This window comes from Rhea pennata, chromosome 5 (assembly GCF_028389875.1).
Source record: "Rhea pennata isolate bPtePen1 chromosome 5, bPtePen1.pri, whole genome shotgun sequence".
Lineage (NCBI taxonomy): Eukaryota > Metazoa > Chordata > Aves > Rheiformes > Rheidae > Rhea > Rhea pennata.
In genome coordinates this window covers 43,331,844-43,402,528 of record NC_084667.1, presented here as the reverse complement: position 1 = coordinate 43,402,528, position 70,685 = coordinate 43,331,844, and the positions used below count along the sequence as shown (strand labels likewise).

Sequence of the window (70,685 nt, the reverse complement as noted above, 5' to 3'; positions counted from 1 at the left end):
GGAGATCCTGAAAAAACCCTGCGACGTACGGCACAGAGATGCTGCAAGATGAGTGAGTGAGCAAGCCTGCTTCTGCCCTTGACAGAGAAAGGACCCTTGACATTGCCCTGTCAGGGTCCTTTCAAATCAGTTGCTTCTGCAGGTGTAAAGCAGACTCACCGTGACTCCTGCTTGGAAGGGGTCAGGGGTGTGCGGATCTCTCACTCCAACCTCTACGAGGCTCTGACTCCTTCCTGGGCTGAGGTGGGTGGTGCCTCTCGTGCTCCAGGATTAGAGAAAAAGAACGGCTATGCAAGCATTGTCTCCTTTTGCTTTATTAGGAAAACATCTGTGCAGTGGAGGGAAAGTGGGAAGGCTGAGGAACTGCGTGAAGGCAAGAAATGGGCTGGTTTTGAGAGCATCTGTGAAATGACATTGATCCGCACCAAAGTGAACTGCCGCATCTCTTCTCTTCTTGCCTTCCTTTTTTTTTCGTTCTTAGACCGAGAAGCTCTCGCCCTGTCCTCTGGCTAACGGCGTTAGTTCTGGTTTGCCGCCTTCCCATGAACCTGCACTCGATAAATGCAGGTGTACTCTGGGTTTCCCCAGTTGCTCTGTATGAGAAGTTTTATAAACTGAAAGGCCCTGGGAAGCTTGTTCTGTAAAGAAAATAAGGGAAAAAGCAGCAGCATCACTGGACCGTAAAGAGCGACAGTACGACCAGTAGGTATCGGCCTGTGCCAGCCCTACTGCTTCTGGGAAGGAGCAAGCTCCCAAAAGGGGGTGAGAGCAGCTGTGGACATCGGAGGCTCGCTGCTATCAGGTCTGCCGGGAAGGCCGGGGACATGGGGAAACTCGTGCTGTGGGGGAAGGCACCTGGTGTCCTCGCTGCCACCGCCTGCCTTGGCTGGGCCCGCGTCCCCCTTCCCTCAGCCCCTTCCTTCCTCTGCTTTCTCCATGCTAACAGGGAGGCCAGGCAGGTGCTCCTGCACGCAGGGCAGCCCGGTGCGCAACCCCACCAAAGGCCCACTGTCTGCTCCAGCTGCCTCGCCAGCAGGAGCGGGAGTGCGGGCAGAGAAAGACATCCTGGGAAGAGAGGGTGTTGTCTGCCCTGTTGCCGGGACCGATGGCGCTGCCACTGGCCCCTCTGCCCAGGGAGAAACCGTCCACAGTCTTTCTGCCACGGATTTGCGGGCAAACCTCCTTTCCTCCCAGGCATCTTGCCCACTTGCACTTCCTGTACCTTCAGCGGGAAGGTCTGGATGGCCTCTTTGTCCACGTCATACATGAAGGTGCCCAGGAGAGTTTCCTCTTCTCCTTCCGCACCCACTCCCTCAGAGACAGAGCACAAGGGGAGCAGGTCAGACTTAACTTGGCAAAGAGGAGCCATGCACGCCGCATGCCGACCTGTTATGCGTCCAGCCCCTGGTGCGGTGCGGGCAGCGGTTGGGTGCGGGCTCTGGTGAAGCAGAGTCTGCTGCCTGAGTTTTGGTCAAGAGCCTTGAAATGCTTGGCCAAAACAAGTCTTAATGGGGATAAAGCCATCCCGCCCCTGGAAATAGCCCCTTAGGCCACTGCAGGGCTCAGCAGAGGCCAGGCACAGCTCTCCAAGGATACACAAAGACAAGCAGGTCCACGTTAGGGCTTTTCCCCTGGCCAGAGCCAAGCCAGAAGTGCCCGGCAAAGACTTACAGACACAGCGAAATCTCTGGGGGCGCTGCTGGTGCTCCCGGATGGAGAGACTGCCTTGAAGATGTGCTGCACGGTGACAGCAGTTGGTCGGATTCGTGCAGGCAACCTAATGACCACCTGGCCCTGAGACCCTTGGAAAGGCCAGCAGTGTCCCGGGGAAACGTCCGGCTGCAAGCAAAAGGCAGCAGCAAAGAGTAGTGAGGGAGTGGCACAGCCAGCACCACTACCCATGTAGACAGCACCACAGGCGCCTGTTTGTCTGTGGGCTGTATTCCAGCCGACAAATGAATAGCGTGTGAGGAAATGGGCAGAAGCACGAGCCTTCTTCCCTGCCTGATAAAGGGCACTCTCGGTATTCCTGAAAAGAGGAAACTTTTGACCGGGAAAGCATGAAATCTGCCACCCCACGTCTGAGTCTGAGTCAGGGTTCTACAGATGCAGCTCCACCCAGCAGCTCTGCGGCTCCCCACGCCTGCTCCCCGACGCCTCCCACCCCATCGAAGAATGGAAAGGGCTATCAGGGACGGGGTGGGCAAATGAGGGCGCTAAGCAGAAACTCCTTCACCCAGCTGTGACCAGGGCTTCTGGCAGGAGGATACCGTTCAGTTCAGTTCTGTTCACTCCAGAACAGTGCCCCTCCTAAGGGGAACCACTGCTCCGTAGCAAGCCCAAGCCCTATATTAGACCTTAGGTTTCAGGTACCGGCTCAATGCTGTGGGCTTGAGCAAGACCAAAGGACAGAGGGGAGATGCCCTGGTATTTGTCCCCGACCTGGCAGGAAGCAATGAAACCAGCAAACTGATGATTTCTGCTACGATACCTGCAAAATTGTATCTGGAGGGTTTGCTGCAGAAAGGAACCAAAACACTCTGCAGGGCCAATTATCTTCCCACTCATAGCTCTTGGAGGTTCTCTGCCTGTCGATAGCGGCACCTGAAATGAGGAGAGAGCAGCTGAGTGCAGCTAGTCCAGTGGCCGACGCCGAAGGCCCTCACCACTCCTGTTGCCGGCACCACAGGCACAAGGGCCTCTCAACTCAAGCTCTGTGGCTCCAGATAACCTTAATGTACACTCAGTGGAGAGGAAAAGAGCTCTTCTGTGAGCACCAAAACGTTTGTAGGGGCAGCGCCAGAGGTACCAGTGAGGGGCCTGATCCCAGGCCTGGGAGTGAATCCAAGGGAGCCGCTCTGCCACAAACTTGCTTTTGAACCCCAAGATGTCGTTTCATCTCCCTCCGCTTTGCTGAGCAGCCTCCTTTTGGGTCTATACACAAGCACAAGGCAAGGAGACTCGACTTCCTGTGTGCTTACCTGAGCTTTTCAGAGCCCAGTCAGACACCTGCATGTGGTCTTCCCAACTTGTCTGAGACATCGCCTGCTTCGCTTGCTGAACATCCTGGGAAAGACATGAACGAACACGAGAAATGACCGCATCAGCGGGCAGTTCAGCGTGACTACTGCATCCTAGTACTGCGAGTGTGTGCTGGAAAATGGACGAGAAGCCTAGTCCAAGGAGCGGCAAGGCTCAGTGCTTCCTGATGTGAAAAGCAAGGACTCGTGAACAGCATCCTTGCCCACAGGTGTAGGGCAGACATGGGGTCGGACTCCCCACACCCTCGTCTCCACCCCCCAGCTCTCCAGGTCAGGCTGAGGCTCTGCCAGCGCCGGCTGCTCCCGTGAGTGTTCCTGTGTCTCGTCACTGCTTCAGGGCTACCAGAGCTACCAGAGGCACAGGCGTGCCTAGAGAAGGCTGTCAGGAGTCCTCCATTGCCTAAAGCGGCCTGGCTAAAGGTGCCCTGGAGAAGGGGGCTTTACATGCTTAACCAGCATGCTCCTGGGAAGCAATGGGTGCCTGGGGTGAGCAAGAAAACCCCATCAACCAGCCCAGGAAGCGCCTTCCGGGGGTCCTGCTCATCCAAGCCTTCTTCCACCAAGTGCAGGATCACCTTCTTCACATTGCCCATCTCCACGCTCAGGTGAGCCACTTGCTCCGTCAGAAGCTGCATCTCCTGGGCTTGCTCCCCCAGCAGAGCAAGCGAGTTCCTGTGGAAAACGGGAAAGCAGATCCTGTCAGAGAGCTGCCCAGCCCCTGCTGGGAGCCTGCAAGCTCAGGGAGGAGAAGAGACACGTGGGTTTGGGCCCCCTTTTCTTTCCCCGCTTTGCAAGTGCCTCCGTGCACTGCCAGGTTTAGCAAAAGGCAAAGACACAAGGGGAAGACGTGAGCCCTGGCCCTTATGCAAGTGAGTGCAAAGAGCGTGAGGTCGGTTGACGCTGCTCCACGGAACCGGTGGAACTGCCTCTTACCGCAGGGACTCCAGTTCTGCTGCGGACAGCCCTAGCAGCTCCTGAAAGACAAAGGCCCTGCATTAGAGTGAATATGCACTCCCGGAACTGCCAGGGCTTCCCAGAGGGGGCTTCTCTGGGGAGACACGGCCCAAGCTGCTGCTTCGGTGGCTCACTCTGCATGGAACCGGCAGGGTCAGAGTCATCCAAGCACTGCCAGCAGTGCTCCTTTGCAGGATTTTCCCGTCCCACAACAACAGTCACTCACCTGTGTCACTTCCTTTGCCCACACAGTCCACGTCGGCAGCAACACCATGCAGTAAACACCAGCTGTAATTCACATCACCAACAGAGAGTTATTTTACTAGCATTTCTAAAGATCCCTGTGGTCACGTTGTCTCCGTTGTCTCCTCTCAGACCGGGGTGGCAACAGCTTAGCTGAGGACAGGGGGGCCTGGTGCAGAGAGAGGACGCTACTCCAGCTGCGAGCCCTTACCCCAGGCCTCACAGCTCTACACAGCTCTCATTTCCAGGCATGCTTGGTCCCCAGAGCTCCTCCCCATTTCCCCTTACTGCTCCCGTGAGCACAAAAAAACGTCTAGGCTCCGAGGCCCCTCTGAGAGCTACTTCTCCGTCACACCACCGGCACTGCTCTTCTGAGAAGCCCCAGATCAGCTGGGTTCTGCTTCCAGAGTGATGCCTAAGCCTGACCCTGGCTGCCTGTCCTTGCCCCTGCTTCCCACAGCACAACACACCTCTGAGCAGGGTTGGGATACTGGAGCAGCAGAGTGAGGAGCAATGCAGAGCTGTGCCCATCCAAGAGATGGGCTCGCCACCTGCAACTCATTTCCAGAAGAGAGAAGGGCTCTCTCTAGCCTCCCCCTCACAATTACAAAGCATTCTCTCCCTCTCCCTCTCCCTCTCCCTCTGTCTCTGTCTCTCTCTCCATCCGCCTGGCGGGGAGACCACCAGTCTTCCTGTGATTTGGACATTCTCGGGAAGCACTTGGGCCATGAGAGTTTCCATAGAGCTCGCCCAAAAGGGCAAGCTGCAAAATAGGCGGGACCTCCCTCTGTCCAAGAGGATCCTGCTTGGTCCACTTCCTAAGGCTGTGTGCATTGATATCAACTCTTAGGCAGGGTGGGCTCCACTGGCAAAGAGCATCTTGGCAGCACCCTGAACTCCTGAAACGGGAAATTGGAAAGCACCCTAGTACCTCTCCCTCACCCTGAGAGTTGGCATCCAGCCCCTCCGTGCTACTGCTGACAGGGGTCTGCTCATGAGAACTCACCAAGAGTGACTGGGATCAAGAAGAGGAGGATTTTCAAGAGCCTCCTCTTGCGCAGGGCCATCTCTTGCCTGAAAAAGAGGGAGCCTCGTTGTTATGAATGCTCCAAGTCGGGGGCAAACCCCTTGCCAGGTGGATTTTCCTGCACAGGCTGCAGAGAAGCAAGTTTGGAAGTCGGCTGCTGCTGGCAGAAAGCTGACAGACCAACTCCCAAAAGGCACACGGTCTCTGCCAGCCCTATTCCACATGGCAGACAGCTCTTCCGGGAAGCAAGTGCCCCAAGAGCACCTTTGGAAAAGGAGTTTGCGTAATCCAGGGAAGTAACCCAGATCTTGCAAGGGTAAACAGCTTTCTGGCAGTCTTTCTTGTGTGCTTACTTTCTCTTTTGCTAAGGGAGGAGGGGTGCTTTCCCTGGAGAGCCCAGGGATCTTTTCTGGGGGTGTTTTCCCACACAACGGGAAGAGCAGGAGCCTTGTATGGCTCCCCTGCCAGAGCCTGCTGCCCAGATACATCCGCGAGGTGTTGTGCTGCCCCTCCGCCCCCTCCAAAACTGCATCTGCGCTGCCAACGCAGCCAGACACCCAGGGAGAGGAAACCGGCCTCATACCGATTCTCCAGGCGCGAGCTGGGCCCCGCGGCGTCCTCCGCCATGTTGCTGGCAGCGCAGCTGCTGGAGGAGACTGTCGATGGCTCTCTCCTCCTTCTGCGGGGAGCTCTCCCCCTTGCCATTTTGGGGGAAGGCCAAGCTCTCAGCTCAGCTCGTGCCCTTCAGGCCTAGGAGTCTGGCCAGCACAAGGCAAGGCACCGACCCAACCCTCGGGAGCAGAGAGCTGCGAGGCCGCCACAGGCTCCTTCCCGCTGCGAGAGGAGGCCAGCCTCGACCTCACAGCAGGCCCCGCCCTGGGGTGTGGTGGTGGCTGTGAGGTCACACTGGGGCTTGGGGGGTCCTGGGGACACGCGGCAGGCTCCCCTCGGGCAGCACATTATTGCCTAGGAGTGCGTTTGTTCCTTCTTTTCTAGTGTCCTGGGGGCCTGGAGGGTCCCTGCACGGGGGCACCAGACACACTGCAGGCACTGGGCAGCACAGCGTGGACTGGTGTCCCAGCGAGGTGTCCTGGGGGGCGCAGGGCCTCCAGAATGTCGGCCACATGTGTCCTGCCTGCCCGGGGCAGGGCCACCTCTGCCAGCCGCAGGGAGCGCGCAGGGCAATGCGAGGGCTGCTGGTGCAGGCTCCAGCCGGGCTGTGTCCACGCGGGGCTGCAGCCATCCAGTCACACTGGAGAGGCAGGAGGGGCAGTGGGGCCCTCACACCCTTGGGGCAGGGTGGTATTTGGGGGCAGTGCTCCAGGTGGCACTAGGCCTCCCTCCCTCAGCCAGCTCTTGCTTGACGCTCCCAAGGGCACCAGGCGTGACTTTGGTGGCCACTGTGTACCTAGTCTTGCCCCGCTCATACCTCAGCTGCCACCCGCGCCTTCCCTTTGCCCTGGCCACTGGAGTCACCCTTTCCCCGCTACGGCCCAGCAGTGTCGGGGGTCCTGGGCCCGTGGCTAGGGAGGAACGTAGGCCCCAGGACACGCCGGCATCTGGGTATGGAGGGGATACAGTCCCAGAGGGCACCCCAGAAGCCTGGTATGTGGGTCTGGGTGGGGGAGAGCATGCGAGGATCCTCTGAGACCCTGGTATCTGGATATGGTGGAAGAGAGCCGCCCAGTGCCCCTCCGGACTCTGGAGGGGGGGGTGTGTGTGCAGTGTGTGTCTGTGGGTATAGGTGGGGAGTCACAACCTGACAGGGCCTCGTAGGAGCCTGGTGTGTGGGGAACACAGAATCACAGAAGGGTGGAGGTTGGAAAGCACCTCTGGAGATGATCTAGTACAGCCCCTGCCCTGCTCTGGCAGGGTCACCTAGAGCAGGCTGTCCAAGACTGTGTCCAGGCGGCTTGTGGCTCTCTCCAAGCATGGGGATGCCGTAACCGCTCTGGGACCCCTGTTCCAGTGCTCAGTCACCCTCACACTTTGAGCTTTAGATGGTGAAGCTTGAAACCGTCTGGGTGCTCAGTTCTGCTGCCCACATGCAGTCGGCTCACCCCTAGGCACGCTTTAGCAATCCACCTGTGTTTGGAGTCACATCTGCCAGCCCTACGTGCGTGTCTCAGGTCTAGTATGATGTCCCAGGTTGCTTAAAGAGGCCTATGCTTAGGCAACCAAATGGAGCCACGGCTGTCCCCATATTCAGAGAAGTCTCTGAACATGAACCAGAGCTCTGAACTGCTGTTATAGCTGTCAAGACAGTTGCGAGGACATTTCACCTTTTACACGTCAGGAGAGAGGGGCTGCAGCTGAGTGTGTAAAAGGAGATAGATAATATGCCGTGGTGAGGTGGTGTTCTGGCAACCCAGTAATAAGGGATCCAACATAGCATTTGTCACTCAAGAGGAACTAGGTGTCAAGATTTTTTGTCTGGGCAAAGAGAGAGACCAATGAGTATTTTGCTTCTGTAGATACGAGTCAGGTAGGGGGCAGGGGTGTTCTTCAAAAGGCCTACCCGTTGTGAAAGAAAGCTTATGTCCAGGAGGCACCTGAAGCAGCACAGAGTGGTGCAGTATTTGCTCAAAGTACCACAAGCCGTTTGCTGGGCTCGCTCCGGTATGTCCACGTTCCTCCTGCACTGGGGAGCCCAGAAGCGGCCTCAGCACTCCAGATGTGGCCTCCCCACTACTGAGTAGAGGGGAAGGATCATCTCCGTCCGTGAGCTGACAACGCTTTTCCTAGTGCAGCCCAGGAGGCTGGTGGCCTTTTTTGGCACAAGGGCACAGTGCTGGTTTATGCTTGACTAGGTGTCCACCAGGACCCCCAGGTCCTTTTCTGCAGAACTGCTCTCCATCTGATAGTCCCTGCCGCTCCCCACAAGATCAGTGTCAGAACACTCAGGAAAACTCAGGGCTACAAATTGCCCATGAGTTTGCTCACTTAACATGCTTGCATCCGTCAGTGATTGAAAAATGTCAAATTCTTTTAAAGCACATGGAAGTAGGTAGGAGATGGAAGAGGCACTGAGGCCTGATTTCCTTTCTACAGGAATATTTACAGATGTTGTGGAGGTCCTCTGTCCACCCCACAGTGCTTTTCCTTTGGCTAGACAAACTCAGAATAGCCCCCATTTTCAGCACTCTCACCAAACCTGTGCAGGTTTTGATGTCAAGAAAGGTTTCCAAACCAATGCCAGAAACAGATATTCCTCACTGAGATGAGTATTCCTCAAGAGTTAGCCATTTCCCTTCTCAGCAGTGTGACAGACTGCAAAAAGCAAGGGGGGATCCCAGGGAAAAAGAGGTTACATGAGGACTGGTGGAGTTTCCACAGCAGGAGGCCATGACCATACTCTCGTAATCATTTGTTGGCATATGTTGGCATCAACTTATTGGCATCCGTGATGAAAGTGTTAATAATAAACTCAGGTAAAAACAGGGACTTTCCTGTTCATCAAATACCTGGGCGAGTGACTCCAGCTGGTAGGAGAATAGCCTGCAGCTGAGGCAGGAGCACTGGTTTGGAGTAGTCGAGTCTGCCCATGTTAGGTGGTCACTTGTATGACCACCTTCCTGACTTCTGACAGCTTCTGTCATGGCACCGTCATCAGCCCGTTTAGCACCTCCATCCTGCCTGCTACTCCCCTGAAATGAATAATAGTCATGCTCTTTGTGCTCTGCCACATCCCCATGGTTCTTCCTGCTCTGCCTCTGTGCTCTAACAGGCCAGTTTTCGTGGCATGCTTGGCCTGCCTCTTCTTTGCAGCATTGGCCTAAGAACAAGGAAACACCTATAGCAGCAGCCTGCACCCCAGTAACGGTCCTACAGGGAGCTGTAAGATCCCCCACACCGGTGGGCAAAGGCAGCTTCCTAAGACCAACTGCCCTCTCCATGTGAAACTCACCTTGAAATAACAGTTTGCAATTCACAGCCCCTTGGCTGGCTCTTCTGGTTCACGCGGTCTTTTGGGGGAATCTCTTCGGGGCTTTTTCTTGTCGTCCCATGCAGATGTTCTTCTGAAGCTGGCATTTTGTTCTGGTTTTCCATTTCTGCAGACAGTGTTGCCTGTGCCTCAAAGCACCGAGGAAAGCCCAAAGTCTGCCGCAGTAATACTGCATGTTTGCTCCGTTGGGATGGGCGTGGATGCAGGGGCCTTTTGGTTCAGCTCGCAGAACTGGTCTCTGTTTTGTGTCCGACAGGGTTTGCACAAGGGGCCCCTTGGTGGTATCCAAAGAGGGGCCCGTAGCAGCCATGCACATTCCAACTGCTCTGTGCTCCGCACCCTTTTGGTGCCAGCCCTACGCCTTCTGCCAGATCCCCCCCACCCCAGCTGCGTTAGGGCTTGTTCTGCAGCCTTGAGAAGTGGGAGGCCCCAAAGCTGCTTTTTACTTTTTTTTCGTTACTTTCTATTCACATTTAGACTTTCATTATTCATTCCATTACCTCTTATTAAAGAGTGTTTTATCCATTTTAAACCTAGGCTTTTGAGGATACATATTCTTAATTTATTTATCCTTATAAATGTGTATATTTGTGCTGTGCATAGGCACATATCTAAATATACATATAGTAGTGTAGGTCTGAATATATAAAATAAGTTTTTACCTCTTTATACACTGATATAAATACGCATATACACGTATTTCTATAAAAGCTTCTATTACGTGTGAGTGCATACATTAAGTAAAGAGGTATCTGAGGTAAAAGTGAGCAGCTAGGGCGTGTCGGAGCAGAAATGGGGAGGAGATCCTGAAAAAACCCTGCGACGTACGGCACAGAGATGCTGCAAGATGAGTGAGTGAGCAAGCCTGCTTCTGCCCTTGACAGAGAAAGGACCCTTGACATTGCCCTGTCAGGGTCCTTTCAAATCAGTTGCTTCTGCAGGTGTAAAGCAGACTCACCGTGACTCCTGCTTGGAAGGGGTCAGGGGTGTGCGGATCTCTCACCCCAACCTCTACGAGGCTCTGACTCCTTCCTGGGCTGAGGTGGGTGGTGCCTCTCGTGCTCCAGGATTAGAGAAAAAGAACGGCTATGCAAGCATTGTCTCCTTTTGCTTTATTAGGAAAACATCTGTGCAGTGGAGGGAAAGTGGGAAGGCTGAGGAACTGCATGAAGGCAAGAAATGGGCTGGTTTTGAGAGCATCTGTGAAATGACATTGATCCACACCAAAGTGAACTGCCGCATCTCTTCTCTTCTTGCCTTCCTTTTTTTTCGTTCTTAGACCGAGAAGCTCTCGCCCTGTCCTCTGGCTAACGGCGTTAGTTCTGGTTTGCCGCCTTCCCATGAACCTGCACTCGATAAATGCAGGTGTACTCTGGGTTTCCCCAGTTGCTCTGTATGAGAAGTTTTATAAACTGAAAGGCCCCGGGAAGCTTGTTCTGTAAAGAAAATAAGAGAAAAAGCAGCAGCATCACTGGACCGTAAAGAGCGACAGTACGACCAGTAGGTATCGGCCTGTGCCAGCCCTACTGCTTCTGGGAAGGAGCAAGCTCCCAAAAGGGGGTGAGAGCAGCTGTGGACATCGGAGGCTCGCTGCTATCAGGTCTGCCGGGAAGGCCGGGGACATGGGGAAACTCGTGCTGTGGGGGAAGGCACCTGGTGTCCTCGCTGCCACCGCCTGCCTTGGCTGGGCCCGCGTCCCCCTTCCCTCAGCCCCTTCCTTCCTCTGCTTTCTCCATGCTAACAGGGAGGCCAGGCAGGTGCTCCTGCACGCAGGGCAGCCCGGTGCGCAACCCCACCAAAGGCCCACTGTCTGCTCCAGCTGCCTCGCCAGCAGGAGCGGGAGTGCGGGCAGAGAAAGACATCCTGGGAAGAGAGGGTGTTGTCTGCCCTGTTGCTGGGACCGATGGCGCTGCCACTGGCCCCTCTGCCCAGGGAGAAACCGTCCACAGTCTTTCTGCCACGGATTTGCGGGCAAACCTCCTTTCCTCCCAGGCATCTTGCCCACTTGCACTTCCTGTACCTTCAGCGGGAAGGTCTGGATGGCCTCTTTGTCCACGTCATACATGAAGGTGCCCAGGAGAGTTTCCTCTTCTCCTTCCGCACCCACTCCCTCAGAGACAGAGCACAAGGGGAGCAGGTCAGACTTAACTTGGCAAAGAGGAGCCATGCACACTGCATGCCGACCTGTTATGCGTCCAGCCCCTGGTGCGGTGCAGGCAGCGGTTGGGTGCGGGCTCTGGTGAAGCAGAGTCTGCTACCTGAGTTTTGGTCAAGAGCCTTGAAATGCTTGGCCAAAACAAGTCTTAATGGGGATAAAGCCACCCCGCCCCTGGAAATAGCCCCTTAGGCCACTGCAGGGCTCAGCAGAGGCCAGGCACAGCTCTCCAAGGATACACAAAGACAAGCAGGTCCACGTTAGGGCTTTTCCCCTGGCCAGAGCCAAGCCAGAAGTGCCCGGCAAAGACTTACAGACACAGCGAAATCTCTGGGGGCGCTGCTGGTGCTCCCGGATGGAGAGACTGCCTTGAAGATGTGCTGCACGGTGACAGCAGTTGGTCGGATTCGTGCAGGCAACCTAATGACCACCTGGCCCTGAGACCCTTGGAAAGGCCAGCAGTGTCCCGGGGAAACGTCCGGCTGCAAGCAAAAGGCAGCAGCAAAGAGTAGTGAGGGAGTGGCACAGCCAGCACCACTACCCATGTAGACAGCACCACAGGCGCCTGTTTGTCTGTGGGCTGTATTCCAGCCGACAAATGAATAGCGTGTGAGGAAATGGGCAGAAGCACGAGCCTTCTTCCCTGCCTGATAAAGGGCACTCTCGGTATTCCTGAAAAGAGGAAACTTTTGACCGGGAAAACATGAAATCTGCCACCCCACGTCTGAGTCTGAGTCAGGGTTCTACAGATGCAGCTCCACCCAGCAGCTCTGCGGCTCCCCACGCCTGCTCCCCGACGCCTCCCACCCCATCGAAGAATGGAAAGGGCTATCAGGGACGGGGTGGGCAAATGAGGGCGCTAAGCAGAAACTCCTTCACCCAGCTGTGACCAGGGCTTCTGGCAGGAGGATACCGTTCAGTTCAGTTCTGTTCACTCTAGAACAGTGCCCCTCCTAAGGGGAACCACTGCTCCGTAGCAAGCCCAAGCCCTATATTAGACCTTAGGTTTCAGGTACCGGCTCAATGCTGTGGGCTTGAGCAAGACCAAAGGACAGAGGGGAGATGCCCTGGTATTTGTCCCCGACCTGGCAGGAAGCAATGAAACTAGCAAACTGATGATTTCTGCTACGATACCTGCAAAATTGTATCTGGAGGGTTTGCTGCAGAAAGGAACCAAAACACTCTGCAGGGCCAATTATCTTCCCACTCATAGCTCTTGGAGGTTCTCTGCCTGTCGATAGCGGCACCTGAAATGAGGAGAGAGCAGCTGAGTGCAGCTAGTCCAGTGGCCGACGCTGAAGGCCCTCACCACTCCTGTTGCCGGCACCACAGGCACAAGGGCCTCTCAACTCAAGCTCTGCGGCTCCAGATAACCTTAATGTACACTCAGTGGAGAGGAAAAGAGCTCTTCTGTGAGCACCAAAACGTTTGTAGGGGCAGCGCCAGAGGTACCAGTGAGGGGCCTGATCCCAGGCCTGGGAGTGAATCCAAGGGAGCCGCTCTGCCACAGACTTGCTTTTGAACCCCAAGATGTCGTTTCATCTCCCTCCGCTTTGCTGAGCAGCCTCCTTTTGGGTCTATACACAAGCACAAGGCAAGGAGACTCGACTTCCTGTGTGCTTACCTGAGCTTTTCAGAGCCCAGTCAGACACCTGCATGTGGTCTTCCCAACTTGTCTGAGCCATCGCCTGCTTCGCTTGCTGAACATCCTGGAAAGACATGAACGAACACGAGAAATGACCGCATCAGCGGGCAGTTCAGCGTGACTACTGCATCCTAGTACTGCGAGTGTGTGCCGGAAAATGGACGAGAAGCCTAGTCCAAGGAGCGGCAAGGCTCAGTGCTTCCTGATGTGAAAAGCAAGGACTCGTGAACAGCATCCTTGCCCACAGGTGTAGGGCAGACATGGGGTCGGACTCCTCGTCTCCACCCCCCAGCTCTCCAGGTCAGGCTGAGGCTCTGCCAGCGCCGGCTGCTCCCGTGAGTGTTCCTGTGTCTCGTCACTGCTTCAGGGCTACCAGAGCTACCAGAGGCACAGGCGTGCCTAGAGAAGGCTGTCAGGAGTCCTCCATTGCCTAAAGCGGCCTGGCTAAAGGTGCCCTGGAGAAGGGGGCTTTACATGCTTAACCAGCATGCTCCTGGGAAGCAATGGGTGCCTGGGGTGAGCAAGAAAACCCCATCAACCAGCCCAGGAAGCGCCTTCCGGGGGTCCTGCTCATCCAAGCCTTCTTCCACCAAGTGCAGGATCACCTTCTTCACATTGCCCATCTCCACGCTCAGGTGAGCCACTTGCTCCGTCAGAAGCTGCATCTCCTGGGCTTGCTCCCCCAGCAGAGCAAGCGAGTTCCTGTGGAAAACGGGAAAGCAGATCCTGTCAGAGAGCTGCCCAGCCCCTGCTGGGAGCCTGCAAACTCAGGGAGGAGAAGAGACACGTGGGTTTGGGCCCCCTTTTCTTTCCCCGCTTTGCAAGTGCCTCCGTGCACTGCCAGGTTTAGCAAAAGGCAAAGACACAAGGGGAAGACGTAAGCCCTGGCCCTTATGCAAGTGAGTGCAAAGAGCGTGAGGTTGGTTGACGCTGCTCCACGGAACCGGTGGAACTGCCTCTTACCGCAGGGACTCCAGTTCTGCTGCGGACAGCCCTAGCAGCTCCTGAAAGACAAAGGCCCTGCATTAGAGTGAATATGCACTCCCGGAACTGCCAGGGCTTCCCAGAGGGGGCTTCTCTGGGGAGACACGGCCCAAGCTGCTGCTTCGGTGGCTCACTCTGCATGGAACCGGCAGGGTCAGAGTCATCCAAGCACTGCCAGCAGTGCTCCTTTGCAGGATTTTCCCGTCCCACAACAACAGTCACTCACCTGTGTCACTTCCTTTGCCCACACAGTCCACGTCGGCAGCAACACCATGCAGTAAACACCAGCTGTAATTCACATCACCAACAGAGAGTTATTTTACTAGCATTTCTAAAGATCCCTGTGGTCACGTTGTCTCCGTTGTCTCCTCTCAGACCGGGGTGGCAACAGCTTAGCTGAGGACAGGGGGGCCTGGTGCAGAGAGAGGACGCTACTCCAGCTGCGAGCCCTTACCCCAGGCCTCACAGCTCTACACAGCTCTCATTTCCAGGCATGCTTGGTCCCCAGAGCTCCTCCCCATTTCCCCTTACTGCTCCCGTGAGCACAAAAAAACGTCTAGGCTCCGAGGCCCCTCTGAGAGCTACTTCTCCGTCACACCACCGGCACTGCTCTTCTGAGAAGCCCCAGATCAGCTGGGTTCTGCTTCCAGAGTGATGCCTAAGCCTGACCCTGGCTGCCTGTCCTTGCCCCTGCTTCCCACAGCACAACACACCTCTGAGCAGGGTTGGGATACTGGAGCAGCAGAGTGAGGAGCAATGCAGAGCTGTGCCCATCCAAGAGATGGGCTCGCCACCTGCAACTCATTTCCAGAAGAGAGAAGGGCTCTCTCTAGCCTCCCCCTCACAATTACAAAGCATTCTCTCTCTCCCTCTCCCTCTCCCTCTCCCTCTCCCTCTGTCTCTGTCTCTCTCCATCCGCCTGGCGGGGAGACCACCAGTCTTCCTGTGATTTGGACATTCTCGGGAAGCACTTGGGCCATGAGAGTTTCCATAGAGCCCGCCCAAAAGGGCAAGCTGCAAAATAGGCGGGACCTCCCTCTGTCCAAGAGGATCCTGCTTGGTCCACTTCCTAAGGCTGTGTGCATTGATATCAACTCTTAGGCAGGGTGGGCTCCACTGGCAAAGAGCATCTTGGCAGCACCCTGAACTCCTGAAACGGGAAATTGGAAAGCACCCTAGTACCTCTCCCTCACCCTGAGAGTTGGCATCCAGCCCCTCCGTGCTACCGCTGACAGGGGTCTGCTCATGAGAACTCACCAAGAGTGACTGGGATCAAGAAGAGGAGGATTTTCAAGAGCCTCCTCTTGCGCAGGGCCATCTCTTGCCTGAAAAAGAGGGAGCCTCGTTGTTATGAATGCTCCAAGTCGGGGGCAAACCCCTTGCCAGGTGGATTTTCCTGCACAGGCTGCAGAGAAGCAAGTTTGGAAGTCGGCTGCTGCTGGCAGAAAGCTGACAGACCAACTCCCAAAAGGCACACGGTCTCTGCCAGCCCTATTCCACATGGCAGACAGCTCTTCCGGGAAGCAAGTGCCCCAAGAGCACCTTTGGAAAAGGAGTTTGCGTAATCCAGGGAAGTAACCCAGATCTTGCAAGGATAAACAGCTTTCTGGCAGTCTTTCTTGTGTGCTTACGTTCTCTTTTGCTAAGGGAGGAGGGGTGCTTTCCCTGGAGAGCCCAGGGATCTTTTCTGGGGGTGTTTTCCCACACAACGGGAAGAGCAGGAGCCTTGTATGGCTCCCCTGCCAGAGCCTGCTGCCCAGATACATCCGCGAGGTGTTGTGCTGCCCCTCCGCCCCCTCCAAAACTGCATCTGCGCTGCCAACGCAGCCAGACACCCAGGGAGAGGAAACCGGCCTCATACCGATTCTCCAGGCGCGAGCTGGGCCCCGCGGCGTCCTCCGCCATGTTGCTGGCAGCGCAGCTGCTGGAGGAGACTGTCGATGGCTCTCTCCTCCTTCTGCGGGGAGCTCTCCCCCTTGCCATTTTGGGGGAAGGCCAAGCTCTCAGCTCAGCTCGTGCCCTTCAGGCCCAGGAGTCTGGCCAGCACAAGGCAAGGCACCGACCCAACCCTCGGGAGCAGAGAGCTGCGAGGCCGCCACAGGCTCCTTCCCGCTGCGAGAGGAGGCCAGCCTCGACCTCACAGCAGGCCCCGCCCTGGGGTGTGGTGGTGGCTGTGAGGTCACACTGGGGCTTGGGGGGTCCTGGGGACACGCGGCAGGCTCCCCTCGGGCAGCACATTATTGCCTAGGAGTGCGTTTGTTCCTTCTTTTCTAGTGTCCTGGGGGCCTGGAGGGTCCCTGCACGGGGGCACCAGACACACTGCAGGCACTGGGCAGCACAGCGTGGACTGGTGTCCCAGCGAGGTGTCCTGGGGGGCGCAGGGCCTCCAGAATGTCGGCCACATGTGTCCTGCCTGCCCGGGGCAGGGCCACCTCTGCCAGCCGCAGGGAGCGCGCAGGGCAATGCGAGGGCTGCTGGTGCAGGCTCCAGCCGGGCTGTGTCCACGCGGGGCTGCAGCCATCCAGTCACACTGGAGAGGCAGGAGGGGCAGTGGGGCCCTCACACCCTTGGGGCAGGGTGGTATTTGGGGGCAATGCTCCAGGTGGCACTAGGCCTCCCTCCCTCAGCCAGCTCTTGCTTGACGCTCCCAAGGGCACCAGGCGTGACTTTGGTGGCCACTGTGTACCTAGTCTTGCCCCGCTCATACCTCAGCTGCCACCCGCGCCTTCCCTTTGCCCTGGCCACTGGAGTCACCCTTTCCCTGCTACGGCCCAGCAGTGTCGGGGGTCCTGGGCCCGTGGCTAGGGAGGAACGTAGGCCCCAGGACACGCCGGCATCTGGGTATGGAGGGGATACAGTCCCAGAGGGCACCCCAGAAGCCTGGTATGTGGGTCTGGGTGGGGGAGAGCATGCGAGGATCCTCTGAGACCCTGGTATCTGGATATGGTGGAAGAGAGCCGCCCAGTGCCCCTCCGGACTCTGGAGGGGGGGGTGTGTGTGCAGTGTGTGTCTGTGGGTATAGGTGGGGAGTCACAACCTGACAGGGCCTCGTAGGAGCCTGGTGTGTGGGGAACACAGAATCACAGAAGGGTGGAGGTTGGAAAGCACCTCTGGAGATGATCTAGTGCAGCCCCTGCCCTGCTCTGGCAGGGTCACCTAGAGCAGGCTGCCCAAGACTGTGTCCAGGCAGCTTGTGGCTCTCTCCAAGCATGGGGATGCCGTAACCGCTCTGGGACCCCTGTTCCAGTGCTCAGTCACCCTCACACTTTGAGCTTTAGATGGTGAATCTTGAAACCGTCTGGGTGCTCAGTTCTGCTGCCCACATGCAGTCGGCTCACCCCTAGGCACGCTTTAGCAATCCACCTGTGTTTGGAGTCACATCTGCCAGCCCTACGTGCGTGTCTCAGGTCTAGTATGATGTCCCAGGTTGCTTAAAGAGGCCTATGCTTAGGCAACCAAATGGAGCCACGGCTGTCCCCATATTCAGAGAAGTCTCTGAACATGAACCAGGGCTCTGAACTGCTGTTACAGCTGTCAAGACAGTTGCGAGGACATTTCACCTTTTACACGTCAGGAGAGAGGGGCTGCAGCTGAGTGTGTAAAAGGAGATAGATAATATGCCGTGGTGAGGTGGTGTTCTGGCAACCCAGTAATAAGGGATCTAACATACCATTTGTCACTCAAGAGGAACTAGGTGTCAAGATTTTTTGACTGGGCAAAGAGAGAGACCAATGAGTATTTTGCTTCTGTAGATATGAGTCAGGTAGGGGGCAGGGGTGTTCTTCAAAAGGCCTACCCGTTGTGAAAGAAAGCTTATGTCCAGGAGGCACCTGAAGCAGCACAGAAGTACCAGAAGCTGCAAGTATTCTTTAAGAGAGCAAACCTTAAGGTACTGCAATATGCTGAGAAGCATTCTTGGGGATGATTAGGACTCATGCTACTCAAAATACCTTACTGATTTTTAGGGCATCAGATTGGGAGAGTCTCACAGGGGTGTGAAAACAATAAATAAGAAAATATAAGGGTGCAGAGTTTGGATGTGTTCCTTAAAGGGGGACATTGTATCCAGAGATGGAATACAAGGAGTTTCTGTGATTTGTATTTCCTGTGGGAGAGGCCTATGGTAATTCAGAATCATTTTTTCATCCTACCAGTGTCCCTTTAAACTTGAATGAATTTGAGGCCCCAATTCCTCCTGGTTTTCCTCTGTGGAAGATAATTTTGTGGGGCTCATGTCTGAGGGCTAAATACTGCAATTCACTTCTATGTTGATATTATGGAAGAATCTATATAAAATGGTAAATATTAAGGAAAAATCAGATTTGTTTATACACCACAGATTTTCTCCTAAAGGATAAATTGTTCACTTAGTAGCTGATATAGTACTTCTGTGTTGACTACAGTCTAAAATCTTTCTCCTGCATTTCACAAGTGCATCCTTCACCTCTCTCTTCCTCAGGGTGTGGATGAGGGGTTTAAGCATGGGGGTCACCAGTGTGTAAAGCACCACCTTGTCTAGACTGATGTGGCTGGACCTGGGCAGTAGGTACATGAAGAAAGTTGTTCCACAGAATAAGGAAACAACCATCAAATGGGAGGCACATGTGTTGAAGGTCCTGGACCTGTTCTATGCAGAGTGCCTCCTCAGGACAGTGGAGATAATATAGCTGTAGGAGAGCAAAATAATCACATTTGTGCCTACTGTGTTTATGACAAAAAATACAAAGATCACCATTTCATTGTGGTAGATGTCAGGGCAAGCAAGCTTTAGCATGGGGCTGGTGTCACAGAAGAAGTGGCCAATCAGATTAGGTCCACAGAAAGATCCCCCAAATGTGCTGCATGTGCATATCATGGCACTGAGAAACCCAATGAGTAAGAAACTGCTACCAGCTGCATGCGAACTTGCTTGGAGATGATCATCACATAAAGCAGTGGATTGCAGATAGCAATGTATATCAGTCCAAGGCCATCGCAGCAAGGAGGTAACATTCAGCAGCAGCAAAGAAAGTAAAGCCATGGAACTATGTCACACATCCAGCAAAATAAATGTTTTTATTCTCTACTAGTATCTTGGAGGTGACCACTGTGGAATAGCAGGCATCAGTGAATGACAAATGGGCGAGGAAGTACATTGGGGTATGGAATCTGAGATCAATTTACACCAAAACCATAGTCCCAAAGTTCCCCACCAAAGTGACAATATAAATTAGTAAAAATGATCTAAAGAGAGGGATCTGCGCAAATGGCCTGTCTATAATTCCCAAGAGGATGAATTTGTTGTATGTATGATTTTGTCCCATGGCCAAATGCTACCTGCTGAGGCAAAAGGAAGGAAAATGCCAAAACGATATAAAGAAGTTTCAGTTTTGGGCAAGATTTCACTCCAATCAATCATCAATTTAATTGCTGCATTTTGATGTATTCTGCTATAATATTTTCTCAATCTGTGTATTTTTTTTTGTCTTTCAGCTGGGATGCTTAGAATGCAGAATAAGTTGAAGCAATACAAATGCCACATTTGTTTCTATATCTGGATACACAGAAGTAGGGATTTTTTTCTAGCATCTGGTTTTTTTTGGATTTAAGGAAAAATATCACATTTTTGTCAGTTTCAGTTTGAAAGAAATTTTGAATTTCCACTGATTGTATTCACAAAAGAACTGGAAGAGAACTATTATGTAATGAAACTAACAACATCTACAGAACATATTATATTATTTATAAGGAAATCTAGTGAAATCCATGTCAGCAAAACTCAAAATAGAAAATATAGTTCAGCTTTACAATTTTGAGAACTTTCCAACATTTTCATTTGGCTTCTAATTCCAGTCTGAAAATTCCAGTCTGAAATTCCAGTTCCAGCCTGAAAATCATATTTAGCAAATAACTGAATACAATTCAGGATAAATGTCATATTGATAAATTCATGGTTTGTATCTTCATGAGCTCCAGTATATTGAAACATTCTGGAAAATACAGGCATTATGTTAAGATGTTTACTTGAAAACTGAGTTAATTTTAAAACATACTCATTCCAAAGGCCATTTTATTAACGACTATTCTTATTGTGATGACAATTCTAAATTTTACATTTCATCTTGCTTTAATAGTTGCCTAAATCAGTCCTTGCATTAGTTGCCTCAATAAAAGAAAAGCAATCTGAACAAGCTGCTATGGCTTTGTCTTATGGTGAAGGAATCCTACTTTGGTATAGCTCGTTTCTGAAGGATTCTGAAGAAAAGGTGTAAGAGGAAACGAGCAAGAAAACCCCTTGCCCAGAGAAAGCTGAGGCTCTGCTTTGTCGAGCCCCCCTATGCATTCACCACTATCAAGTAGTGGGAAATAAGGTTTTATCCCAAAGGAAGCAGAGAACTTCGTGGATAGGCGTATTAATCTGTTCACGTGCAAAGAAGCTGTGGAGATGTAGCTTGCCTGACACGAAGAAAGACACACTCCTTTTCAGACCCCAGCTACTGAGCTTGTGGGGTGATCGAGAGGAAAATATGGTCCAGCGTGCTGTCCTGGGATTAAACCTCCAGGGCTCTGCTCTGGGCTGTTTACTGTAGCAAGAAGAAAGAATGAAACATGACTCTGAAAGCCACGGTGCTAAATCAGGTATTTGAAAGATCTTATGTGTGTAAGCAGCTACTAAGCACAGACACAAACAAAACAAGTGACATGGATGACCCCCTGACCTGCTCATATTGTACTTCTTCAGAGATACCTGTGGACTAGGCAAAGATTTCAGTCTGACCATTCCTACAGAGACATTTCAGATATTTCAAAGGATATTACTACATCCCTCAAAAGTTCCTAAAACACAACAAATGAATCCCTTTCTGGAGCTGCTGATTTCTTTCCACTGACCCTGGGCAACCTAGCTTTCCAGCAAAGGATGGGAATATCTACTTTTAGGTACCTAAAGCATGGATGCCTATGTCTGAGCCGATGACTTTGGCTTCCACTATATTAAGCAGAGTGAAACAAGCATTTTCTGAGAATTAAGGTTTTCATGGAGTCACAGAAGCCTTCCAGTTGAAAGGGAGCTCAGGAGGTATCTAGATGAACCTCCTGCTCATGCAGTAAGGTCAACACTGAGTTCAGACCATGCCTTTGCCTTTAAAATCTTGAAGAATGGTGATTGCATGAACTCTCTGGGCCCCTGTTAATTATCTACACAGTTAATTTTATTTTCCTTATGTCCAGCCAGACTGTCACCTCTTTTAATTCATGCCCATTGTCACTCATCCTCTTACTATTTGCCATAATAAAGAGTCTGGCTCCATCTTGGTGTTCTCTCCTTGTACGTATTAGGAGGCTGCTATTAGGTCTCCCTGAAGCCATATCTTCTACAGGTTGAACAAGGCCAGCTCTTTCGGCCTCTTCTCATAATGTGCTGCAGCCCCAACTGTCTTGGGGGTCCTCCACTGAACTTGCTTCAGTTTTTTCGTGCTTTTCTGTATTAGGGGCCCCCCAACTGGATGCAGTATGTAGAAGCAGTCAAACAAGTGCTGAGCAGAGGAGGATAACCACTTTGCTTTGTACACTCCCTCATGTCCCACCAGGGCCTCTGGGGCCATTTTGGCTGAGTTACTCCCCAGGAAGCTAGTATCCAACCTATATGACTGTCAAGAGCTCTTCCGTATCAGGGGCATGACCTTAAATTTCACAAGGTTATTGTTGACTAATTTCACTAGCCTGTTCAAATCCCTCTGAATGGGAGCCCTGCCCTTGAGTGTTTCAACTGATTGCCCTGCCAACCCAAGTTTCATGCTATCCATAAGCTCTACAGAGTGTTCATTCTCCCTTCTTCCCCAGTGCTCACTGGTTCCACAGTTCCCCACTGGTCAAGAGATCAAACAGGACAGGTGGCAGGAGAGATGCCTGTGGTAGTCTACTTGTTACCAGCCTCCAGCCAGAGTATGACCCATTAACCATGACTGTCTAAGCCTAAGAATCCAGCCAGTTTTTCAGACTTCCTTCAGACTATAATGCCTCAGCTTGGATACATGGATAGTGTAAGAGACAATGGTCAAAAGTCTTGCTAAAGTCATGGTAGACAACACTCCCTTCATTCACAATTCTAGTCATTTTATCCTAGAGGCAATCAGATTGGTCAGGCATGACTTATCCTTGGAAAATGCATGCTCTGTATTCCCAGTCACCTTCTTCTCCTTCATGTGCCCAGAAATAGCTTCCAGGAGCCAAATCTCCAAATGCCTATGTGGTCCCTTTTGGAGCTTTCAAGATTTTGCTAAACATTTGTTGTCATCTGAGAGTTGGAGATTTTACAGATTGCAATACATAATCATGAAAATTCTTAAAAATTATCTCACAATAAGATATTTTTCAGCCCTCTAGTAACTATACATTTTCTGGTTTTGCTGTAGGTCTGGAGATTGGAACTCATAGCAACAGCCAGTATTCTCAATGAGAGCAATCATATCCTAATTCTAGCATTATGTTGAAGGACTCTTCTCTGACAATTTGAATATTTGTAGCTCCTCCATTTCCCAATTCACTATGAAAATTGTTGTCTTCATTAGGTTGGTAACCTTTTATGTTTTGGAATTTGGTAAAGTATTCCCTATGATTAGAAGAGTTCTTTCTTTTTTTCTGACTGTTTAATGTGCTTTTTCCAAGGCTGCAATGTGGCAATCATTTTCCATGTTAAAAATGACCCCTAAATAAATACGCTTTAAATACCCCTTTTCCATGCCAGGTGAAGTTCAAAAATACATATTGTTAATAGGCAGCGTTCTGTGATAATACAAGTGTGTGATATAATTTGGAGAGTAAAAGTGTTACTTTTCTGAATTACCAATGCTGTTGGTAATCTCCTGTGTAGATGCATCTACACTGTCGCTGTCTACATTTCATAGATATCTGTAACTGACTTTCATCATATTTTATACAATAAGATGTAGCTTGGGAGCCCCAGCTTTTACTAGTGCTCTAGTAGGTGCCAGTTTCTGACTGCTCCTGGTGGCTGCTGCAGAGAGCTTTGCTGAATCTTTCCAACTTGACTGTTTCCATAATCACAAAATGCTGGAACATTTTTTAAGAGCCCCTGTTTCTTGACAACTTCCCAACAAGTCTTGATTTTTGCATAGTCTGACTCCCAGAAGGCAGCCTATCTCAAGGGTTAAGGAAGTCATAACTCCAGATCTCTAATTCCCTTAAAATCACTAAGGCAAGTTTCCAATTATATCTGTGGAGAAGGAAAAACAAAACAAAACAAGATTAGCCTGGAGTTTTCTGACCAACAAGGCCATTGGCAGCTTATGCCAACTATCTAAGCTAAAACAATAAATAGTGTAGATGTTCCTTAGAGGAACATCTGTGCATGGACATCCAACACTGTGTAGAATTTTAAAAAGAAAGAAAGAAAAAAGAAAAAGAATAGAGAGAGAGAAAAGAAAAGTGACAGTGATATCAAATTGTGTACTAATTGTGATACCAAAACATGTCATTCTTTGACATTTGAGGATGGGCATTAAAGCCACGGAGCATTAGTTGCAATAAGATTAAAAGTTCTAGTGAACTCTTTTTTTGTTTTATTCATTAATTCTCTCAAAGCATGTAATTATCTCTATCCAAACGAGAATATTAGTCGTAGGATTTAGCTGACCAAATTTAGAGTTTAAAAGCTAAACATCCATATCTGATCTCTTTGTCTCCCTCTATAACAGGAGGAAAAGTGCATAAAGATTCTCATCTTAAAACAGACAGATGAAATCACTCAGATGAATTCTAAGGTTTAGCTTTCTTGCATAAAGGCTCAGTTCTCTCACTACAGAACATGATTATCTCAGCCTGACGTATTTAACTTGAAGACATCTGAATTCAGGCTTGCTGAAATCTACCTAGCCTACATGTCATGTCATTTAGATATTTGTCAAAGATAAGGGTATTCCCTTTTAGTTGATGCGCAAACTGTTTTCAAGATCAAGATAACTCATGGCAAATCCTTCTATCCATTTGTGCCTCCATTTTAAGGCAGAAGTTAACAGACTGATAATACACTTACATACAGCAATACAGCTGTGAAACTGATACAAAGTAGATAAAAAAATTAGTGATAAGCATTTCAAAAATTTATACATAATCACTCAGTAATTATACACACATCATTCTCTGCATACTAAATAAATGGTTCTTCCTTAGCTGTCAATCCTTATTTTGTAAGAAACAAAAGCATCTTTTATGCAAAACTAGGATGTGTATTTTATGTTTTCAAGAAGTAGGGAGCATTTTGAGTTATTTTGTCTAGGGAAGGAGAATAAAAATGTAGAATTTACAGAGGTGTAGGCAATACAAGGGGAACAAGGATTCAAAATAATGGTGGAACTATTATCATCTACAAAATTCCAAAATGGGTCTTCAAGCATGACCAGTAGAAACCACTCTATTACAACTTTGCTATTTGCAGCACCACTTATTGCTCAACGAAAACACCAATATCTACGTCAGCATGGTTATTCACATCATATACATACATATATATGTGTGTGTGTAATGTCAGTATTTAAGGTAACTGATTTACACAAGTTTTTAGTAATGTGGCTGTGGGAAGAGCGACAGAAGAGTACTGGTCTTTTTGAAAGAAAAGAAGGGAGTATGGGGAAGGGTTGTTTGCTTGATCTGCCACAAAGCCTGTGCTTGAGCTCGGAGGCTTTGGGCAATGATCAGTTGTTCATCAGATAGCCTTTTCAACTCCCATTACAGTCAAGGGAGATCTGGTAAGGCAGCAAGCAGAGGTTAGGTGATCCATCTAACCAAGCACATGCATATTCTCTGGGTGAGTTGATTAGCTCTCTAGCCATCACTGACTGAGTTGATTCTAGTTTCTAGTGCCATTGCAGATACCCAAGAGTAGCCCACCTGGTCTCCAGTTATTCCTCCAGGAGGTCATAGGTTTTCCATAAGTCCTGTGTCATTTCCATCAGACCCATACCTACGTTCAGGTAATGGAATGACAGCCTTGAACTGCATGAACTAGAAGAGAAGCCAGGACACCTATGCCTCACGTGTAGGTCCCTACCTCATAGACACTTGAAGCAAGGTGACCTGATAACCATCTCATACATCGATCTCTCAGCCAGTTTTCTAGACTCTCAATAATATTGATGAAGAGCTAGTCCATTTGTGTGACAAAATGTGGGTGTCTCCTTTGGATGAGGTGAATCATTCTCTGAGCTCCACTGAATATACTGACACACTTTATTCGATTTGAGATGTCATAGGACATCTATATAATGCTGGCAGACATGACACAAAATGTAGGAAGACTTGTGTCATTCAAGAACCTTTCAGGCCAACTTCTGAAGAGCAGGAGAGATGTACAAAGGATCTCAAATAGTTCCAGACATTTGTTTCTGAACAACTGAACCAGTAGCTACATTTCTGCTGACTGTAAAGAGTGTCTATGCAGTTGTCTCATGTGTACACACTTAATACTGTTGACAACTGATACATGAGAAAATTCCCACCTGTGGATGTCAAGAATCCAAATATAAATCTCTGTTTGTTTGGTGACTCTGCCTCTCTTTTCAGTTTACTCTGAAAGCATTGGGTACTATTACTTGAAGAGGAAATTGTTAATTTCTGAAGATGTTTCAGACACTGAAAGAAATTTATATTTGTTGAGGGTGCTGAACGGAGGCAAATAGACTGAAATTATCATGAATATGTTATCAACATTCCCAAGCAGAAAATTAGTCTTTTTGCAGGAAGACTTGAATTTATACCATCTCTTTTCAAAATATGTCATGATGTGATAAGATGGTTCTTGATCTTTCAATAGAGATGGAGCAGGAGAATGATCCTGCTGTTCATAAAAGCAGTGGGAGGGAGAGGGAGGAGGTGGAGGAAGAGAGCTCAGATATTCCTGGAAATCTCTGGAGCACAGAAAAAAAGGTTTAATGGACTATTGTTTTCAATCATATTCCAACAGGTGGATCCCCTAAAGACCTCATTGTTCTACTGATAGTTATCAGTAGTATGAAAGCACTTTAGGCTTAATCATTATCTAGCTCATTGGATCAGTATTCATCTCCTGTAATTCCAGCGATCTGTATTAGGTGTCTAGCTGATTACTACAGCCTAAGCTGCTTACAATGTGTGTTGAAGGTATGTGGAGTCAATTGCCCTCTGGATGCACCTTTCCATCTCTCCATTGATTTCCAGGGGGAACTTGAGGAGATTAACTGATATTATTTTGGATCTCTAACTTTTCTTGCTCTTGAGGTTTGCAATGATGTAAACAAATTATCAATATTTATGATAATAATTTTGTGATAGGCCAGGAATTAACAAAGAATTTGGCATCATTTTACATACATCATTAAGCCTTTACTGGTAATTCAAATTGTTATTAGCTCATACAGATTGTCATTCAAGAACCAGCAGTATACAATCAAGATTCACTTCTCTTCATACAAAACTGAAATATAGCCAAAGACAGGACAAAAACTCATGTATTATGACATTATTCTCCCAAGCAGTAGGCCTGTTGACCACCAACAGCTGTAGCCATACCCCTATAAGGGCAACACCTTGCTATTAGTGAAGAGCCTCAACAGATGAAAACATGCATTAGGCTCTAGAGAGCATAGCAGAGATATTATTGGTTATTGGGAACCTGGGAGGATGGCTTCAAGGGCTAGTCTCTCAGAGTTACTGAGCCTGTAGTTTTATCCAAAATGGGAGGGAGAGACTTCACAGCCAATAAGACAAGGTGACCTTCATCCACAGGTAGGCTTAACTATTCCCTGAAACTCATAAGAGTGAGCTCTGCTGGGACTCTCCTCATCTAGTATAAATCATTGCAGCAGTATTATTTTCAGTGAGGCTGCTCTGATTTAGACTAGGTACAGATTTGATCCCCTGAATTGGTTAAAGATGAAATCCTTCTGCCAGATTTCAGATGCACTCCAGTACTGTGAATTTGAAAGTCCTCATGGATCAAGAATCATGGGGCTTATGGCAGGTTTAATGAGAGTGGTGAGAAAAGGAGAGGAGAAAATCCAGAGGAAAAAAAAATAACTGTACTACCACCATTGCTAGCTTAAAACAAAGTGCATACATCTATTTGATAGAGAATAGTTTTGCAGTGATTCTTCTGATTATAGGACTCATCTGATGAGGTAAGACTTTGATTCTAATCTTAAATTCGTTAAACATTGAATTGTTTTCTTCTACACCTTCTTATCAGGAGGTGGAACCCATGCTTCACACTTTTGTCAGTGTGACCAGCTTAACTAGGTGCCTAACTCCTTGGCAATTAGAATTAGGCTCAGCACAGTGCTGGTCTCACCTGCGGTGTTGACTCTTAGTTAAAGTGAGAGAAAGGAACTGCTGTAGGGAGGTGAGTTCTGTCCATTGAAGAACGGGATGGGAGAAGTTCTTAGGAACATCTTGACCATCAGAATACTGTGCTGTGCCACAATAAAGTTTTCTCTGGCCCATGAAAGCTTCTACAGGGCTGATTTAGAAGATCACCTTTTAGAACAGCAACTCCTCAGGGACAGGTTGGTTGTTTTGCCTTGACTATTTCACTCCCTTCTGCCTCCAACTGATGTGCCATCTCCTCACAATGCTTTTGCTTCCTCTCACTGCATCCCCAGGTCTGTATGGGGCTGAAGCTGTACCTTGTTTCCATCTGTAGAGTGGGTCCAATTCACACTTGGAAACTGCTGTCCCAGCACCCTGGGGAAAACATGAGGTGTCACTTTAAGTTCCACCGGGACCCAATCGCCAGTGATAACACTGTGGATTCCACTTTTGCTTCAGTTAGTACAATACAGACAGTTCATATTCATATATACTCACAACTACTTCTAGTGAGTGAGCATTTAATTAAATCACTTCTGTAAAACATATTTCATATTTCAGTCCATTTCTGAAAATATAAGGCATGATTAATTGATCTTATCCACATACTGTGAAGATCAGTGCTACCTGCCTATTGAAAGCAGAGAAAAAGAAAGTGATAAACAAGTACAAGGTAGGCTCTGCTGACATACTGAATTCTATAACAGCTTGGAGCATTGATTGAAAGGCCTATTTATTATTTATTAAACCCATGTGAACTCTCTGTACCTGATATCTTCATACAAAGAGTAATATGTTTGCTTTGAATGTCAAAGGGAAACCAAGATGGATTTTGTGCTGTTTAAGTCAATTGTATAGCCTCTCCAATCACACTTGGCCACTGGAAACCAGATAGGTCAGCTGCAACTTAAACAGTGCTTTAGAAAGATTAAATGCAGGCTAGAAAGGATGGCTGGAAGGAGAGATTCAGGGACAGGGGATGGCAGAAGAATGGTAAAGTGCACAAGGGTGAGTCAAGTCGTCTGGAGAGGTTCAACACAGCTGGGCAGTCATGAGTCGAAGGGCATAGAGGGGAACAAAGTAAAGAGAAAGGCAGGGAAGCCTATAGGAATTAAACAGTGTGAGGGGCAACAGCATAGACAGAGGTGAAGAGAAAAGCTAGCAACATGACAGCTGAAGCCTGAAGCTCACAGTGAGTTTTGAAAAGAGGGAAGGCCAGAAGAACTGGAATATGGCTAAGCTTTCTGTGTGTTGTCATGATCAGTTTCTTTTCTTTCACCTTCAGACCAAAATTGCCTTCATGATCTCCCTTCTAGACTTTGTCTTCCTCTTCTCAAAGTTTCTGAGACTCTAATGTTAAACTCCTCCTCATTTTCTGAATGGATCTTAGGATAGCATAATGCTCCCTTGCTCTCATCCTCCTTCCCCAAAAATTCATGATTCTCTTTACCTCAGGGTTGTTTCCAAAACTAATGAAGGAAAGCTTCTTACTCTGAAGTATAACTACCAACCAGGAGCCCCTACTGAAATAAAAGCTGTATTCTTCTGTGTATTGTATTATGCTCTGTTTGAAAAGGGCAGAAAGGGAAACAGATGCAGAGAAAATCTTTATTACAAGAGGTCAAGGGCAGAGCTGATAATTTAGTCTGTGTCCAATCCCATTAAACTACAGGTACCAAAATGAGATCCTGAGATGGAAATGAATCTACCCGAAGATCTGTCGTATCAGGGAAGTTAGACACCTTCAGAAGTGATTTCCTGCATGCAGAGATAAATGTTTAGGAAAGCTGGGATGTTTCCTATTCAGAAGATGCCTATCTCCTTCCTTGAACTATAAAGGAAGACTAGCTTAGATTATATGGCGAACTTCTCAATGGCCAAAGTGCAGTCATCCCCTTTCTAATGCCCTAGAAATGAATGACCAATGTGCCCTATCGGCACAAGATGTAGATAAACAAGTTGTCTCACTCCAGTTTAAAGAGAGGAGGGGAAAAAAAGTGTGGTTCCATTGTCTTAAGTTTTAATGCTCTCTTCCTCCTCAACAGACATGAGACACTGAATGGCAGAGAATTACACTTTGGTGGCAGAGTTCATTCTTGAGGGCCTGAGTGACTATCCAGAGATGAAGGCAGTCCTCTTTGTGGTGTTTCTGTTCATCTACGTGATTACCATTTTGGGCAACATGGGGATAATTGTGATCATCCGAGGTGATCCCCGACTCCACACATCTATGTACTTTTTCCTTGGTAGCCTCTCTGTTGTTGATATCTGCTTCTCTTCTGTCATTGCACCCAGGACTTTGGTGAACTTCCTGTCAGAGACAAAAACGATTTCCTTTGCTGGCTGTACAGGGCAAACCTTCTTTTACATTGTCTTTGTGACAACTGAATGCTTTCTCTTGGCTGTAATGGCCTATGACCGATACGTGGCCATCTGTAGCCCACTTCTCTATTCAGCTGTTATGACTAAGAGGCGGTGCATACAGCTAGTGGTAGGGTCATACCTAGGGGGTGTCATAAACTCTGTCATACAGATGACCTTCATCATCAGGCTGCCTTTCTGCAACTCCAATGTTATCAACCACTTCTTCTGTGATGTTCCTCCCCTCCTTGCTCTGTCCTGTACCAACACCTACATCAATGAGATGATCCTCTTCTCCTTAGCTGGTGTTATTGAGCTCAGCACCATCTCCACCATCCTGGTCTCTTATGTTTTCATCTCCTTTACCATCCTGAGAATCCATTCGGCTGAAGGCAGACAAAAAGCCTTCTCTACCTGTGCTTCCCACCTCACAGCTGTGAGCATGTTATATGGGACAACGATCTTCATGTATTTGCGTCCCAGCTCTAGTTACTCTCTGAACAGTGACAAAGTGGTCTCTGTCTTCTACACGATGGTGATCCCCATGTTGAATCCTCTCATCTACAGCCTGAGGAACAAGCAAGTGAAGGATGCTCTGAGGAGAACAGCAGGAAGAGTTGTAGTTATGCATTGGACAGAACAAATGCAGTAATTTAGGCACTGAAAAATTGCAAATGCACTGACCATAGCTTCACAAAGTGAGACTCCACTCATCTGACTTTAGACTATCTATCTCAGATGCCCGCATCTCCATTTAACATAGCTAACTTAAGCTCTTTATGTAATCTCACTGAGATTAGCACCACATAGTGAGTTGGGATAAGCATTTCTTTTTCTTTCATATTTTACTTGGACTCAAACTGCAGCCAGTGAGACAAATACAGAAATATGCACCTAGACACAGAAATATGCCCACCAGTGTTTGTCTCCTGACAGTTGTTCTTTACAACTCCATCTATAAATGATCATTTGTGCTGGCAAAAATGGAGAAGTAGAAATACTTATCACTTTACTCCTCTGCACATCATCAGCTACACAATTTGTTATAGTTTATCCACATGATTCAATGGATGATGGCTCTTGTCCTTGGGACTAACGCATAGGTTGACATTTTTGTGGTACGCAGCTCTGTTATCCACAGTGTTTCAAATAGTCTGGACAAGCCTCTTGGCTGACTCAAACACTGTATTTTGCACTTATAGTCTCAATGATTTATGGTTCTGGCACCTCAGATCCAGCATCTGTGAAACTTTTCCTAGGAAAGATGGAAGTACAAGCTCTAAATGGATTAACTGTGACACTGTCATTTGATGACAAGGGGATAAGGTGAATAAGCCTACTAAAGATGAAATATAAATTTTTAAATAGGTCTAGCCTTGAAACTAGGCCATTGATTTGCCAGACCATTGCAGAGTTAAACTGATCTTTCCTTGTTAGCTCTTTCAAGGCCCCTCCACCGTACATCTCTCTTCGTTTTTTCTTTCACAATTTCTGCCATTAAAAGTTTTGAAACAGAACCTAATTGGCTTTCTAATTTATGCCCACAGTGGTTTGTTAAAAACAAAGAAAAGAAAACACATTATCAGTACAAGCTGTATCTAGAGAATTTGCACTTAGGCATGAGGCAGTGGGGAAAAGGAACTTTAAGAAACAAAAGAAAAAGAGAATGGAAACTAAAAAATTATTGAGAAAATAAAACTCATCCATATTTCTTCCTCTGCAAGAGCCAGCTCCTTACACATCTGACCTCTCACTGTATTTTAGCTAGAAAATTGCAGGTGTTGTAAAGATTCACTACTACCAGGGGGAACAATAGTCAGTCTTTTTTGTTTGTTTGTTTGTTTCTTTTTTTGTTCCCCCTCCACTCCAAACAACTTCTATTTCTCCAGCATTTCATCAGTCAGAGGTAATAGGTGTCCTAAAGGACATTGTCTTAACAAGTTCCTTGAGGTTGGGGGTGGGGGAGAGTGTTAGACATGATTGCCTGAGACTGAGAAAGCTTGGATGAATCCCGGATAAGGTTTTGTAACTCAAGTTACTTATTCCACACTGTGAATGGATGTGAGTTTAATTGTCAACATTGGAATGTTTCTCTCTCAATCACATTGAACCTCAAGGGGAGCATAGGCTCAAGGGTCCCAATTCAGTGATTCAGGCCCCTAATCTAGCATTTAAGACCAGATATAAAGGAAAGTTTTCCAAGGGCAAAGGTATTCTGGATTCAGTGGCTTTAAGGGTGATGATGGGCTTGAATTCTGAGTCATGAAAGGCAGTGGATTTCATGCTTTTTCTACTCTACATTACTGCTGAACAGGGTTTTCTTACTCCCATGAACAAAATGGACTATTTCCAGTCCTTGATAGCTTGTCGTTCCCCATCTTCCCAGTACGCTTCCACACTACTTTTGCAAGCAGGCTGTGGACACAGGAAAAGCTGCAAGCCACTTGAGTCTTTGATAATTTAGATGTTTGAACAAATCTTAGGATTCTACCAAATATTGATGTGTTAATAAATGTCTTGAATAATGGTCAATGGGATTTTGAGGCAGAGACAAGTAAGCATGGGATAGGTCTCCCATCTTCCTACTTTCTAAGTGGACTAACCTTTCTGCAGGGCACACGCTGGGGGAACATCATCTCACCATGGATGCTATGCCAGTTGAAGCCCTGCTAAAATTGATACCCTTTATTTTGGTGTATGACAGTCACTAATCCAGAATGATCTCCTCCCTTACTGGCTCCCCCTCCCATAAACCCACACTAAGTCTACAGACAGAAGGAGGGAAGGAAGGGAAAAGATTCTGCACCATAACTGTGAGGAGGCAGGTTGGGGAATCAAAGTGGAGAAGTAAAGGCACACTTAGGAGCAGACAGTAGGGAGGATAATGTGGTGCTGGACGCAAAGTTAGCATCAACCGTAGTATCAGCACCTTGTCATATTTATACAATTGATTATCCTCACATTTCAAAACTATCAACATATTTCACATTTCAGTCTTGTCTTGTTACCAGCATTTAGGAAGTTATTGACCATCAGTTGAACCAAGATAGCAAAACTTACACACTGTATACGAAAAATTAGATACATACACTTAAAGCATGGTCAAGGAGATGCAGATCTGGGTCTAACCTATTGAGTTGTTGTAAGAAGGTGGTGTTGATCCAGCTGGAATGACTTCCCCAGCTCATCAAAATGACTACGTCCCTAGAATTTAGTGTTAATCACTAAGATGTTTGAGGACCAGATGGACCCACCGCAACCAACTCTTGTAGCTCCCAGTTAACACAGGCTGTAGGCTGGAAACCACTGTGCTCTGCTTCAAACCTCAGCCAAACTCCAGGTCTCCTAAAATGTATGAGGCAAGAGGACAGTAGGGAAATGATAACAGATACTAGTTTAAAAGTTATAACTTCCTAATCTGGGAGCCTAGTCAGCCCAGACTCCTCTGTAGCTAGTTGAGGAGAATGAATGGGATATGTTGTCCCTTGGAGACACCTCAATCCTGAATCACTCTCTGGAAGCACCTGTAGCTGCACTGAAGCAATGACATACATTAACAGGGAACTGTCTGTAAACATAAAACAGATACACAGAGAGAAAGAATATGAATGACTAGTTTGATAGAAGATCAAGGGTGTAGAAATGGATACACAGACAAGCATCTCAATGATAGTTCTATTCTTTTAATCTTTGCATTTTTTCTTTGCATTTTATTGTTATTGCCATATGTTGCTGCTACCAGAAGAAAATAAGTCATTGTCATGCATGAAAGACATCAAGACTTCCAGAGATTCTGAAATCTCATGAAGTAAAACAAAACCCAGCAGGGGATCACCACTTGTTCAAGACAGTGACATATATGACCTCCATTATGATATGATAAAAACAGTCTCACTGGCTGCAAAAAATGGTTGAATTGCATGGCCTACACTTGATTTCTTTGCAACAGCTTTTATTCAGCTATGTAACAAAGATGCTTTACAAATCTATATACAATACATTTTTGGAATACACATGAAACTTAGATCATCATTTGGAATTGTGACAAGTCAAAATTTTTATTTGAAAAACAAAATACTCTTTATTTCTCTTTTTTTTACATTAATGTCTTTAAAGTCAACTCAAGCGGCTAGAAAGAATACAGTCTGGAATTAGCTCACCTTGCCTTCTCCACTCTGTATATCTTGAGAGTTCTACCAAAGGCTGGGGTGAATCACCCACTGCAGAAGCCTGTCTCTCTCTGCTAAGCAGAGAGAGGTAAACTGAGAAATTTAGACTGGCAGTCTAATTTTGACATGGTTTTGATTAGGTAACCCAAATTTCATTCTAAATGGAAGACTTAACATTAAAACTGTATGATGTACCTGGAAACCCCAATATGCAAGGGCAGTTATCTCAGCTGATTTCTGTATTAAAGAAGGTGGCAAGGCAACTCTACAGAATAGTCAAGTAGCCACTGTCTTATACATATGTTTAATGTAAAGAAAGTTCACTGTGTTCAGGACCCTTCCTTTGTCTTTTATTTGCCATTGTTCTCTGTGAGAGATATATTGGATGCCTTTGCAACTGAAAGTTCTTCACATTTGTTTGTGACATTGTGAATCCTAAGTGCATTTCCAGAGATCTGGATACTTTTCTTCCTCTCAAATTTGTGTTATGAGTGCTCTAAAACCTAGCAACCTGTACAGTCAATGGGAAATTTTTTTTTCTCCTCATGATTCTTCCCAAAGAATCCCTCACCTCTGTGTTCCTGAGGCTGTATATGAGGGGGTTCAGCATGGGGATCACCACTGTGTAAAAGACAGAGGTGATTTTGTCTGTGTCCATAGAATAGGGATGATTGGGTTGGCAATACATAAAAAGGACAGTCCCATGAAATAGAGTGATGACCATTAAATGGGAGGCACATGTAGACAAGGCTTTATACTTTCCCTCTTTAGAGCGGATCCTCAACACAGCCAGGATAACGACAGTATAAGAGGTGAGGATGATTATGATCGTGCTGGCTTCCACAAATGTAGCAAAGGTGACAAGCAGCACTTCATTGATATATGTGTCAGAGCAGGCAAGAGCTAACACTGGAGAAACATCACAGAAAAAATGGTTAATAGTGTCAGGTCCACAGAAGGACAGTTGAAAGGCAGAATAAGTGTGTATCAGAGAACATACAATGCCACATAAATAGGATGCAGCTACTAAACAAATACAGAGTTTTCTGGACATAATAAGCATATAAAGAAGTGGATTACAGATGGCCACATAACGATCATAAGCCATCACAGCCAGTAGGAAAGACTCTGTGACAACAAAATTGAGGAAAAGAGACATTTGTACTGCGCAGCTGGAGAGGGAAATTACTTTTGTTTCAGACAAAAAGTTGGCTAGCATTTTAGGCACAATGGATGATGAATAGCAAATGTCAACAAGGGACAAATGGCTGAGGAAGAAGTACATGGGGGTGTGCAGATGGGCATCAGATATGACCAACAAGATCATTCCTATATTTCCCATCAAAGTTGCAATATAGACCACGAGGAATATGATGAAGAGAGGAACCTGCAGTGTTGGATGATCTGTCAATCCCAAGAGAATAAACTCAGTCACTATGGTGTGATTTTGTCTATCCATTCCACTGGTGCTTGTAGATTATCTGCTTCTGCATTGCTCAGGAAGACAAATACCAAAGAATCTGCTGCCTTTTCTATTGACAGCAGTTAACAGTAGTGCACAGAAAGACTCAAAGGCATTTTAAAAGCTGTTCATGAAATTTCTCTCTGGAAAAGAAAAAATGGTTTGAAAAGAAACATTTCATCACAGAAATGCCTATGTTTCCCTATTAACTAAATAAAATGAGAAAGTCCAGTCAGAAAGATGCTGTAGACTGAGTAAAAATACTCGGCTTCTCAGCAATGGCTTCTTGTAGTAAGGACAACCTCTTACCTGAATGGTAGTGCTGTCTTGCCTGAAAAAGATGTGAGTGACTTCAAGATATAAATGGCCTCAACAACAGGTCCAGCCAGCCTATGAGGAGGTCATCTTAGTAACATGCTACTTACTACGGAACAATGTGAAATCAGATTCATTATTGTTCAGAAATTCACTACAAATATCCTTTTCCCAGTCTATGTTTTGATACATGTCACCTCTCTTTCTGTGCTCCTCAATTGCTGTCATATTTTCCATGCCTCCTTCTCTGACTACAAGCTGTGCAGCATTCTGATACTGTCTCCAAGCAACCCAATTTGCAAGTTTTCATTAACTATTTGTTATCTTTACAAACTAGAGAGGTTTGTTTTAAGCTGCTTTGCCAGAAAGGGAAAATCTGACACATTCCTCTCTGTCAGTGAGGAAGAAATTCATCTTAAATCTCCTTTGCTAATTTAGGGAAAAATTGTTAATGATTAATATCGAGACTTGATTTACTGACTAGTATCACATTTGCTTGTACTTTTCTGTTTCTGTGAATCACCCCTTGTTTCAAAGTTCTGTGTGTCTCTTTTGTTCTATAGTACCAAGAAAATGGATTCTGCTATACAGTCAGGAGTTATTGTTAGGAGTTGTTTTGACAATAAAGTGAAGATCCTTTGATGTGTGATTTTTTAAGAAGCTGTAATCTAGAAAATTAGATGTCTCACTGATTCAAAGGCTTCCAAAATCCCAACTACAACATCCTCCCCACATGCACATCCAAAAAAGGTGTTATGGCTGTTGCTTGCTTGGGCAATTGAAACATGACTGAAAAGGAACCTGAAAAGAACCAGGTAGAAGCTCTGATATGTAATAATTACAAGGACAGGCACCAGAACACTCATTTTTAAGAGGTGTTTTGTTGTATCTGCTGAAGACTTAGAAAGGAATCAAGTCGCTTTCACCTGATATCTAGTTTCTAAAAACCTGTGGCTCAGAAAATACCTGGTACTATCTGAAACTGTTATGACTCCTAAGACTTGGACTAATGTGAAATGTGAGAGACAAGGCAGCTATCCATTTCCAAGCTAATTTTTGTCTAGATGCCCACTGTTATGAGTTGAGACACTGGAATGGGCTGCCTCCATATTTATTAAATTTTCTACTCCAGGATAAGAGGAGTTTCTTCACAGAAAGGCCTATTAACTACAAGGAATGTCTAGATAAGTAGTTCAGATGCAGATGTCTGCCTTACAGATAAGCAAAAATTGATGTTATGAATACCTTGGCCAGGGTTTAGTACTTCGAACATCTGGAGCTGATTACAAAAACAATTAAGAATATCAGGATTCACCTCATAATGAGAATAAACACTTGAACAGAAAACTCTCTTGAACTTCCTAAAGAGATTGTTCCATCACAAGGAAAAGTTTGCTCTAAGTGCACTCCACTGAGAAACAGAACATTTCTTGGCTGAAATAGCATGAGCTATATGGAGTGCAAGGTGAAAAGTAATCAAACCCATAGTCTTCTAACTCACCCATGGAAGAAAGGGCAAGCCTCTTTCTCACTTGCCTCCAACAGCTTGCACAACAGAGATGCCAGGACTTATACAAGTGGTTTCAAGACACCCAAGACTTTAATTCCCAGAGAATTGAAAACAGCCAGGAGGAGGAGGAAGTCAAGAACACAGGAACAAATTAGGTACATAACATGAGAGAGGTATTTTGATACTTAAAGCAGCAGGAAGGCAGACTGCGCAATAACTTAAGTTCTGTTGTGCTTCCTTTACCTTTATCGACTATCAGTATTTGTAGCTCAATCTTCCCAGCATGTCAGTGAGGGGCTGGGCTGCTCACAGGACCACAGAGCCACAGCAGGCTCACAGGTTTTCTTCAGATGGAAACATGAAAACTTTTAATTTTTCATTCCATTCAAAATACAAAGCATTTGACTTCTCTGCTTTGACTTGTAGCAAGTATAGCAGTAAAAGAGCTGAATTAAGAGCTAATTTACCTAGCTTGCCATCTAAAAGCTGGATATTTAGTTTCTACCAGGCATCTGTGTTTCTTCTATAGCCAAATATTAGAGACTGGAATTTTTTTACAGAAGTTAAGGCAGAGGATGATTTATACTTCCCATCTTCATCTCAGCGACATTCAGTGAAATGAATCCATTCTGTAACAGCTCTTTTTGCAAGCTGAGATACAAGTTCGTGTTTTGCTTTTGACTTTAACTAAGCTACCTGGGAAGAAGCATCTCATCATCTGAGCTCATGAGCCAAAGGCAATCAGCTGAGATTGCAAGATGCTCTTGGTGCAATCAACCATATGATCTGACAGATTTTAGCCACGCTGCCCCAGTGTACTGCTTGCCTTGAGACACGTTCATTAGCAGCTACAGGTCAGACTGACACAAAGACCATCAAGAAATACTAAACTTCACTACCTCTTTTAAAGAAACTTTGAGTGTTACAGTGTGTCTGTGTCACCTAAAATATTTCAATCTAGAGACTTGTCAATTTAATTGAACTCTAATCTATGTTAGCTGTACAACTCTATTAAAGTCTTTAGGTTTCTAACTTACCGCCAAGTGATCTGAGTATTTTCCACATGAAATCAATAGTGGTGGCCCCATACCTCTCCCATGACTACAACAGCGCAAAACTGTTCCTAAAACATGTGACCAGGTAACATTTATAGAGGCAGGAATGAGGAAAGGAGCACTGATTGGCTGGACAAAACCATTAATTGGACAGAGGAAAGAGTGAGAGAAGTGGCTTCCTCTGTTGGTGAGAAGGTTCTGGATCTACTCAGTAACACCAGTGTGTTAGGTAGAGCCTAGGTTGAGAAATCTGTGCTTTAACACATCTGGAAAGAATGTCTAGAAAAGTAATGCTACTAATTAATTTGCTGTTTGTGTGTTTTGTTTTGCTTTCAGAGTTCTTGAAGTATGCTGTGCATAGTTGTGTTCTTGGTATACCTGGCTAAAGTTAGGTACATTTAAGCAAAAATGATACTTAAACTGTGATTGTGATGTGAGCATGATTTAATTCGAGAGTCTGTGACAGATCTGAAGCTGTAAAAGCAAACCTCAAGTCTAGATATTTTTATTGTCCATGGAGAGAAACTAGCATTTCTAAAATGTGATTATTCCATCCTGTAAAAGTAGGCCAAGTGAACTATGCTCTTGAAAACTGTTTCTCTCCATTGATTATGGCCTCATAGTGTATTTTCGCTTGGAGGCACAGCTACAATGGAGATGTTAAAAATCAAGTAAGTGAAATAAATTGAATTCCTTCATAACTCAGGGGAAATTTTAATGTTGACCTGAACAGACAAAATCCTTCAGTCATTTTGGGAAGGCATGGAGATCCATCTTACTCAATTTTACACTTTGAAATCTTAGGCACCTAAAGGCTAAACATTTATCTGTTACTTTCATTTTCCCCTTATTTTCTTTGTTTAAATGTAAATGCACAGGTTTCCCAACAATTAAAGCCATTTTCTGCCTGCTTTCTAGTTTCTAACAGGCCAGCAGGACTTCCTGCATCACAAGTGCAAAGACTGCAAAGACTTAGCAAGCTCCATTGTTTGATGGAGAGAGGCAAGCAATTCCAGAAGGTGACTTGTTCCCAGTATCACTCTCTACTGAGAAAATCTAGGTAACTGGCTAAAAAGCTGCCTCTCATTGTAATTCTATAGCAAAATTTAACTGCTGACTATATTTTTATGTTCTCTTTCAGAGAAGAAATCACCAGTTACTCTCCCAAAATTTGTCTGCTATTTCTTTGGGCCTGCAGTAAGTCTGTGTGAGGGTTCTCCAACAAAGATTGCTGCAAAAGCACAAGACACAGGATTTTAGCATATTCATAAGCTTAAATGACAGGGCTATGAAACTCCATTTCTAATTCACCCTAAATCCAAAGATCATTGCTTTTTTTTAGTCTAATATATATATATATATTTTAATTTTCTCTCTCTTTTGCAACTTCTTTATGACATGGGCAACTGTATAAAATTACTTTGTAGAGATTTCCCTGCAGCGTAGTTTCAAATTATTTTCAACTTTTAGGTTCAAGCAAAGGCAAGTTCACAGAAGCATTATGCCAAAATTTTAAGGTCCCAAAGAAATCATGGCTATCACTTGGTCAGATCTTTTGCATAACACAGGCCAGAAACTTTCCCTTTGCCCGTATTCTGTCTTCTTCTGGAAATGTTATGTGCTTTTGCTTGAATCAATATAAACCTGCTCAGCTGACAGAAGAATGTTCGCCCTAAATTCAGAGACTCCAGAAGGTACTTTGCACTTATTTGTTTTCCTTGAAACATAGGATTCATCCCCATGTAGAATACTTTCTGTAAGTTCAAATACGAAAGGTTAAAGGGGATCTTTCTTGACTAGGTCACAAGACAAGTGGCAGTTTAGTCTTCCCAACTGTTATTGTGGATCTCCTGGATTTACATGTCTAAATGGCTTGAGAAAAACTAAGAAAAAGCTTTGGAAAGCTTGTATTTGTGCCAAACATTTTCAGCATCTCTCAGCATAATCAAGTGATGTGGATGAGAAATGTCAAAACTGAAATAAGAAAATCATGTTTTGGTACAGTTCAACTCCCCTCTTGAAAACTAGAGGAGAGTGAAAAAAAAGGGAAGCACAATCAGCTGCTTTAAGATACCCTTCAACATAGAACATATTGCTGATGGTTGCATGTGCTTAAGGCTGAATATGGAGCTTGGCCTTGGGAACTTGGGGTTTGCCTCTCTCTAATTTACTTTAGATTTACTTAAAAAAGAGATGTAACTGATAGACAATATTGCACATTGTATTAACGAATGCCTTTTGATAATATTCCTGGTAAAAGGGGAGTATTCACTGAATCTTCCAGTAGTTAGATTTCAGTCATGAATAACACCGCATGAGATACACTGTGGTAGTATGCCAGTCATTAAAGCACTCATGTTCAATGGGACAAGCTATATTCAAGTCCATCTTCTGCTGCAAATTTAAGTAGGCATGTAAAGAGAAAGAGTGCTAATAGGGGAGCGAATTGTAGGCCTTCCTTCCTCTTGAATAGCCAAGGGCCTTGTGGTCAGGGGTTTCCTTACAGCGGCAATGATGTATGTGCAATATTGAGCTGTCTGTATCGGGGCTTTAAACCTACATTATTTGTATTGCAGAATCACACCACATCCAAGCCAGGTATCCTTGGGGGCTGTTTTACCTTGTGTGTATTTTTTGAAATAAGCTTTGAAATCTCTTTTTTGTCCTAAAGACAAAAGAGGGTTGTTTTTCTCCCCAGAATATTGCTTTTCCCATTTCACCAGCCTTGGTTTTAGCCCAGTACTGAATAAGGAAAAAAAGAAATTAAAAAGTAAGTGAAATCATTAACTACCCAGCTCCAATACACCCTCAGGGCTAATAGTCTGATACTTCTCAACAGAAAAACAAATTTACATAAAAGTCATTTAAACTCATCTATATACTTCTATATCTTGTTTCCCTACAGCTATATAGCTTGGTATTCACTTCTGTCTGAAGAGAATCTCTTCCACCTTCCCTAGCTTCACACTCCCATGTATTTTTTCCTCAGCAATTTTTCTTTTATAGATGTTTGCTATTCATTGACCATTACCCCAGAGCCTTGGGACACTTCCTTTTGCAGATAAGAACGATATCCTACATGCAATGTTTTTTGCAGATCTATTTTTTATTGCCTTGGACAAAACATCCTATTTGCATTAATGGTCTATGACTGTTATATGGCCATTTGTAACCCATTGCATTATACGAAAGTCATCTCTTAGAGATGTTGTCTGAATCATGGTGGTTGAGGCATATGGAGCAGGCTTCTTGAACTCCATGATATATACCACTTTTGCAAGCAAATTATCTGTTTGTTGTTCTAATGCCATTGATCACTTTTTTTGTGAAAATCTCCCACTCCTGAAGCTTTCTTATTCTGATGTCCACTGGAATGAGTTCACCATTTTTGTCTGTGCTGGGCTGGCCATGGTGGGAACAATTCTGGACGTCTTATTCTCTTACACCTACATCATCTCCACCATCTGGCAGATCCTCTCTGCAAATGGCAGGTACAAAGCCTTCTCCACTTGTGCTTCCCACCTGATGGCTGTAATCATATTTTTAAATGGTTCAAATCACTAGGCAGCTGTAAATACCTACTCCCCATTGAACTTGGTGGGAGCTTTGAGAGCTTTAGTGAGATGCATTTCACCTAGATTTAGGAATCTACATTTCAGTTAATCAGCTAGGAGCCTGAAGCATTCTTAGAAAGTATTTAATCATCAGATCAATTTTAGGAGTCAGAGTTAGTATGACATAAATGGAGCTGAGCATGTCATTGACTAAATCTTCACAGATTTTGAAAAAAATTTAATGACCAGCTGAGCTGTAATCTAAACATTTACCTTCAGTCTTGTTAACTCTACCCCTAAGGAACTATGAAGAGATTTCAGATCATAAGTCAGGAGTAATAGAAAGAAAGACATATTCAGGAGAGAAACTTGGACTCTGTTGACTTACAAACAGAATGACTGAGTCTGCCTGGTCTGTCAGTTTACAAGTGTAACAGTTTTTGCTTGTTTATTAAACAAGTGAAAGCTATAGCAAACATCCTCTCCCTGACTTATAACTCTTTTATATGTATCATTGACTTAGTAGGGGAATCATACATTTTTTTTGTCATTTTCCTTATCTTTAAATTATTTTTAAATTAATATTTATAACTTATCACTCACCATGAAGTAAGATGCAACTTATTAGAACAAGGTGCAGCTCTGTTCAAGGTTTGACATGCAAGCATGCATAGCCCAGTAACACACATTTTCACTTGTACCACATTTAGCATTGCAGTGGTATAATCTTTGGTCACAAATGAGGTAAAACAGTAGGTATGTAAAAATCCAAAGTGATTATTTGTTCCCGCTATTGGATGAAGAACAAGCTGAAATTGCACACAGGCAGATCAAAGGATTGTTTTCACAAATTACTCCTTTTCACTACTGCTTCTACTTTAGAAAGCCAACTATCCTAAGGCAATAAGTTTCAGAATTCAACCATATGTAGTGTGAAAAATATTTATTTTGCTTTAAGCCTAATTCGAAGTTAATATCTTGAAAAAAGGCTGCCTCCTTAGTATAAGAGCCCATTAACCCATCTCCTGAGCAATGCACAGCCCTTTTTCCTCACATTTTGCCATATAGCTCTTGCTATATAAACCATCACACATTGAATCCCTATCTCATTTTTCCACTTCCTTTCTCTGTGCCCAGTGGAGTACTCACTCCAGGATAAATGGGGCTGCTGGAGTCCTCTGGCCATGGTCACACTCTCTTCAGGAGTCAAAGAAAGTCTCTCAAAGACAGCAAGCATCACGTACTGTCCTGAAGCCCCATTTGGGCCCAGAAGACTGTAAAGAAGTATCCTGAAGAAGTTACCAGAAAAAGACCTGGAAGATGTGGCCATTAGGGGCAAAACTCATACACTAAACAAAACAAGACCAGAGCATGAGCCAGCTTGTGGCAGTTTATGCTACTTAATTGCTAACTCAGTTCCTGGTATGGTTTTAGCCTATAACAATTTGCTGTCTTCTCAAATGTAGTTTAGGGAATAGAATGGGCCAGGGCCCATTATGCACAGTAGGCATAATGGACAAGTCCACCTTGTTTGAGGCAGTAATGGAAGTTAGTCATACGGATGCCACATCTCTTTCTGCCAGAACCAAACAGTGGGCCATCCATTGTTCTCATCTCAGTTTTATGTACTGTGCGTTAATGTGGATGTACTAGAGAGATCTGAGACCACAGGCATATGATGACCCTAGGGAAACGTATCAAGGACAGGAGATATCAACAGAAGAGCATACCTAGGATGTGGTCCACGGGGCACAATATCTGCAAGACCAAGGCTTGGCGCAGTTATTCTGGGCAGACTGGCAGATACCAAGAGGAGAGCTGATACTGATGGTGTTGGTGCAACCAACAGTTGTGGGGGGAGGGGAGAATGGAAAAGGGCTTTTGCTGAGCGTATCAGAATAAGTTATGAACTGGAGGAGGAGAGCAGGGGGTCTTAGTGGTCTGATGTACGACTGGGGAGAAGGCCAGTTTCTATGCTCCACAGCCAGTGCTCAATAGGCTGCCCCACTCCTGAGACAGCACCTGGGAGGTCCTCCCTGCTCTTGAGGGAGAGTGTGTTGCACAAATAAATGAGGTAATAGTTTGTCTAGGATAAAAATCTATATGCAAGCCAGTCTGGGCAATTGTACTTCCTAGGCAGCTCCCCTCCTACCATAACTTTGACTCACCATATGGTCTTCTGAAGAAACTGTAGGCGCTGCATCTACCAATACCTTTCTTTTTAAATAATCAGGTAAGAAAAGCTTTGACAATTCAAGTTGTATCTGCTCAGGGTCACCCTTGTCAGGCTGTCTCTAACATACTTACAAGTATTTTCCAAATCTCTGCTTTCTCTGTTATTCCTTAACACACAACACATTTCACAACATTTTGATTTCACTATGACTAAAGCCGATTTATTTAGTTGTCTGTAGGTTTTGTATCACAAAAAATACTATAGTATTGAAATTAATGAACCTTAGCAATTGAAAAATGTCCTTTATTGTGGGAACTAAGCTTAGTCTAATTAGTTAAAATGAACAGATCTTTTTTATTTTATGTTACACTAGAATTTACTGCATTTGTATTATTTACAAATTTTCTGCATTCATATGAACAATGGGCCAACCTAATCCAAAAAAGCCTAATAAATACTTCTGCTTCTGTTCGTATGGCTGAGCACATTTCTGTTGAGTTGAGAAGAAAACTCATAATAAAAGCTTCTCTTCTGTGAAGTTCTGCAATATGGGCTTATGTTCAGAAATAGCCCCACCTGTATTTGACAAAGTATTTAATACTTAATATATCCTTTGAAGCTGTTTCAGATATGATTCTTCTCTCCAGGATTAGAATTTCACATATGAGCTAGTCACCATAGATTGCCTCTGCAGGACAGAAATGTGCACCTCTAGTACACAATCAATTTCATTCTAAAATGTTTGGATGGTGTACCCTGGAACCATGTCCTTTCCTCTGTTGATGACAAATGGAGGCTAGAACTTTGTATACTTTATCAAGCAGTATTAGTCAAGAAGATTTTGACTTTGGTAAAGATCTGGACTTCGGGGTTTGTAGAGTAAAAAAAAAATAGATAGTGAGGGCCTAATGCAGCTCACTTCATGGTTCTTTTTTTTTTTTTAAATTCACACTCTCTGTAGTCAGGGTGACCAAATGCTCCTTTGTGGCTAGAATATACTGGTTTAACTTCATCTGAAAGGAAATCAGTGCATGCTTTCAAAGAGCATGCTACAGCGTGAAGTAAAGAACCATGAAAGGTGTTAAGAGGTTGCTCAAAAAGCACCCTCCTGATCCAATCCAAAAGCTAATCTAGAAACATTTTAGATGTCTAGCCAAGATATGGACAGCTGTAAGTATATCTTTCCACCAGATATGTTATTTGCAGAGTGGATGAACATGAGAGAGAGGAAAACCTAGGTGAAAACTAGCTGCAGCTTTAAAAGTTTAAAAAGGAAAACAGCAAAATAGAGAAAAAAATTAATGTTTCCAGAAGATCATAGTGAAAAATCGTATCTTCCCTGTTTTCCTCTGCTGGCATGTTTTGTTTGTTTGAGGTCTTTGTTTGAAATAGGTTTATTTGACTTCAATTTTTACAATTTTAATAAATATGTTAATATTTCTCACCATATTGTTAGTAAAAAGTATATAAACTGTGGCAGTATTATACTCTTTTAATATCTGACTGTTATGAGATCTGTCATGCGTTTGACTTTGAAGCTTCAGGTGAAGACGCAAATGCAAGGGACTTGTATTTCTCTAGAAAATGCGCTGTTTTCTATGCACTTACTTTATGGATGGAACTGATGTTTTCACAGCCTTTCTCTGTTATGAGATTAATTTCAATGATTCATGTAATTTCTATTCATATTCATCATAATTTATAGAAAGTATGGATGGAGAAAACCTCACAGTTATGCCAGACTTCATCCTCTTGGGCTTCACTAACTTCCCAGAACTGGAAAGTACCATGTTCACAGTCTTCTTAATCCTATATATTTTAACAGTAATGGGGAACTTGGCAATGATTCTATTAATCAACATTGACTCTCAGCTTCACACACCCATGTATTTCTTTCTGAGCCACTTGTCTTTTATGGATTTTTGCCTTTCCTCAGATGTCATTCCGAAAGCACTGGAGATTTTCCTGTTCAGAAGAAATGACATTTCTTTCATGGGCTGCTTTGTCCAAATGTATTTTTTTCTTGCCCTGATTGCCTGTGAGTGCTTTCTCTTGGGGATAATGGCTTATGATCGATACATGGCTCTTTGTAAACCATTGCTTTACACAGTTATTATGTCCAAAGCACGTTGTTACAGGATGACAGCTTCGATATATGCTGTAGGCTTCCTCATCTCTCTGATAAATACTATGTTGGCCGGGAGATTGTCTTTTTGCCAGGTCAGAGGCATCAATCACTTCTTCTGTGAGCTGCCCTCACTTCTTCAACTCTCCTGTTCCAACACCCACACAAATGAACTCCTACAGTTTACTAGCACTGCACTTAATGTTGTGGGCTCTGTCCTGATGATACTGGTTTCTTACACGTATATCCTCTACACTATCATGTGGATTCCCTCTGCTGAGGGAAGGCTTAAAGCTTTCTCTACCTGCGCTTCCCACCTGGCTGCTGTCATGCTGTTCTATGGGCCTGGATTGTTCTCCTATTTCCAGCCTCAAACCACATATTCACAGGATAGGGCAAAAGTGATTTCCATCTTCTATACTCTCCTGACACCCACTCTGAACCCCCTGATCTACAGCCTGAGGAACAAAGAGGTGAAGGGTGCCCTGAGAAGACTACTGGCTTGAAAACTTATTTCACATATATCCAGACTTCAAAAATGAATTTGGAACCCTTCCAAATGCAGGAGGTAACAAAGAAATATGTATGATCATTCTGAGTTCTGTTTACAGACAAGGAAATTATAGAACAAGTAAAGGCTATATAGTCCTAGCATAATCTATCATTCTCTTTAAACAATTTTGATTCATTTTGATCATAGCATGAGCCTTCAATAATTAATCCAAATAATCATCAGTGCTTTCCTACCAAAACTGAAGCAGACCCATGATGTTTTGTGTATAAGTTATGCTAAATTCAAGCAATATTGCCAGATTAAAGAATGCTCAGATTGGAAGTAAACAATTCCTAGTATTATCATTGCCAGTCTGATAATTATTTTTCCCAAACATGCAGAAGAGCACATGAGTTTGAACAACTGAGTATCTATTTAAGTTAGTTATAGAAGTAGACCTGCAATTTGATCCAGCCTCTCTTAATTTTTCTAGGATTTTTCTGCTTGGGTACTGTCATATTAACAAATTACTTTTGGAATGAGGTCCAGAATTCAGATCTTTTTCTTCCACATGGCCGCCCTAATGACCCTGCCGTCAAAATGTTTTCCTGTCCATGTCTTACAGATAGATTAAAGGAAAACTGTAATTCTTGTTTCTCAAGATCCCATTCTGAAGGGATTACATTGAGTGAGAGCTTTGCTGGAATGCTCATCACTAAATCTACTCTTACAGAGGCTTTGCTATGATATGAATCACCTGCTTTGCAAAAGTAGTGATTGGGAAATAAAGATTATACAAGTATGTACTAACAACATTTGCAGAATGCTGCGAGATGCAATCTGACAAAGGGGAGAGTGAGAGATATGTTTATCTAATATAAGTGATCTGGTGACCTTTGTCAGGGTTGGGATGTGAACATCCAGATGAAGAAACAAATATAGTCTAATACACTTTTTTGACCTGTCTATAAAAGAAATATCATAAATCATGCAGTCATTGGCTTGAGGGAACTGGATCTATACTAATGCTTTGTCACAGGCATGCATACATTGACACATTGTCAGGATAAGTGTGTAGGGGACATGGTTTGTAAATAAACCAAGTTGAGCCTTCACAATTGAAACAAGCCTATATGTTGTGACATTAGATCACTGGAAGGAGTTCCTGGAGAGCAAATATGTTAGAGTTCTCTGGGATTTATGCGCTGCCAAAACACACTAAAACAATCAATAGTAACGGCTGGTGAACAACTTTGGACTGAACAGTTAATGTTGTGGTGTAAATATGTTACCTCCCAACACTGCCTTGAAGAAGCAGAAGCCAGGAACTGGTGAAGGAGTACTTGAAATACTTCATTGCCCTTTCCTCCCTCTACCTACAGGAAATGTACATCAGTGAAGAATCAAGTTTGATGGATGTTTTCAGAACATGACAGCAAGCCACCATACGATAACAGGGACATTCAGACGAGACATAAGGCAGCGACTGCTGTGAAGAGCAATTTGTCTGTATCAAAGAAAGACGATTAGTCCTTGGTTCTAAAGAGTTTGACTTTGGAGCTGGATTAGGCACTTTGGTGCTATCACATGAGTCTTGAAGCAGCACTTTTAGCATGAAAAGTGAATTCATTGTCTGCCATGGTGCAAAGACTGTGTTATAAGAAAGGGAAGGTAGGAGAATAAAGCACCGTCCTGTGCTCCTCTGCTTGCCTAGTTTCACCCTGAGAGATTATGTGCCTCAGATATCAGAGGGCAAAACACAATTTAAATCCTGTTAGCACTAAAATCTGCTTCCTTAGTCTGGCAGCTTGCTTACATCAAAAATACTATAAATTGGAGGAAACATGTTTTCCTTGCAGTCCTGAAGCAGGACCCTGAAGAAGCAGCGCAGGGATGGTGTGAACCAGTGATTCATAGACTTTGTATTGTTCTAAAAAAAACCTGTCACTCAGCAGTCTTGGTTGGATTTGGCTGGTTATGGTCTGCATCATGGCTGAAGCCCTCCTTTTCTCACTTCAGGCATCTAAAATGTACATGTACTCACTTGAGCAAGTTACCCTAGTTTCCTTCTGTTAGTAAGTGGAGAAAAATAGACAGTTTTCAGTGCAATACATCACTTAAAGAAAAAATCTGCTTTAAGAAGAGGTGAACTGCAATTTGGGAGTACCCATATACCCTTGTGCACATCTTTTTACCACTGTAGTCCTGGACAGCACTTTATTTGGCAAGTATTCCTCTTGGCTTCACTGGCTATCTTGAATCCTGTTTCTTTTGAAATGTCTGGAATGAATGACTGTCTTCCTCTCATCCACTAAGCAACAGCCAGGCATTAGCAGCAACAGTTGTAGGTTCTTCTTGCCATGTAGCCTTGTTCGGGAACAGCAGTTATTGACAAATAATGAAATTACATTAGATATAGACCCAGATTAGATAGACCCATCCTGTTCAACTTTTCCATCAATGACCTGGACGAGGGGACAGAGTGCATCCTCAGCAAGGTTGCTGATGATACCAAGCTGAGAGGAGTGGCTGGTACACCTGAGGGCTGTTCTGCCATTCAGAGAGACCTGGACAGGCTGGAGAGTTGGGCACAGAGGAACCTCATGAGGTTCAACAAGAGCAAGTGCAGAGTTCTGCACCTAGGGAAAAATAACCCTAGGCACCAGTACAGGCTGGGGGCTGACCTTCTGTAGAGCAGCTCTGCAGAGGAGGACCTGGGAGTGCTGGTGGATGACAAGTTGGCCATGAGCCAGCAAGATGCCCCTGTGGCCAGGAAGGCCAGTTGTCCCCTGGGGTGCATTAGGAAGAGTGCTGCCAGCAGGTCGAGGGAGGTGATCCTGCCCCTCTGCTCAGCCCTGGGGAGGCCTCATCTCGAGTCCTGTGTCCAGTTCTGGGCTCCCCACTACAAGAGAGGCATGGAGCTACTGGAGAGAGTCCAGCATAGGGCTACAAAGATGATGAGAGGGCTGGAGCATCTGCCCTATGAGGAAAGGCTGCAAGAGCTGGGCCTCTTCAGCCTGGAGAAGAGAAGACTGAGGGGGGGATCTTATCAATGTGTATAAGTACCTGAAGGGAGGGTGTCAAGGGGATAGGGATAAACTCTTTTCAGTTGTCCCATGTGACAGGACAAGAGGCAATGAGCAGAAACTGAAACACATGAAGTTCCGCCTGAACGTGAGGGGGAATTTCTTTCCTGAGAGAGTGACAGAGCACTGGCACAGGTTGCCCAGAGAGGTTGTGGAGTCTCCTTCTCTGGAGATAGATATTCAAAGCCCAGCTGGATGCAACCCTGTCTAACATGCTCTAGGTGACCCTGCTGAGCAGGGGGATTGGACTAGATGATCTCCAGAGGTCCCTTCCAACCTTACTGATTCTATGATTCTATGGTGCTTGAGGGCATACCTATGCTGTCAGGTAGAGGCACAGACAAGATAGAGCTGGATGTGCAGGCCCCAGGGACAAAAGTGCCTGGAGGTTCAGCAGGAAGCCATCTCAGCTGCTTGGGTGGAGGCTCACTCTAGATCTGGAAGCAATGAAGCAGTGACTTTTTGGCCCAGACACAGCTCTGTTGCCTCCAGGCTCTGCTGGTTTGGTCTTTCAGCTATGTGATGAGCTCAGCTGTTCAGCATTTTCATGTTTCTGAATACCAAGATATGGACTTACTGATCCCATTTTCTGTCTGTTCAGTGCTGTCTTCTCCTCCTGTCTTTAGTTTCCATGAGTGCAGCCTCCTCAAATCAGATGAGATTTTCCTCTTGTTTATCCAAAGTAAGTTTTCTGTATATGCCTCCCTCAAAGTCTCTGTTTCTCTTTGATCTTTCTCCTGGAAGAATCACTGCTTGAATTATTGCAACTTCTTAAGAAACCAAACCCAAGAGAAAAATTCCTTATGAATTTATTTTTACCATCTCCTATGATGTTACAAGAAATTTCACAAAATAAATCAAGAGACAGCAAGGAAATGTTTATCACAAAGGTCCCCTAATGACAGGATGTTAGGTAACATTCTTTCTTGGTAGATTTTGGTTCTAATTTGCTGCATTTCTATAAATATATGTGATTCCTTACAACTCCAGTTGACTGGCATAAAACTCACACTACTCTTAAATAGACTTATCAGCCGTTTAGAGTCAGTCCAGTCAGCAGGCTAACTCACAAATATGTAATTTGCTGTTGCTTTGCTAAGTGCCTCCTTCACCTCCTTGTTCCTCAAGCTGTAGATCAGAGGATTGAGCATGGGGACTATAATGGTATAAAATACAGCAGTGACTTTCTCCATTTCCAGTGAGTACTTGGAGCCCGGCTGCATGTGGCTCAGTCCCGCAGGCACATAGAACAAGGTAACAGACATAAGGTGGGAGGCACAGGTGGAGAAGGCCTTGTGCCTTCCTTCAGCAGACCTAATCCTCAGGATGCAGAAGAGGATGTATATATATGAGAGGATGATGATGAGCAGCATAGACATAGAAATGACCCCATTGAAAGTTACCAGTAAAACCTCATTGATGTGGCCATCAGAGCAGGTGAGTTTCAGCAGAGGATTAGTGTCACAAAAGTAATGGTTGATAACATTAGGCCCACAGAATGAAAGCTGCAGCAAGCAACATGTTTGCATTAGTGAGTTCAAAATCCCCCCCAGGTATGACCCAGCCACTAGCTGAATACAGACTTTCTTGGGCATAGACATAGTATAGAGAAGTGGGATACAAACAGCCATGTAGCGGTCGTATGCCATCACAGCCAGCAAGAATACTTCTGTAGTTGCAAACATAAGGAAGGAGAAATGCTGAGCAAAGCATACTGAGTAAGGAATGGCTTTGTTTTCCACTAAGAAGCCAATTAGCATCCTTGGAGAAAAGACAGAGGAATAGCAAAGATCAACTACAGACAAATTGGAGAGGAAGAAGTACATGGGAGTGTGCAGCTGGGGGGTTATCCTGATCAGGGTCACCATTCCAAGATTGCCTATCAGGGTGATGAGATAAATCATTAATACCATGATGAAGAGAGGAAGTTGCAGCTCTTGCCTGTCTGTCAGTCCTAGGAGGATGAACTGTTTCACCATGGTGTTATTGCCTCCAGCTGTATTTATCATATTTCACAATAGTATATCTGTTGGAATGAGGAAAACAATCAGTGTGAAACAAGAGATAGCAATTGCACAGGTTATGTATGATGCCACAGAGTTCTTTATTTAGACTACCCACTGAAAAGTACAAAGCTCTGATGCTTTAGATAGTATCTAACTATGGTTAGGTTTTCAGCAAATCCCCACTGGCAGAGTAACTCCTCTAAAGCCTTTCATGAACTAGAATCTGGCTGCAAGCCAAGCAGGGGATAAAGAGTGGTGATATGGTACTCAAGACAAATAATGTGAAAAAAGAGAGAGGAAGAGTGGACCTAAATGTAGAGCTACCTGAAGCAAATCTGTGTGCCACCTTATGAGTCAATTTTTTTCCAGCTGACTCATCCCTGCAATTCCCCTTTTTTCCCAGGAGGAGAGTATATACTATTTTTGCAGTATATCAAGGTCTCTCTCAGTCACTCAGCTGTCTTCTGCTTTTCAAAGAAATTTCTTATAGCTTTTGTTAAGGCATGGTTAGGAGTTCTTGAAATATAGTATGCTGTTGTTGTGTCTCTCTACAGCACTGTCCTAAAGTGTAGGTGGAGGCAGTGGGGAGGGCTCAGTAGTTTTGCTCAGGTACAAGGCGCATCAGTGAATTTGTAACTTAGTTGTCATCCTTAGATTTTCAGCAGTGCTGATCAGTGTGGCTATTCCAGGTACATCATTGCACTCCATTTCTGTATGAAACTAGATTTTACTTCAAGTTGCACAACAAACACTCTCTTCACTTTACAAATCTCTTCATGAGGCTCCACATTATCACAAATGACTGGTAGGATGTTTCTCGGTTTTATGTTGCAGCGGTTCTTCACTTCCACCACTCAATGAACACATTTTTTCTGAGGGAACTTGAGCATCCTCATCATACAGAAAGATTCATGACATATTCTCCTCCTTCTCGTTATTACTATTCTAGGTGTACCCAACTCTAGTGCTGGGAACAAGCTCTTTCCTTCTGCAAAAAAAATAAATAATATTGCAGCACAGGCAGAAGTGAAAAGTTGTTCTCGTTGCTGAAGCACATTTTTATTCTGTCCAGAAAAAAAAAATCCAGTGCCATACTGACAAAAATCATGGAGACTTCCTTGCATACCTATGTAATGCTCCTGGCAAGGCTGCAAATTTCCAGTGTGACCTTGGATCCTTACAGTAGTCCTGCTCTTGTGTCTTCTCTCTATCTTCTCTGCTTAGTCCACATACTCAGTTCAGGACAGGAGACCAGCTATTCAAATGTTTTCACAGAGGCATAACCATAATAAGCTGGTGACACCTGTTTAAAGTCTGGAAGTGATACCTAGTTATTAGAATAAGAATTTCAGTCATATGGAAAATGTAAAGTACAGATATATTCCAATAATGAGCTTTTGGTCTGAAACAAACAAACAAAAAAATCCAGTTTGAAGACTGTACAATCAAATCTTATTCTACAATTGAAGTGCATGCCTAGAATCCTTCTCTCTCTGTATAATACTATAGTCTTACCCTGCATCCGGATGAGTCTTTCAGAATTTGCTCTGAATTGCATACAATATGTATGAAGCCTCCTAAGATAGAAAGAAGAAATCTGATCCATTTTGCCTCCATTTTTTAAATGATTCTAATGTAATGTGAGGAGAGGAATGGAAGTTTGCAAGCTGATATATGAGAAGAAAGAAAATCATTATTTCAGCTCCAGCAACAAGAAGAAGTGGTGAATTGCACCAACCTTTTGGCCAGGATGGTTGACTTTGCTCCAGAGGGCTTGTGTAGAAAGACAGCTTCTGGGTGCGTTTACTTATTTGGCCCTCAAGGACAGATTCCCTGAAGTAAAGCATAACTAAGCAAAGAGTTTAAAGCAGGTCACAGAGGGGATCATTAGAAACTCTCCAAGTCTGAAGGAAGTATAAACGTAGGCCTCATCCTCAACATCCAATTATACAAATTTAACAAATTGTCTCTTCTGTTTCTAGCTCCTTCCAGGCAGGGACTTCTGTTGACTGTTGTTTTCCTTCTTCCCACTGCTGGGGGACTTCTGGAGTATATACTTCTGAGGGGCTTCTTGAGCAAGCAACAGGGCCCATGGGAAGGATCCCATGGAGAGCAGCCCCTGCCCCACAGGGGAAGCCTCCAGCCTCCACAATCTCCCTGCAGGGCAGAGCTAGGCAGGGCCCTCGCAGGTGGGAACCAAGACAGGTGTGCCACCACCACAGTCTTCCTGTATCAGCAGCACATTAACTTTTCTTTGCTTAGTTGTGGTGTGAAATAAAAATAAAATTTTCATGTTGTGAAGCCACAGGTGAGAAAGAAGCAATATGACCATTCCATATAAAGCTGAATTGGATGCTGAGGTTTAGAATGTATTTTTCTCTTCTGGACTGCCTAAGTTTAGAGTTTCACTTGAACTTATATAGCATCTTAGGCATATTAAGGTAAGTGGAAGCATGCATGGAGTAACTAGACAACTTCCAGTGTGCATATGCCCCTTCAGATCAGTCCGTCTCTTAATGTGTAACAGCTGCTACAGCTCTGACTTAAAAGAAACTGATTTCTCAAATTGATCATTTATGTCTGGAAATCACCACACTCATTGTATCCTGTTTACCATATGACCAAGAACTTAATGGAGTCTGAAAAGAGATCCTTTCAGAGGGCAAATGTTACTGAATCCAATCCAAACTAACTGTACCAAGCATAAGTTAAGGTGGATTTCAGTACAACAAGAGAAATCAAGTGTACAAAGTAGTGAATTAAATATCTCTAGTAAATCATGCTTGTTCTACCTAAGGATCATTACAGAAACTTCATTCATTTAAAGGTTGCTTTCTTCATGGGCATCTACGAAATCCTTGCCTAAAGCTTAAGTATGTGCTTAACAGCTGTCCTCATTTGGAATAAGCTTAATTAAGGCTCGCTATATTTAGTATGTGAGAGCTGGGCCTGTTTAGCTTGGAGAAGAGAAAGCAATTTCTTTCTCCTTGTGGTTTTTACCCTTCAAGGCAGCAAACAGAGGTGCCCAGGGGCAGTCTTTCCTCATAGGGGAGATGCTTCAGTCCTCTTGTCATCTTCATAGCCCTATGCTGGACTCTCTCCAGTAGTTCCATGTCTCTCTAGTACTGGGGAGCCTAGAACTGAACACAGTACTCCAGATGTGGCATCACCAGGCTTGAGTAATCACTGTTCCTCATTAGAAACTACTAATCACTGTTCCTCATTAGGCTTGAAGCAAAAATATTGAGGAAAAAATTTGTTTATTTTCTTTTTTTCTTGAAGGAGTAGCCAAAGAATCTGTTGTTCTCCTCACTAGGCAATGACTAACACTTCTACTTCACTATCCTCTCTCCACTTGGCCACAAACAACCAATAGAGTATAACAACAAATCAAATATGGAATGCTATTTCCTTTTAATTTGCTGAAGGACCTGGGAGTGCTGGTGGATGACAAGTTGGCCATGAGCCAGCAAGGTGCCCCTGTGACCAAGAAGGCCAATGGTATCCTTGGATGCATTAGGAAGAGTGCTGCCAGCAGGTCGAGGAGCTGGGCCTCCTCAGCCTGGAGAAGAGAAGACTGAGGGGGGGATCTTATCAATGTGTGTAAGTACTTGAAGGTAGGGTGTCAAGGGGATAGGGACAAACTCTTTTCAGTTGTCCCATGTGACAGGACAAGAGGCAAAGGGCAAAAACTGAACCACAGTTCAGTTTAGCCTTCCTCATCACATCCCTGCATACTCTGACAACATTCTTATAATCCTCCCAAGTAGCCTGTCCCCTCTTCCACATTCTGTGCACTTTTCTCTTTTGCTGGAGTTTTGTCAGGAGCTCCTTGTTCATCCATGCAGGTCTCCTGCCCCCTTTGCTAGACTTCTTTCTCCTTGGGATGCACCACTTGAGCTTGGAAGAAGTGATGCTTGAATACTAGCCAGCTCTCCTAGACTCCTCTTCCTTCTAGGGCCTTAACCCATGGGATTTCTCCAAGTAGGTCTCTGAAGAGCCCAAAATCTGCTCTCCTGAAGTCTAGGGTTGCAATCCTGCTTATTGCCTTGCTTCCTCCATGTAGGATCCTGGACTCCACCATCTTGTGGTCACTGCAGCCAAAGCTGCCCCCAACCTTCACATCTTTCACCAATTATTTTTTGGTGATTAGGACAAGGTCTAGCAGGACACCCCTCCCTGTTGGCTCCTTGACCACCTGAATCAAAAAATTACCATCAATGCATTGCAAGAGCCTCCTGGACTCTTTGTGCCTAGCTGTGCTGTGCTTCCAGCAGATATCAGAGTGGTTGAATTCTCCCATGAGAACCAAGGCCTGTGATTATGTGGCTACTTCCAGCTGTAGCTTTCACAAAAAGACACTCAAATTAATATGGTAATCTCAAATCCCATCCTAGGGATTCATATTAATTATCTGCATTGCAGACATCTACAGTTACTTGGGATGCCTTACTGCATCATGGCTAGCAGTGTACCCCGGGGCTCAATACTAGGCTCCATCCTGTTCAGCTTACTCATCGGTGACCTGGATGAAGGGAGAGAGTGCACTCTTAATAAGTTTGCTGATGATACAAAGCTAGGAGAAGTGGCTGATACATCAGAGAATCATGCTGCCATTCAGAGGGAGCTTGACAGGCTGGAGAAATGGGAAGAGGGGAATCTCATGAAATTCAATAAAGGGAAGTGCAGAGGCCTGAATCTAGGGAGGTATATCACCATGCACAAGTACAGGCTGAGGGCTGACCTACTGGAAAGCAGCTCTGTGAAGAACGACCTATGAGTCCTGATGGACAATAAGATGACCACGAGCCAGCCAAGTATCTGAAGGGAGAGTGCAAAGAGGATGGGACCAGACTCTTGTCAATGGTGCTCAGTGACAGGACAAGAGGCAATGGGCACAGACTGAAACACAGGAAGCTCCACCTGACCAGAAGGAAAAACATTTTTCCTGTGGAAAGGCTTTGCTTTTCCTGCAAAGCCCTCGAACAGGTTGCCCAGGGAGACTCCATAGCCTCCCTCCTTGGAGATATTCCAAAACTGTCTGGACATAGGCTTGGACAAGGTGCTCAAAGTGACCCTCTTTGAGGAAGGGGGTTGGACTAGATGATTACCAGAGATGGGGGCCCAAGGGCAAACAGAGGTGCCCAAGGCAGGGCAGCCAGCCCTGAGGGGACATGCCCTGCCCCTCCCAAGGGTGGCGGGTCACAACAGGGCCTTTTGTGACCCCTGCCAGCACAGTGTTGGCAATGCAGTGCCTGGGAGGATGGCAATGGGACAGGAGGCAGCATGTAGGGCTGGCCAAGGAGCCACCCAAGTGCACCCACATCTTTCCCTACTGCCCGGGCAGCCTTGCAGATCCAAGGCATTTTTCCTGAAATCTCCCCAGCTCGGACCTGTGTAAGAGGGACAGTGCTGGGGCTCAGCAACTCCACAGGGCCTCAGGGGACCCCTTGGCCATGACCAGCAGAGGAATGAGTGGAGGAGGGGGCGATGATGGGGCTGAGGCTGAGGTGCAGGAGGGCTGGTGCCAGAGCCCAGCGTATCATTGGTGGGCAGGGAGCCCAGCAGGGAGCCCAGCGTGCCATGGGTGGCCAGAGCCCCTCAGGGGAAACCTCTGCCAATGGAGTTATCAAAAGGTTTCCTTTCCAAGAACATTTTGGCAAAGCCTGCTAGCCTTTCCCAAATGACACCTTTCGTATGGAAAAGCCACAGCCACAGGCTCTGACTTCTCCAGCATCACCACTAGACATTGTGAATGTTTCCAGGTGCCAGGCCTGGCAATGGGCGCTTCCAGTCCCAACCTCCCACTTTTCCTCTTCCCTGCAGGATGGAGGAGAGACCCCCTGGGCACCTCAGAGTGGCCTGGGATGAGGAAGAGGAGGATGGCTCCTTCAGCTGCCCTAGGGTGGCCTGGGAGGAGAAGGAGGATGGACACCTCAGACACCCAAGGGTTTCCTGGAAGGAGAAAAAAGGGTGTGGACCCCCCAGCTGCCCAAAGGTGGGCTGGGAGGAGAAAAAAGAGTGTGGGTCTCCTTGGCACCCAAGGGTGGCCTGGGAGGAGAAGAAAGAGGATGGACCCCCAAAGCACCCAAGGGTGGCCTGGGAGGAGAAGAAAGAGGATGGACCCTCCAGCCACCTGAAGGATGCCTGGGAGGAAGAGGAGAAGGAGGGATCCTTCAGCCTCCCCAGGGTTGTGTGGGAGGAGGAGAAGGAGGAGAAGAATGGATCTCCCAGCCACCCAGAGGAGGCCTGGGAGGAAGAGAAGGAAGGATCCTTCAGCCACCCCAGGATGGCCTGGGAAGAAGAGAAGGAGGAGAAGGATGGACCCTTCAGTCACCCCACAGCAGTCTGGGAAGAGGAGGAGCAGGAAGATGGCTCCCCTAGCTACACCAGAGTTGCCTGGGAGGAAAAGGAGGAGGATAGAGAACCTCCAGAGAGCAGCTCCCAGCTGGAGCAGTGTGCACCCCAGCCCTTGCCAACAGGTGACTGAGCACCACTGGGCTGGGCAAGGCTGGGGGCCGTGAGCACACTCTTCTCTGCCCCACACTCTGGCTCCCCAGCAGGCTGGCATCAGGGGTCTGCAGGGGCCTGGTGGCACAGTGGTGCCTGAATGCCTGGACATGCTCTAAGCTTGGGAGACAGTTCCAGCACAGCATCCCCCCAGAGGGAGAGGTGCAAAGGGGAGCCAGCTCCTGCTCTATGGCAGAGGCAGGGGGAGGCAGCTTGGCTGGTTCGAGGCAGCAGTGCTGTGGGGCAGGGATCTTTCCAGCCTGTCTGCAAGCAAGTTCCTAACTGGGACATGCTCGGGGCTTTCCCCAACGGGCAGTGCTCCAGCCTTGCAGCCTGTCTGCTAGGCATCTCCCAGCCCTGACAAGCACAGAGAGGTGGCATGTCTGTGCCCTATGATGGACCCCTTACCAGGCTTGCTGTGCCAATGAGAGCAGGTGCACAGCTGGGCAGAGGGCTCCACGCTTCCTCCCATCTCTCCTGTCAGTCCCTACAGCTCTGCCCACTCTCTTTCTTGATCACATCCAGGGTTTACTCCGCCAGGAGAGAAGGAAGCCTTGGAATGCATGCATGCCTTTTTCAGATACAGAGGAAAGGTAACAGTAGGCCCTTCTTTCTGGGCTATGCCTCCATCTCCTGGTGGGTCACTCCTCTATCTGCCATGCTCAGATGCCCCTGGAAGGGTTGCTGGCTGTGCAGAGCTGCTCCCTTCCAGGCATCCCACACATCACTTCATGTCCTGAAATGCTCTGGTGCGTCTGGCCATGCCTCTGCTCCTCTTAGGTGCTCTGTATCTTTCCTCCTGCTCTCAGGAAGAGGCCCAGAAGCTGAGGTTTCTGGCCTCCATCTGCACCCTCTGCAGAGTGGCCAGCACTGATGCCTTGGTGTGGGATAAGCTTTTCCTCTGCAAAATGGATCTGGGAAAGACGATTGAGGTGAGGGCATACCCCAGGGCCTGAGGGACCAAGTGAGCCTTGCCACCAGGCATCACTGAACCAGTGAGGACAGGACTGGGCACCTAGGCTGTGCCAGCCCTGCAGACTCCTCACTGGATGCTGACAGCTCCCATGCCCCATCCTCACTGTGCTCCCTAGGTGCTGTTGCAAGAAGAGCCAATGAACCATCTGTCCTCCACAGTGCGGCAGCAAGCCATGCTTGCCATCGCTGCAATGAGGTACCCAGCCCCTGGCTTGTTCAAGGCTGCCACACCCTATGGCCCTGATAGCACGAGCCCCAGATAGGCGGCATCCCTCATGCTAGAGGAGTGTGATAAAGCCATCTGCTGGGCCTCTGCTCTCCCCTGCACTGAGCCTGATAGTGGTGGAGATGGAAGGGCAGACAGGGCCCCAGGGCTTCACAATGTCTCTGGACTTCTCTCATGAAGGGTGAGTCAGGAGAGGCAGAGGGTATCCAGCACATCCTGCAGGACTACCCTCTGTGCCTGGACCAACATCACAGGGGGAGAAGGTGCCTCCCCATGCAGCTTCCCATCTCACACGGGTAGCACCACCAGGCCTCCTGCCTACAAGCTCTAACAGGGCCACTGTCAGTCCCAGGCTCTGATAGGTGCCTCTCTCTCCTTGCAGCAAAGTGAATCTTGTGCTGGAGGGCAACCAGAAGAACAACCTCCTCCATTCATGCTTCTGCAGTGTCTTCTACCTTCCTCTGATAGAGGACATACAGAGCCTGCAGGCTTCCCTCTACTCAAAGGTATGCCCTGGGTGAGGTATGGAGAGGCCTTCAGTCCCTCTGGGCTGGTCCTCAGCTACCCTGTTCTGATAGATTCAGCTTCTTTCCTGCAGGAAAGGAGAACCAGGGAAGAAGTGCCATAATCCTCTGTCCTTCTTGCAGACTCTGGCTGCCATGGACAGCATGCTGGAGATGCTAGTGCTCACATGTCCCACCTCCGCTCTTCTGGAGCTGCAGAGCATCCTGCAGGTCTGGCATTTGTGAAGAGTGGCCTTCACAAGGCCTGTTTCTCACCCTAAAAGGAAGTGACCCTCTCAAGTGGACCTCCCTCTACTCTGCCCCACAGCACTAGGGGCCGAGAGCATGCTGCAGGGAGAGGGCCATCTCCCCTGGCAGAGACAGAGTTCCCAATGTGCTCTTCTGTGAGCCCAGTGTCTCCTGGATGCAGTTAAGAGTCCTTTCTTCCCCCACCACACTCCTGCAGTGGGTGCAGTACTGCCCAGTGCTCCTCCAGGAGCACAAAACCTTGACTTGCACCCAAGCAAAGCTGGAAGTTTTACCCTGCTTCCTTGTCCCTATACAGCTGGCAGCTGACACTGACAACTCCCAGCCCCCAACTCTTGTGCTTTCCTCCCCAGATCAGAGCATGACAATGACCCCCCACACACCCCTCCCCAGCACCTGCCCATCCCATGCCTGAACATTTACTCCCCTGGCTTCTTCCTTCCACTGTAAGTAATCCAGAGTGCCCTTCACAAGGGAGGCACTTTCCCAAAGCCTTCTGGTCCTTGGGAAGGCAAAGAAGGCCATTTCTGGAAAGCAGCAGAGGCTGCAGCAGCAATGGGATCCTGCTGTCTGTGTAGCAACAGCAAATCAGGCTAGGGGATTTATCCCTGCAGTTTAGGGGGACTCCGGAGGCAAGAACCCAGTGCAGGAGTTGAAGTGTAAACCCAGCCAGGCATTAGTAGAGCTCTTTCTCTTGAAGAAGCTGGCAGGTCACAGTGCAAACCAGCAGTTTTCTCCTCCCAGGTCCTGCTGCCCTTCACAAAGTCCTACCAAGCAGCTGTGCGTGAGAGAGCTGTGGGGCAGATTGCCAAGCTGAGTCAACTCCAGGTCATGCTGTGGGCCCAACAGGTCTGGCAGCCCTCCCTGCCATGGGCTAATGCCCAGCTGCTTTGGCAGCCTAAGCCTGCCAGGCTCTCTGTTGTTCTGGCTCACACGAGCCAGAACTCAAGCCAGAAGTGAACCATGGCTTCAGGGCTTTGGTCCTATCTGGCACCCCTCAACCCTGGTGCCACTGCTGCCTCCTTTCTGCAGGTCTGCCGCTTTTTTGAAAGAAGCAGTGCCAACTCTGACTTCTACAGAAAGAAGCATTTCTCAATCCTGGGCCATCTGGTGGGGTGTCTTATCCTCTGCTGTGCCTACAAGGACCAAGGAACCAGGCACGGAGCTGCAGATGCTCTTTATCACCTGTATGCATTCATCTTGAAGCAAGAAAGTAAGAGAAGCTGCCTCAGTCTGAGTCCTTCCAGACACAGACATTCAGGCAAGGCCAGACGAGAGACCATGTAGCCTCAACCACTCTCCTCAGTAGGAGGAAAGAGCAGAAAACCCCTGCAACATAGGCGCAGGGCAAGCACTACGTCAAGCCTGGGGCCCATACAGCCCAGTCTTAGTGTAGTGGGCACCTAATCAGGAGGAACTGGGGCGGGTGTGATATGCATCCATCTCTCTGGAGAGACAGGGGACATGCATATGCTACTAAAACTGCAGGCACCTCATAGACTTCATGAAGGTCTGTCACCTCCCTTGCTGTAATGCCTCTCCTGCTTACCTAGGGGCTGGAAAACCTTCAGCAGCCCCTGCTCCTCCTAGGGCTTCTGTCTTGCTTCCTGCCAGAAAGTCTGATCAAACTCATCTGTCTTTTGCTCTTCTTAAAAGCAACATCCGCTCCCTCCTTCCTTGCAATAGGCCCAGATCTTCCCTGGAAATCCTGCTTCTCATCCATTTCTGACATGCCTGCTTTCTCCATCAGCAACAGTTCTCCCAGATGCCTTCAGTGTGCCATCTCTGACTCTCCAGCCTCCCTATTAACTGCCTGGTGTTTGCCCTCCTGTCCAGGCATGGAGCTGTCACCGGAGAGCTCAAAGCATCTGCAGATCCAAAAGAACTGGCAAGATGCAAGCACCTGCCTTTCACCCTTCAACAATGTCAGTGAAATCACTACGGTAAGCAGTGGCTCTGCTGCTGGGACTGCCATAGGTCAGCCTAGGGCCCAGATGAGCAGAGGAATCCCCTCTCTGTAGGATTAATGGGTTCATGCAGTCCTCAAAGAGAGGGCTCACATTGTTCTTGAGTGGGAACTGGCCAAAAGTTTCTATCCTGGCCCTCAACAAGCTCTGCTTCCCCACAGGACCAATGCACCCTGACTCCAACCATCCACCTCCTCCCTGGTGCCATCACTTAGCCCAGAACAGTCCCTGCTCTTGGCTATCCTGGAGTCAGCACTGCCCCTTCACTCTCTCCAAAACCACCCTTGCTGCTCAGCTGAGCACCCCCATCTGGGCAGTCTCTGTGATGCATCTCTTTTCCCTGCCCTCCTCTCTCCTGTAGACTTTTGCAAAACATCTCCAGCCTTCCGAGAGGACAGATATCATACTTGTGGCTATCAAGGGCATGAGATCCTTCAGTGCTTATGACACTCAGGCAGCTGTTCACATGTTGGATGTGCTGGTGGCAGATGATGCCTCCCAGCTGGAACACGTAAGTAGCTTGTGGCTGGCACGGCTGGGGCTCAAGCCCTCTGGGGGATTGTTTTCCTCTGAACGCAGGTCTCCTAGTCACCCAACACCCTTTGAAGCCAGCTTCAAGTAGTTAAAAGGGAAATAATTCTCCATGGGAGCTGGAGAAATACCTCCTTCCATGCTGTGTCGCCTCCAGGTGCCCAAGGTTGTAAGGTGCATCTGTCGAAGTCTGAAGTCCATCCAAGAGGCATCTGCCCGACACAGCCTGAACAGACTTCTTATTGCACTCACTTGCACATACCCTGATGAGGTGGTCATGAGTCTGTTGCACTGTTCCCCATCATGCAACAGGTATGACGCTCACCTACTTGTAGGGCTCAGGGACCAGCAGCCTTTAGAGCTCCTCATGTGTGCTGCCAGATAGATGGAGATATCTAGAACCTCACTGAGGGGTTGGGCCCTCCATTGTCCCTGTTTCCCAGTCCTCTTCCATGAACCAGGACTGCAGCAGTCAGAGTTGATCAAGTCTGCCTGCCTTCAGCCCGCAAGACTAGCTACCTTGCTCCCTCCCAGCCACATAAGAGTTTCAGCTTGGCCATCTGCTACTGGCGGGCAGGGCCCACTGGGTGCTCATGGCAAAGAACAATGGACAGAGGCAGGACTTGCAGTTAGCTGGGGCCCTCCAGGGTAGCCAGGCCATGATGTGGCCAAGGCACCCTGCTGACAGAGTGCTCTGGGCCTGCAGTGCTGCCAAGGCCATGTGGAGGGTAATGGTCTCAGAATCTGGTGCTGCAGAGAAGGTGCTGCGGGAGCTGTTCAGTGTGCTGGACAACTGGTCGATGTACAAGACGTCCATCTCTGACAGGAACCACAGAGCTATCCTTTCCTTGGCTGTGAGTTTCCAGACAAGGCCTCCATCACCCACAGGGCTGAACTTGCCTCCCCAGTCAAGAGGCAGGGCTTCTTCTCCCCTTCCCCATTTGCCTCCAAGCCATGACCTCCCACAAGGAACATAGACTTCAATGTTATGGCCAGCAGGTTCTGCCTAGTGGCAGGCCTCTGCTGTGCCAGCACACTGGGCTGCTGAGCACTGCCTGGGGCCTGTGTGCACAAATATGGAGCCTGCCTGTCTTCCTGTGTCTCTGCACCTTCTTGCCTTCCTCAGCAGGCTGGAAACTTGTGTTAGGGGCAGATTTAGGGCCAAGGGTATGCTTAGGAGACAGATGGGGCCAACGCACAGCCCAAGCAGGCTGCAAGGGCTGAGACAGGGAACACAGCAGGGCTGCAGGATACATGTGACCCCCCTAGGTTGACTTTCATGCTGTCAGAGCAAGGCTTGATGGGTCCATGTCACAAACACAAGCTGAGCCTAATGAGCTTCCATGATTTAGCCCTGGCCAGAAAGACAGGCAGGTACTTCACTGCATATCCTGGGGCCCAGAGCAGCACCTGAGTCTCATCTGCCAAGCTCAGACAATACAACAGGGACATCTCAGCAGTGAGAGCTGTCTGTGGATGTTTTTTTGCAGGCAAGCAGCGTGCTGCATGAGATTCTCCATCCACCCATCTGCCCCCAAGAGATGAAGCTGTTTTTCCCCCAGCTCCTCCTGGCACTGCTCTTCCAGATTTCCTTCATCTTAAGGAAGATGCCAGAGGAGGTTAATATCTTCTGGGTGCAATGCCAACAGGATAAGTTTGCTCCCTCCAGCCCCATCAGGTACTGCCTCCCAGTTCCCCCACCTCTGCCATGGACCTGGAGCCAAGACCAAGGCTCCCAGGGTCACCTGGCCTTTTCTCTGCATGCAGGTCCACAGTCGAGGCCATGAAAGCACTGCTTTGCTGTGCTAACTATGACAGTCAAGTGCTTGCCATGGAGAGGAAGGGTGCCTGGAATGTACTCCTCACTGCTGAGACCCACTACAGGGGAGTGGCTATGTTAGCCAGGTGAGAGTCGCCTTCTCCCCACTGTCCCCTGCCACTTCTGCGGTGAGGAACACTAGAAGAGCCCAGGAGACCATGAATCCAAAGTGGGCAGGACACAACTGAGTTGTGTCAGAAGGCCAGGCTTCAGGGTAGGAAGGGCTTTTCTCCAGTCTCTTCCACCAAAATGAACCTACTCATGCTGAGCACTGCCTTTTGAATGGCAAGGTGTGGTGGCAAGAGACCACACTTGCAGGAGTAAATGCTGCCAGCTGCTGGAGTGGAGCTGAGCATAAATGTGGCTTTGCCCTGCCTGGTCTGGCCTGCAGGAGAATGCCTAGATTGAGTAGTGCAGTCCCAGAAGAGGGTTTGACTGCCCTGCTCAGGACCAACGCTACCTTCTTCCCCCTGATAGAGAGATGAGGAATGCCCCGAAGCCCCAGCGTGCCTGGATCTTCCAGCAGCTGGTAGTGCTGCTCAGCTGCAAGGAGCCCTGCTACAAGATCCCTGCCATTGCTTTCCTCGTTGAGGTGAGCCCAATGCCAAGGGGTGCCTCTCTGGGGTTCCTCAAACCACTGTGCTCTCTTGTGCCCACAGCTGTGGGGTGCTTGGCAGTGAACGGAGCAGGGTGGAGCACTCTAGCCAGAACCCTTGACCTCAGCACATTTCTGCTGGAGTAACTCTTGTTACCATCTGTATTTCATGTCTCCTTTGTGTCTGCTCTCTCTATTCAACTGCTTCTCAGAGGCATGAGAATAAGAGGCTGCAGCTGTCTGCAAGGCCCAGAAGAGCAAGCAAGTGTTCTGTGCAGTGTGCCTTGAGGCAAAGGGCAGTGCTGCAGGGGCTCTCACAACCACTGCTGCCTTCAGGCTGGCCCTTTTCTGGGCCTGGTGCCCTTGCCCTGAGCTGTTTGTTGGATCTAGCACTGCCTGGTATGGTGAGTCCTGCCAGCTTTCTCAGCCTGTCACTGCTGTTTGTGTTTCAGCTGCTGGTCTGTGCTGACCTTAGCAGAGAGGATGAGTGTGTCCTGAACCTCTTCCAGAGATACTTGCAAAGCCAAAGCACAGTGATGCGTGGGCTGGTGTTGAGAGGCCTCCTCATGCTGTGTGAAAGACCCGAGACGGTGAGCAGGGACAGCCATCTGAAGCCGTGCAGTAGCCTGGTGCTGAGTAGGGGGTGCTGGGTAACACAGTAGCTTGCACTTGAATTGCACTGTGAATTTGGAGCTGTAGTAGCTGCCCTCGTCCTCTGGCCCTATGTCCTTTTGGACAGAGCCTTGATTGTGCTGCACAAGGAGAATGGCCCTGGTGCCAGGGAGAGTCCTTGGCCCTGCACCAAGGAAGCTGGCTCCAAACCTCTTCAGTCATGGGAATGCTGTGCTGAATAAAATTGCATTTCACACAGGGAAGGAAAATGCAGGCTCTGTTGCCAGGCATCATGGAGTGCCTGCAGGATGCAGACAGGAACATCCGTGTAAAGGCCCTAGTTGTGCTCAGCAACATCTTCCATCTTCTGGCTGATGGGCAGAGGGTCAGCCACATTGCACTGCAGCTCACTGAGGAGCTCCTGCCAATCTTGGATGATGTAAGGCTGGGGGGAGAGCTGCGGGCCCTGCTGGCATACCTGTGAGCCTATGTATGGGACCAGGGTTCTGGGTTGCTGCCTCCACATGCGCCCTCTAACATGGGATTTTGTGCTTCCTTCTGTGAGCCCTGGGCACTATCAGGACCCTATTTGCCCTGCAGTTTTTGGACCACTGCCCTGTCCACCTCCTGTAGCACAGCCCCAAATAGCCCAGCTTCTTCCACCTGCGGCAGAGCCAATCTGTGTCATGTCCCATGCTCATGCCCAGCCCGGAAGATACACAGTCCATAATAACAACTTCCTCTCAGTCCCTTGCAGCCCACCACAGCTTCTCTCCTCTGTTTCCATCCCCAGGGCATCCCAGTCCCCATGATGGGCACTGCATGCCCAGCCCCAACCCTGGACAGTCCAGCTGCAGGCTGAGGCTTTCTCTCAGAGCCCAGGCAGCTCTGCTAGGGATGACCACATGCTCTCAGCGCTCACTGGGGCAGACAGGTGAGGCTTTGAGCAAGAGGATGTGCCCATGAGCCAAAGCTTAGGGCCAGCCCAGTCTGCTTCAGTCACATGGACCCCCTTGCTCATCGTGTGTTTAGAGCAGCTAGTGCTGAGGTCCTCTCCTCTTCCTTCCCACCAGGAGTCCAGCTGCATGCGAAAGCTCTCTATTGAACTCCTCAAAGATGTGATGGAGGTGGTAGTGGGCACTGTAGGACAGCAGATGAAGCAGCAAGTGCAGAGGAGCCTGCTCCTGCTTTTTTTTCACTTGCATGACCAGGTCAAGACTGTGGCCCAGGTGTGCATTTCTAACCTGACTGATCATTTGGGGAGGGCAATGCTGACCCTCTTTGGGTGGGTCTGAGCATCAGAAGCAAAGGCTGCTGGCATCAGACCCTTTGAATGTGTCTCACCTTGAGACCCAATATCCTGAGTCTCAGAGGAGGTTGCTGAGCCCTCCCCCTGTCTGCACCAACTCACTGCTGCCTTCATCCTCCTGCCGTGCCTCCTACTGCACAGGTGGATGAAGAGATAGGGTCCCCTTTTACCTCCTGCTCCCTCTGTACAGCCCGCCACCAGCACAGGCCATAGGAAGAGCCCCTGCAGGCCCAGAGCTAGCAGGGGCTGGGAAGATGGGCATGGACATTTCCCAGACCTGCACCTCCAGTTCTGAGCTCTGGAGCCTGGACAAAAGAGAGTAGCAACCAAGCAGGATGGGGAACTCAGCACCATGCTGGGAATTCCTAAGGGAGGCACTTCTGGCTGAGGCCTGCACCAGCCTCTGTGACTGCAGCACTTCAGCCTCCTCCTGGCCTTGGCTACAGCTCAGCAGCTATTGGGGATCTCTGTCCTGCTGCCCTGGCAGCATAAGGGGCCTGAGATGGTCGTTGCCTCACATCTCTGCCTGGGGCATTGAACCCAGGGGCAGATTTGGTCTCCAACTCTGGTGTCTTCCCATCAGGGGCCAAGAAAGGCTCCAAACCTTGCCACAAGGGGGGCTGGGGGAGCACCAGGTCTCCTCCCCGTGGCAGCATCTCCCAGTCTCTGCTGTTGTGCAGGCCTCTCAGGAAGCCCTTCTTGAGGCTGCGAAGTTATTGAAATGGGAGCAGCTCAGGCACCTGACTGAGACATCACAGACATGGAGGATTGGCGAGTGCCTGGTAAGGACAGCCTCAAAGCACCCAGCACCCTGCCTTCATAAGGCCTGCCCCCCCTCCAGGCCCAATATTCAGGGCAGGCAGCTGTGTCCCTACCCACAGCTGCAACTACAGCCTCCAGCCTGGAGCTTGACAGATGCTCCCTTTCCTCAAGGACACTGGCCGAGTAGGCTTTTCTCCAGGCTCCTCTCCCTTTGCTCACCTCAATGTGCTAAAGTAGTCCCTGGCCTAGCTGACACCTCAGCTACCCTGGGGAGCACATTCTCCTCTGCTCCCTCCAAATCCTGGCACTATATGGCTCCTGGCTGGATAAATGTCCTGGCAGAGGCAGAGATCTTGCCGTGGTCCTGGGTGGAGGGACTGGCTAGCTTAGATGCAGGGAGGGGTGCTGCACGAACCCTGTGCCCTTGTGCTCTCTCCAGCTGGCAAGAGACAGGAGCAGGGTGGAGGAATACCTGCGCCAGAGCCTGCTCTACTTGGAGAGTCCACAGGTGTCCTTGCAAGAGACAGCTGTGAGGTTTCTCGGTGAGCTCCACAACCCCTGGGGTCCCTCTCTGTCCTGAGGCAGCTTGGTCCCAGGGCTGGCTGTTGTACTGGCAGCTAGAACAAGCCCTGTGGCCCCACTGCCTTGAGCAGGGCCTGGGTGCATGTCACCCTCTGCCGTCCCTGTCCACAAACGTGGCGTTAGTGGGAACCTTGTTCAGGCCCTTACAGCCTCCTTGAGTGCTATGTTCTGGAAACCACCCTGGAGTCAGCCCTGTCTGTGGGGAACAGGACATGGAGCCAGGCCAGCAGGGCTGTCAGGAGCTGTACTGCTGGAAGTGCACTGGAGAGCAGCATTTGTGATGGGCTGTTTGTGCCTAGGGCTCATCGGGCAGCATATGAGGGAGCAGGGCGAGGAGAAGCTGCAGGACATCTTCAAGGGTGAGTGAGGGCCATCAGGGTGTCAGCCAGGGCTGGCAGGGAGTAAGAAAGACCCTGGGCAGTGGGTGCCAATTCCTGTCCCCAGGCAAGGAGGCTTCTGCACCCTGTGTGCAGCAGGGGCTGTCTGTGAACAGCAGACCCTGGGCGGTGGGTGTCAATCCCTGTCCTCAGGCAAGGAGGCTTCTGCTCCCTGTCCACAGCAGGTATGAAGCAGAGGCAAGAGAAAGATTTTAGGGGCCTTTGGGACATTCCTGGCCAGACATGTGCAGCTGATCCATTTGTCTCCTCTGCTCTCTCCTGGCCCTGGGAAGAGCTGGGTGGGACTGGTCCTGGCAGGTGGGGAGGGGATGCCTCTGGGGTCTGCGCAGATACTGGGGGTTGATCTCTGCTCTGGTCTTTCCTATTTCAGCCCTTCAGCCCTTGCAGAAGAGAACTAGGCCCTCAATCCATTCCCTTGTTGTCCAAACCATCCTGATTCTGAGAGCTCCAAGGACAAAGTCTCCATCCAGAGCCTACCAAGGAACCCTACCCTCCTGGATCAGGAGCATGTGGGAGAGATGGCATCGTACTCCAGGAGGCAGCTGCTTTTGCAGCTGCTGGAGCTCTGCTCAGTCCTGATCTTGGGGTGCTCTGCACACAGGGCCCACCTGAGCATTCTGTAAAGTCTGGGGGGTTCCTGGCCTCTCCCCCTTGCCACAGGACATCTCCACCTCGCAGCGGCCTGGGCTTATGTTGCTGGTCCACCCTCTTGCTGCCCTTTCCACAAAGAAGTAGTGCTATCTCTTCACCACATATGGGTGTCTTTTCTTTGTGGGAACTAAACAGCAGAAAACTCAGGCCCTGAAGGAAGCAGGATTATCCTAAGAGGAGTAGGACATGCATTCTTTCCAGCATTCTGTGGCAGTGCAGAACATATCTATACACTGTGCTTTTGCCACAAAATGCCAGCCTACTCTGATGGGATGTAAAACCAAGAGGAAAGGAGAAGAAAAGCCTTTGCCTACCCTACTCTCTGCAAAGACGGAGGCTGGGGCAAGAGCAGGCCCCTCCATTCTACATGGCTTTCATATCCCATTGAAGGTGTGGCTGGGGTATGAGAAGCAGCTCTACAAGTTTTCCATCACCATGGCATACAGCACACAGGCCTTGGAGTTCTCTATTTTTTGCCTCAAGATCTCTATGCTGAGATGGAGGGGAACCAGGGCAGATCATGGTGGAAAGGTCCTCCCACAGGATCAGTCCCTGTTCTAAATGTCCCCTCACTTTAGGAGATGCAAGAGCATCTTTATCCAGCTGTCCTCCATCTCAATACTGTAGAAGAGACGCTGCTAATGAATTTTAGGAGAAGGATTTTTTTCCGAAAAGGGGCAGGGGATCAGCTGCGGTGATGTTGACCCTATTGAATGATAGATGATTCTTCCAGAAAAGAAGCACCCTGTTTTCTCTTACAAAAGGGCCAGGAATGGCTGGAAGACCACAACTGTTTGGACAAGAAATAAAATTAAAGCCTTGAAAATAAGGCACCTCTTCTGCCACTCCTTGCTTGAGGAATTACACAGGGCTGACATCTCACTTGTGCTGGCTTCAGCTGGAATCGCTGAGACAAACAGTATTGCAAACTGTGGACAAATCTCCTTGTGTGCTCTGCAAACAGACCCCTCAGCTCAGGGGAGCCCTGGCAAGAGGGCTCCCATGGGGCCCCACTCTGACAAGGGTCAGCAAGTGCTCCCTGTCAGTATAACAGCAAATGCCTGAGCCAGAAGGCTCAGAAGGAGTCCAGAACAGGCTCACAAGCACCAAGCTTGTCTGCTACACTCTACTACTTCATTTCAGGCATTGCTTTGCAGAAAGGAAATCCAACTCTCTCTTAACTCTTTGGGCCTGTTTCCACACACAGGGAGCCCACAGCCAGCTTCTGCTGGGTGCAGTCAGGGCAACAGCTTCAGCTGTGTGGGGACCCCAGACAGCTGCTGCTCCCCATCTGCATCCTTCCCCCTGCCTCAGCAACACCCCTGCTGCCCTC

At 47.5% G+C, this 70,685-nt stretch overlaps 4 protein-coding genes and 1 pseudogene across 4 annotated transcripts; 3 read left to right on the top strand and 2 right to left on the bottom strand.

Annotated features, from left to right (window-relative positions):
• Positions 1–24,618: 24,618 nt before the first annotated feature.
• On the top strand, positions 24,619–30,346 carry LOC134141422 (olfactory receptor 5J3-like). Its single transcript, XM_062577657.1, has 2 exons — positions 24,619–24,628; positions 29,400–30,346. Exons 1-2 carry the CDS (start codon positions 24,619–24,621, stop codon positions 30,344–30,346), a joined length of 957 nt encoding a protein of 318 aa, XP_062433641.1.
• A 2,744-nt stretch (positions 30,347–33,090) lies between these two features.
• Positions 33,091–35,322, bottom strand: LOC134140649 (olfactory receptor 5AR1-like). The gene is made up of 2 exons (XM_062576160.1): positions 34,414–35,322; positions 33,091–33,096 (listed from the first exon to the last, which is right to left on the bottom strand). Exons 1-2 carry the CDS (start codon positions 35,320–35,322, stop codon positions 33,091–33,093), a joined length of 915 nt encoding a protein of 304 aa, XP_062432144.1.
• Positions 35,323–36,425: 1,103 nt separating this feature from the next.
• LOC134141421 (olfactory receptor 5F1-like) lies at positions 36,426–41,769 on the top strand (annotated as a pseudogene).
• A 3,876-nt stretch (positions 41,770–45,645) lies between these two features.
• Positions 45,646–46,566, top strand: LOC134141645 (olfactory receptor 8I2-like). Its single transcript, XM_062577978.1, has one exon. It carries the CDS (start codon positions 45,646–45,648, stop codon positions 46,564–46,566), a length of 921 nt encoding a protein of 306 aa, XP_062433962.1.
• A 4,134-nt stretch (positions 46,567–50,700) lies between these two features.
• On the bottom strand, positions 50,701–51,648 carry LOC134141420 (olfactory receptor-like protein COR8). The gene has a single exon (XM_062577656.1). The coding sequence runs from the start codon at positions 51,646–51,648 to the stop codon at positions 50,701–50,703; it is 948 nt and encodes a 315-aa protein (XP_062433640.1).
• Positions 51,649–70,685: the final 19,037 nt, after the last annotated feature.

What these genes read in the sequence shown, in the direction of transcription:
- LOC134141420 (XM_062577656.1), bottom strand. Translation starts at nt 51,648, where the DNA reads ATGATAAATACAGCTGGAGGCAATAACACCATGGTGAAACAGTTCATC.
- LOC134141645 (XM_062577978.1), top strand. Translation starts at nt 45,646, where the DNA reads ATGGATGGAGAAAACCTCACAGTTATGCCAGACTTCATCCTCTTGGGC.
- LOC134140649 (XM_062576160.1), bottom strand. Translation starts at nt 35,322, where the DNA reads ATGGATAGACAAAATCACACCATAGTGACTGAGTTTATTCTCTTGGGA.